The sequence below is a fragment of the Schistocerca gregaria genome, chromosome 2 (genome assembly GCF_023897955.1).
Source record: "Schistocerca gregaria isolate iqSchGreg1 chromosome 2, iqSchGreg1.2, whole genome shotgun sequence".
Classification (NCBI taxonomy): Eukaryota; Metazoa; Arthropoda; class Insecta; order Orthoptera; family Acrididae; genus Schistocerca; species Schistocerca gregaria.
This window is the reverse complement of record NC_064921.1, coordinates 907071611-907143699: the sequence shown is the minus strand read 5'-3', so window position 1 is coordinate 907143699 and position 72089 is coordinate 907071611.

The window sequence follows — 72089 nt, the reverse complement described above, 5'->3', positions numbered from 1 at the left end:
GTGTAAGGGTCTTTGCCCCATACCAAAGAAACTAAAAAAGAAGATACAGACTTCGTTAGATGCGTTTAACTTTCACCAACAACATACGTTTTATACTTACTGATGTATACGTAGGGTACAGGACCTGTAATTACCTTTTAGCACGATCTTTGCAGCACCAATGCTTTTTCCCTGCTCTTTCCATAAAGTGGAGGGGTACTTTTTGTGACAGCCAAAAATGTTTAAAAATACAAAGTTCGTTAAGTGTCGTTGATTCTCGTTCTCGAGGTATTTTTTTACAGTTCTACAGACATGTGAGAAAGGTTCTGAAACTGAAATGATGAACATGACATTTGTTGTAGGGAGTAGTTTCACTGCTAAGACTCGAATGTTTTGGTAAAGTTTTGCTAAAATATTTAAACAAGTACAGAATATGATATAATAATTCATTAAAAACAATAAATATATTTTTGACATCTCGTGGAAATTGGGTTTTCTGCCGGATATCAGCGTCTTCCAAACGCGATATTTCGACGTCATTACTTGACGTCTTCACCACGTGTTACCTGAGACTGGCTGCTTGCTGGACCGGGTCGCATATTTATGCCTGTCCGGTGCCTGGTGTTCTGTTTGCCGTTCCCTAGTCCTTCCGCGCCCGCTAGTAGCGCTATCCTGCAGCTCTAGGTGTTCTCTATTCCGTCCGCGCCCGCTCTGGCCGTCTCCAACTGCGGTCGTGGCCTCCTGGAGTTCCCTTCTCGGTCCGCACCCGCTAGTGGCGCTCCAATGCCGCTCTGGAGTTCCCTATTCCGTCCGCTCCCGCTCTGGCCGTTTCCGACTGCGGCTGAGGCTTCCTGGTGTTCCCTTCTTGGTTCATGCCCGCAGTGTGCGGATGTCTGATGCTCGTTGTTGGTGTTGGGGGGCATGAACCAAGAAGGGAACACCAGGAAGCCTCAGCCGCAGTCGTGTCTTCAGAGAAGGGAACGCCACTTCGTCGGTCGATCACTGGGTCAATGTTCTTTCTGCAGATGAGCCGCTACTTGGTATGGAGAGTGATTCTCAACGCATTCGCATCTGGAGGGAACGTGGAACACGGTTTCGGTATCCAATCATTGTGTAAAGAGACCGATATCGAGGAGGATTCTTAATGTTATGGGCAGGGAATATGATGAGCATTCGAACACACCTTCATGATACTGTGCGGGTGAATCCGGAAAATTTAGCTGCTGTTAGGTATAGCGACGAGATCGTGTGCCCTCATGTGCTGTTGTTGCTAGGTGGTGTGCGCCCAAACATCGTATTGATGGACGATAATGCTCGATCTCATAGAGCACGAGCGGTTGATGTTTTCTTGGAAATGAAAGATACTGCACGGTTGGCGTGGCCTGTTCGCTCTCCCGATTTGAATCCCGTGGAGCATATCTGGTGTGCTGTAGGGAGACTTACTAGCAGGTCTGCAGGAAGAACGGGCCTTATTGCCTCAACATGAGACTCATAATATCACTCACAGCATGCCCCGTCGTTGTCAGAGCTGTGTTGCAGCCAGACATGGAAACACCCCATGCTGAGCCCACTAACCGGTTTTCATAAAGTGTGTGCAAATCCGTTACGTTGAAAAAATCGAAGAACATTTTTCTCTACCGTTTATGCATGTTTCAGTTGATTACGTTCTGTGTGTTTTAGATTGTTTATACTGTACTGTCACCTGTTTCCACTGTTTTTCGGCGAGATAAAAGCAACCTTGTCAAACTTCCGTTTGTTGCTTTCATTTCGGTTATCAGTGCAAATGTGCATTAGTGAATGGCAATCACTGACGATAAAGCTTGGGACCACAAATAGTAAATGGCTCTGAGCACTCTGCGACTTAACTTTTGAGGTCATCTGTCGCCTAGAGGTTATAACTAATTAAACCTAACTAACCTAAGGACATCACACTCATCCATGCCCAAGGCAGGGTTCGAACCTGGGACCGTAGCGGGCGCTCAGCTCCGTACTCGGGCCGGCCCCACACGTAGTACCCTAGAGTATAGTTTACGGTGCATATCCCGGTTCTTTTACACTATGGGTGTAATTAGCAATTTATATTAACTTAGAGAATCGTGATCATTTCATCTTATCATTATAGAAGCTTGGGTTTTCTAATGGCAATCTAATCAAATGGTTCAAATGGTTCTGAGCGCTAGGGGACTTAACATATGAGGCCATCAGTCCCCTAGAACATAGAACTACTTAAACCTAACTAACTTAAGGACATCACACTCATCCATGTCCGAGGCTGGATTGTAACCTGCGACCGTAGCAGTCGCGCCATTCTCGGCCACCACGGCCTGCTCCAATCCAATCGCATTGCGGTACATTCACATTTAAAGAGAGATGAAAATTATATAGTTCATGTCCATTTTGGAAGTTGTGATATTCGTTTGTGATACAGATGGGATACGCTGAAACGGCCACGTAGAAAATTTATAAATGACAATGCAGGAAAAACTCTTACTTTATTTGGCTTTTAAACAGCTGAGCGAAGTTCAACGTACTCAAACAGTTTTATCTTTACTTATTCTGATCATCACTAAACTGACACACAATATTTTTAGCGCAACGCAATCTGACTTTCAATAATCCCTACAAAAGAATGGCCCTGACTAACCATAACCTATATATACCTTTCATGAATCACTTACCTCACAAAAACCTTCGTTGCTCGAACTTTTGCAATACAGCGAGTGCCAATACTGCCCGCTAAATAAAAGATTCAAACTACTGAAGTCACTAACTACTGATACGCATAGTCAGCAAATGAAAAAAAAATTTGATAGAGAACAAACAATATATTTACCTTAACAGTATTCAAAAGTCATCATATATATATCTATCAATTCATGACATCCATCTTTAGAAATTTCCTTTTTCTGGCGGGCACACGTCCAGATCGTCCGCTTATAGTAACCTCTCAAATCTTTTGCATATCTCTCTACACATCCATCACTGCTGACCGCTTACCTCCAATTGCCCAAGTCTACGTGCTGTTCACATCCAACTGCCCAACACAACAAAAGGGAATATTCCAGCACTGAGTCCAGCCAGCCACAGACTGCACACAGCACAGTCAGTTGTTGTCATGCAGAGCGCTACGTGGCGTAACCAACATGTAAACCTATACCGCCTATTTACATAGACCCCATGCTCCAAACAAAAAAAAATTACAAATAGTTTTGGGCAGTGGCCAAGACAAATTTGATAAATATTTTTGTGAACGCTAATAAATATATAAGATGTACACACTTATTGGTACACTGTTGGTCAAAATCAAAAATGGTCCACAGTCCATAAAGACAGTACTGATCATTCATCACATTAGCAATTGCATTGCACAAAGTCTGAGCAGTAAAAGAAAATGCACACGGAAGTAGTGGGTTTCCATGCAGTCTTGAAGAACTAGTGTTGTCCTTCCAGCGGAAAGACAGTGCTAACACTTGACATGTAGACAGGTAATGGGCCACAACCGAGCAAACCTACAGCAGAGTCAGTCGAATTTTTGAAGAATATTGGTAGGTAGGTCATCACAGAGCAGACCAACTGTAGTCCTGGTAGAGATAATGGTATTGGTGGGCCATCAAATGTGCAGACCCACTGTAGTCCTTGAATGCTGACGAGGTACTCCATAGGAAAAACGCACCATCAAAAAGTAGACATTTTTGAGTAATGCAATTTAGGGAACGCTTTAGTCTATGTAAAATATATAATTGATTATCACTGCAAGGACGCACATTAACGTAAGCGCGAAATAAGCCATTGCAAATCCGAAACATTTGTAAACACCATAATATTGAATGCAAACATGCAAACGTGCAAGTATTGTGCTACACAGCTGCCGAATGGCAGTTTTTGGGATGGAGTACCATGCTTGTAGCATTTGGTCGGTCACTACAGGCATCCTTAATGCTGTTCGTGGACAATGCTGTAGTTGTAGTCTGATGATTTCCCATGTGTGCACGACTGGAGACAGATTTGGTTGTCAGGCATGCCAAGGCCACAAGTCGACCCTGTGTAGAGCGTGACGGGTTACAACAGCGGTATGTGAGCGAGAATTATCGTATCGGGAAACGCACCCTTGGATGGCACCACCACAGGCCAAATCACCATACAGACCTATAATTTTGAAGTGGGACAACTACAACAGTGATCCTGCTGTTATACGAAATCGCATTTCACACCATAAACGCAGGCATAAGTTCGGAGTTTCCAGTACGCCTACAGGTTGGTTGTAGGTCGTCAACTGACCTCTTTCTAACCAACACTCTGCCATCACTGGCACCGAAGAAGAACCAGCTTTCATCAGAAAACACAATGGACCTCCACCCTGCATTCCAGCGAAGTCTCGTTTGACACAATTGAAATCACAAATGGCGGTCGTTTGGGCTCAGTGGAATGCATGTACATAGTGTCTGGAATACGGCTGTCCTTGAAGTAACCGCTTTTTAACAGTTCGTTTATTCACTGTGGTGCCAACTGCTGCTCTTATTGTTGCTGCAGTTGTAGTACGATGCGCCCGAGCCATACGCCGAACGTAGCCGGTCTCCTTGGGACCATATATTCCCGTGACCACCACGGCGAGCAGCCACGCACAGTGCCTACATTCCTGCGAAGTACTTCTGCAGTATCACAGAAGGAACTCCAGCTTCTCGTAGCCCTATTACTCGACCTCTTCAACCTCACGGAGGTGTCGATAATGGCACCTTTGTCACCTTAAAGGCATTTGGCTAATGTGAACTCACCAAGTCCACTCTAAAACACAACTAACACGACCATTACAACCAGTATTTAAAGCAAACCTGATTTGCATTCCCGTAGTGATGCTACTAGAGTCACTCTTACCCAACTAGCGCGGTATATTAATAGAGATCATCTCTCTAATATAGAAACACGTCTACCAATCTTTGTTAATGTCGCTCAACTGCCTAGGGGGAGAGAGAACAAAACGGCATATTCAGTAATATATTTACCAGTGGACTCCTCCACTTTGTTTTGGCTTCTGTGGTGTATGGATTTTAATGTATACGAGGAGTGCTTTCAGACACCGGCGAACAAGCAGAACATTAACTATATCACTGTAATGATTAGAGGTTGTAGTTGAATCTTTATCACCTGTCGTGTACTCCATAAAGTTCATCGAAGTATGTTCCATCTTTGCAGCTAACTGAAAGGCAGTTTCCTTTTTTACATACCCGCTTTCCATCTTTTATTTAAGAAGCATATTAAGTCACTCACACTCACTAGAACGCATGACTGCACATTTCATTTTGTACTGAATGTATAGAAATGGACTTCTCGAGATCAGCAAGAATTTATACAAAAGAGAAAGTGATAAACATCGAAATCATAAAGAAAATGGAAGAAAAGAGAAAGAATACATGATGTGATGGATACGTCTATTTCTACATGGTTGCTCCGCAATTCACACTCAAATGCCTGGCAGAGGGTTCATCGAACCATTTTTATACTACTTCTCTGCCGTTCCACTCTCGAATGGCACATGGGAAAAAGGAACACCTAAATCTATCGTTTAGAGCTCTGCATTCTCTTATTTTATTATCATGACCATTTTTCCCTACGTAGGGGGTGTCATCAAAATATTTTCGCATTCGGAAAAGAAAGTATGAAATTTCGTAAACATACACTCCTGGAAATTGAAATAAGAACACCGTGAATTCATTGTCCCAGGAAGGGGAAACTTTATTGACACATTCCTGGGGTCAGATACATCACATGATCACACTGACAGAACCACAGGCACATAGACACAGGCAACAGAGCATGCACAATGTCGGCACTAGTACAGTGTATATCCACCTTTCGCAGCACCTCTCCCATGGAGACGATCGTAGAGATGCTGGATGTAGTCCTGTGGAATGGCTTGCCATGCCATTTCCACCTGGCGCCTCAGTTGGACCAGCGTTCGTCCTGGACGTGCAGACCGCGTGAGACGAAGCTTCATCCAGTCCCAAACATGCTCAATGGGGGACAGATCCGGAGATCTTGCTGGCCAGGGTAGTTGACTTACACCTTCTAGAGCACATTGGGTGGCACGGGATACATGCGGACGTGCATTGTCCTGTTGGGACAGCAAGTTCCCTTGCCGGTCTAGGAATGGTAGAACGATGGGTTCGATGACGGTTTGGATGTACCGTGCACTATTCAGTGTCCCCTCGACGATCACCAGAGGCGTACGGCCAGTGTAGGAGATCGCTCCCCACACCATGATGCCGGGTGTTGGCCCTGTGTGCCTCGGTCGTATGCAGTCCTGATTGTGGCGCTCACCTGCACGGCGCCAAACACGCATACGACCATCATTGGCACCAAGGCAGAAGCGACTCTCATCGCTGAAGACGACATGTCTCCATTCGTCCCTCCATTCACGCCTGTCGCGACACCACTGGAGGCGGGCTGCACGATGTTGGGGCGTGAGCGGAAGACGGCCTAACGGTGTGCGGGACAGTAGCCCAGCTTCATGGAGACGGTTGCGAATGGTCCTCACCGTTACCCCAGGAGCAACAGTGTCCCTAATTTGCTGGGAAGTGGCGGTGCGGTCCCCTACGGCACTGCGTAGGATCCTACGGTCTTGGCGTGCATCCGTGAGTCGCTGCGGTCCGGTCCCAGGTCGACGGGCACGTGCACCTTCCGCCGACCACTGGCGACAACATCGATGTACTGTGGAGACCTCACGCCCCACGTGTTGAGCAATTCGGCGGTACGTCCACCCGGCCTCCCGTATGCCCACTATACGCTCTCGCTGAAAGTCCGTCAACTGCACATACGGTTCACGTCCACGCTGTCGCGGCATGCTACCAGTGTTAACGACTGCGATGGAGCTCCGTATGCCACGGGAAACTGGCTGACACTGACGGCGGCGGTGCACATGCACAAATGCGGCGCAGCTAGCGCCATCCGACGGCCACCACCGCGGTTCCTGGTGTGTCCGCTGTGCCGTGCGTGTGATCATTGCTTGTACAGCCCTCTCGCAGTGTCCGGAGCAAGTATGGTGAGTCTGACACACCGGTGTCAATGTGTTCTTTTTTCATTTCCAGGAGTGTATCTCGCTGCAAAGAAACCGCCTTTGTGTCAGTGACTGCCACCCCAACTCGCGTATTGTATCAGTAACACTCTCACCCCTATTGCGCAATAACACGAAACGAGCTGCACTTCTTTAGACTTTTTCGATGTCCTCCGTCAGTCCTACCTGATAAGGATCCCATACCGAGCAACAATATTCCAGCAGGGGACGGACAAGTCTCTTTAGTGGGTTTTTCGCATCTTCTAAGTGTTCTGCCAACAAAGGGCAGTTTCTGTTTTGCCTTCCCCACAAAATTATTTATGTGGTGTATCCAAACTAAGTTTTTCGTAATTGTAATTCCTAGGTTTTTAGTCGAATTGCTGCCCTAATATTTATGTGATTTATCGTACCCAAATTTTATCGGATTTATTTTAGTACCCATGTGGGTAACCTCGCACTTTTCTTTGTTTAGTGCTGATTGCCACTTTTCGCACCATACTGATATTCTCTCTAGATCATTTTGCAATTGGAATTGATCGGCAGATGATTTTACTAGACGGTAAATTACAGCGTCATCTACAAACAATCTATGGGGGCATCTCAGATTATCACCTAGATCATTTATATAAATCAGGAACAGCAGAGGGCCTATGACACTACCCTGTGGAACGCCAGATATCACTTCTGTTCTACTTGATGGCTCAAATGGCTCTGAGCACTATGGGACTTAACTTCTAAGGTCATCAGTCCCCTAGAACTTATAACTAGTTAAAGCTAACTATCCTAAGGGCATCACACACATCCATGCCCGAGGCAGGATTCGAACCTGCGACCGTAGTGGTCGCGTGGTTCCAGACTGCAGCGCCTAGAACCCTCTGTCACTACGAACTGTGACCTCTCTGAGAGGAAATCACATTTCCAGTCACACAACTGAGACGATATTCCATATGCACGCAATTTGATTAGTAGTCGCTTGTGAGGAACGGTATCAAAAGCCTTCTGGAAAGATGGGAATATGGAATCGATCTGAGATCCCTTGTCGACACCACTCACTACTTCGTGGGAATTAAGAGCTATGTTTGTTGCACAAGAACGATATTTCCCGAATCGGTGTTGGTTATGTATCAATAAGTCATTTTCTTCAAGGTGATTCATAATGTACAGTATATGCTCCTAAAACAAATTGAGGTCAGTGATATTGGTCTGTAATTCAATGGGTTACTCCTATTTTCTTTCTTGAATATTGGTGTGACCTGTGCTACTTACCAATCTTCAGGAACAGACCCTTCGTCAAGTGAGCGGATGTATATGATTGCTAAGAATGGCGCTATTGTGTCTGCTTACTCTGAAAGGAACCTAATTGGCATACCATGTCGACCGGAAGACTTGCCTTTCTTAAGTGATTTTTTTCGCAACACCTAAGCTATCTACTTTTATGTCACTCGTGCTAACAGCTGTTCTGGTTTCGAATTATGGAATATTTACTTCGTCTTCTTTCGTGACGCATTTACGGAAAATTGTGTTTAGTAACTCCACTTTAGTGGCACCATCATCGGTAACATTTCCATCGCTATCGCGCAGTGGCGGTATTGACTGTTTTTTGCCACTGGTGTACTTTACATACGACCAGAGTCTCTTTGGGTTTTCTACTATATTTAGAGACAACATTTCTTTGTGGAAACTATCAAAAAGCGTCACGCATTGAGGTCCGCACTAAATTTCGATCTTCCGTGAAACTTAGCCAGTCCTGGGGATTTTGCGTTCTTCTAAATTTGGCATGTTTTTTTCTTTGCTTCTGCAATAATGTTCTGACGTGTTTTGTGTACCATGGTGGATCAGTCCCGTCTCTTATTAACTTATGCGATATGAATATATCTATTACAGTCGATACTGTGTCTTTAGATTTGAGCCATATCTGGTCTACACTTACATAATTAGCTTGAATGAAATGGAGACTCTGTCTTAGGAGGGCGTCAAGCGTTTATTTTTAGCGGTTTTGGTTGATATGGTTTTGAGCCTCGCTACAGTGACCTTGTGTTCCCTAATCCCTGTATCCGTCATGATGCTCTCTATTACAGATGAATTATTTGTGACTAAGAGGTCAAGTGTGTTTAAGCAGCCATTTACAATTCGTGTGGGATCATGAACTAATTGTTCAAAGTAATTCTCAGGGAAAGCATTTCGTACAATTTCGGAAGATGTTTTCTGTTTACTACCGGCTTTGAACATGTATATTCACCAACAAATTGAAGTTAGATTGAAGTCTTCACCGATTATAACTGTATGAGTGGGGTACTTATTTATAATGGGATTCAAGTTTTCAGCTATTATATCATCTGAGTTGAGTGGGGGGGGGGGGGTCGGTAGACGGAGCCAATTATTATTTTGGAACGGCTGTTGAGTATGACATCTACCCATAGTAATTCACAGGAACTATATACTTCAACTTCACTACAAGATAAACTACTACCAACAGACACAAACACACCACCACCAACTTTATTTAATCTATCCTTTCTGAACACGGTTTGCGCCTCTGTAGAAATTTCGGCAGAAATTATCTCCGGCCTTAGCCAGCTTTCTGTTCCTACAACGATTCTAGCTTCAGTGCTATCTGTCAGAGCTTGAAGCTCTGGTACTTTAACAACACAGCTTCGACTATTTACAACTACAATACCGACTGTTGTCCGCTGCTCGTGGTCGTGCTGCAGCGTTCTCGCTTCCCGCGCCCGGGTTCCCGGATTCGATTCCCGGCGGGGTCAGTGATTTTCTCTGCCTCGTTATGACCAGGTGTTGTGTGATGTCCTTAGGTTAGTTAGGTTTAAGTAGTACTAAGTTCTAGGGGACTGATGATCATAGATGTTATGTCCCATAGAGCTCAGAGCCAATACCGCCTGTTGCTTTGTCGATTCTCGTCGTTTCTTTGTCCTGCATCCTTTGAGACTGGAGCCCTTTTGGATCTTTTCCTTGACTGTCTATGACCAGCTGGCTCCAAAATCTACGATTAACAGGAAGACTTGGCGCAGAAGAAAAAGGTGTACAGGATCGAAACATCTGCAGGGACATCGAGAGGAGATAAGTTAAGAACTCATGTAAGAGATGCAATAATGTCCAGTAATTTTTATGTTGGAGATAAACCTTTGTACAGAGGAAAAACTAAAGAAAACAATCAATCAATGTGTTAAATTTATAATATGTATTATTGCCAACTGTCGTATGCTTACCTTCCTTTTTTACTTTTTGATGTGTGTGTGTTTGACATTTATTTATTTATGATGTGTGTGTGTGTGTGTGTGTGTGTGTGTGTGTGAGTGTGTAAGATAGAGAGGGGGAGGAGTGGATCTATTAATTACTTATTCTGGTTATGTTTGATATTTCTGATAGTAAATGGTTAATAAATCTCCCTCTCTCTTTCTCTGTCTCGCTCCCTCCCTCTCTCTCTCGTATGGACGCACACGCACATGTAACCACATACAGAAATGTGTGTGAAAAAATGGCGGGAAAACTCTCATTTGGAGTTTCTGGACCGAGTAAACACATCTTCAAATGGTTCAAATGGCTCTGAGCACTATGGGACTCAACTGCTGTGGTCATTAGTCCCCTAGAACTTAGAACTACTTAAACCTAACTAACCTAAGGACATCACACACATTCATGCCCGAGGCAGGATTCGAACCTGCGACCGTAGCAGTCGCACGGCTCCGGACTGCGCGCCTAGAACCGCGAGACCATCGCGGCCGGCAAACACATCTTCAGGACCGCACTAACAACATTTGAAATCGTAAGAAACATCAAACCTTAAGAAAGTGGTGCTATAAAAGCTATTTCTAAACTGAAAATTAAGAGAATAACATGAGAAATACGATATATTAACATGCTTATAACTACTACATAGTGTAATTATTATACATATAAAAACAAAAATGTACTACAGGCCACTGAAGATGGGAAACCTGTATGAGAAGAAACAAACATTAAGTTGCAAAGACCGGACATACCTCCATGAATTCAACTAAAGGGAGGCGGAAACAGCTAAAAATGACGATTCACTAAAATATTGTTGCCCATCCCTAAAACGTTTAAGCTGGTGTTTTTCACTGTACTTCGGCTGTAAAAGGTAAAAACCGATCGTCGGCTCACTTTCACTCGCTTTACGTTAATCTCGCCGTATCTGCAGCGTGTACGGACAACGAGACCAGCTCCGCCCGAGTCGACGTTAGCGTATTGATGGGATCCCCGCCGCAGTCGTCGATCAGGCGGCAGCAGAGAGGCAGGAGCCATTCGTCTCGACAGCTCGTATCGACACGCCGTGTTCTGCCCGCCGGTCCGTCTCTGCCACCAGAACTGACTGAATAACTGCGTCCCCGCTGCCTGCTACTGGGTGCCTCCAGAGCGTCACACGCTATGGTACGAAATCACTTTGTAGCAACCTCGGGTTACGACCGTAGCACTGTGTATCGGATGCTTCAATACTTAACTAAGCCGTGTATTGGATCCTACAATAGTACTTGTCATTTATTGGGAACTTCAATAGTAGTCTGCATGCTGAAATCTTGACAAAACCTCCTAGACGAAGAAATACACTTCACAATATTACCTTTGATGTTTACACTTCTATAACTGTATAATATTCCGTCTAAATTATTGCGGATTAACAAAAAGAGAAAATGTTTCTGAGGAACAGTAATGGTAACCATCTTTGCGAGATCTTCAAAACTTTGTAAGAATGAGACCCGTCTCCAAGTCGGCGGTATACTCGCCGACAATGGCCACCCTGATTAGTGAAGAGTCGTGATTCATTACTGACGAGAAAGTGACACTAGTCATCAGTAGTCCATGATTCCCCGTCGTGACACAACTGTCAGTGCAGCAGTGTATGTTGTGAAGTTAACAGCAGCCTAATCATGACACGGGGACATCAAAATCCGGATGTTGCGAGTCCACGACATACTCGTAGAATGTTGCAAGGACTCCTTCACTTTTTTACGCATGGCAGGTGCCGATGTGAAGTGGTTAGAATGGGGTTGGCGCCCTTGTGGGAATGCCAGGTGGTAGGCCATCAGAACGTCGACTACGAGTACACATAACCACAATTTTCGAAGCAGTTTCACATTGTTCTATTGTGACATCCGAATTCCCCACAGATCTAGATAATGCACGAAGTGACCACCAGACCAAATGGACACCTACAAAGAGGCCGTCTTTCCAATTCACGCTACAAAGGCCGTCACGAAATTAGACACCTCAAGGGCCGGCCGTTGTGGTGAGTGGTTCTAGGCGCTTCAGTCTGGAACCGCGCAACCGCTAAGGTCGCAGGTTCTAATCCTGCCTCGGGCATGGATGTGTGTGATGTCCTTAGGTCGGTTATGTTCAAGTAGTTCTAAGTTTTAGGGGACTGATGACCTCTGATGTTAAGTCCCATAGTGCTCAGACCCATCTGAACCATATGAACACCTCAAGGTCACCCCTGCTGTTTGCATTCCTCATCTGGGAAACACTGTGATTCGCCGTTTCATAGCTCTGTTGCCACACTGTAGACAGTGTAGTAGACCACCCGCAGCGCTCAGTGATTCCGTGCGATATCATGGTCTCTGGAAATGTGCGCCGGCATGAGTTTGGTAACGAGCGAAACGCAGAAGCATGGGCCGCTGTAGAAGGAGGAAAGGCATTTTAAAACAATCTGAAAATGTCGTATCGAATGCTCTAAGGATTTTTACTTTTCTGGTTAACGATGAAGAAAACAGGAGTAGTATAACGTTTTGGAAAGTTCATAATACGACGACAAAACTTTGTGATATTTCGGAATCGACTCTATTCCATATTAAAAGTGTCGTAATATCGGAGGACACTCTGGATCTGATCATGTTATGATTCTCTAAGAAAGGCGACTAAACGGAAACGGAATTCTACGGAACATGACGATTGTGAAAAAAAAGATTTGTGCGTAGAACGCTACTTAGACACCACGACCGATACGAGCATCCGACGACTAGAGAAATGCATTGTGATCATGCTGAAAACTCTTTTCTCACTCAGAGTTCTCCGTTCTTTTTATTCTCCACTCACCTGCTGTTTGATTCGGAAAGTGAAATGGCGTACGAAAATTTTTAATGCAATGAAGCAATACTGCAGATGCAAGAACAAAGTTTAGTGTACAAAGAACTTGTTGCATGCTAAGGACTATAGTCTATTAGTATATTTCAATAAAACTTGGCTTTCACAGAACAATATGCACAAATGTATTTTGCTCAAATTTAACGGAAGTAGTGAGCTGAAAGTATGTACAGTTACCTTTGAATAGTGTATATCGGCAATCTGAATGACGAAGGGTCAGCAAGAGCTGCATATAAAAAGGTTTCGGGAGGCAGCGAATATTTTAGTTTGGCCGCCGAACAAAACTCTTGGCGCCGGCGTTCAGGTAGTGGTGAATTGCCGCCAACAGTCTCCCGCAAATGAAATGCGTTCGTAGGTGACACGATACAATAATGATGTCTCAAAAGTTACTGAAATTAATTTTAGAGTTTTCTTAGAAGCATTCACGCTGGAAGTTTCTACAACGTTCAACAGAAAGCAAATTCATCAATGACGACATTTTTCTTTAGACCGGTCGAATAGTTTCGTACATTTTATGATATTTTATGTTTTATTTGGAAAACTTTTATATTTTGACGATAAAATGTGTACCCCATGCCGCTGTACATTTTCAGAAAGTTCATATATTTTTTCACATTAAATGTGTCAGAGGTTGTGTTTTATAAACAGGTTGAAATAAAAATTTATTTCTCCTCAAAATTTTTATAAAGTTGGCTTTTAATTTTTTCGTTGTAGACGGCAAGAATTTCCTTTTAGAAAGATCTCCATCATATTCTCGGATTAAAAATAAAGAGTTGAAATACTTTTTTCGGAATTATTACTAACATTAGAAATTATCACTAACTGGCAAAGCTGTAAGACAGGGAGATGACGTTGAGGTGACTAGTTTCACGACGACCGCTGTAGTACGCGGTATCACCGTGTCCTGGACAGTGGTTACTCAAAATCTGACACCGTTCGCATCAGGCCTGGTAACAACATTAAACACAAATAAAGCTAGTGCACTGTGCCAGTAGTTCTATCTGTCACAGAAAATAGCCACTCTAGAAATATTTACACACTTTCACTTGTTGTGAATGTGTAGAAAGTTACGCTAAGGTCCGACCACGACTTCTTGATGTTTCTTTTTGTCAGGCAGTGAAAATAAAAACTATTCGGTAACATGATAGTTCCCCAGGACACCACCAATGAATGGCTGAGCCGGCCGCGGTGGTCTAGCGGTTAAGGCGCTCAGTCCGGAACCGCCCGACTGCTACGGTCGCAGGTTCGAATCCTGCCTCGGGCATGGATGTGTGTGATGTCCTTAGGTTAGTTAGGTTTAAGTAGTTCTAAGTTCTAGGGGACTGATGACCACAGCAGTTAAGTCCCATAGTGCTCAGAGCCACTTGAACCAACCAATGAATGGCTGACTTGCATTAACAATATGCGCAACCAACCCCGCAGGGCCGTGACTCTTCATACACACAAGCTACGCTACTCTGACAAAGTTTCACACCACTGACTCAAATTGGGACGGATAATACACTCTTCTAAGCTTCATCAAGCATAAAACACTGCATTTCTGCACTTTAAGAATTAGTTTCAAGCCTTAGCAACTGGCAGATATTTTTGGAGGTCTAACCCCATATTTTTGCAATTTTTACCTAAAACGATTTTTTTCATAAATAACTACATGAATTGGAGAAGTCCTGCGTTACAGGTAGCACAAGCGACAAAGTCATTAAAACATACACTAAAGAGCAAAGGAGACTGACACACCTGCCTAATATCGTGTTGGGCCCCTGCGAGCACGCAGAAGTTCAAATGGTTCAAATGGCTCTGAGAACTATGGGACTTAACATCTGCGGTCCCCGAGAACTTAGAACTGCTTAAACCAAACTAACCTAAGGACATCACACACATCCATGCCCGAGGCAGGATTGGAATCTGCGGCCGTAGCGATCGCGCGGTTACAGAATGAAACGCCTAGAACGGCTCGGCCACACCCGTCGGCAGCACGCAGAAGTGGTGCAACACGACGTGCCATGGAATCGACTCATACCTTTAGTAGCGCTAGAGGGATTTGAAACCATGAATCCTGCAGAGCTTTCCCTAAATCCGTTAGAGTTCGAGGAGGTGGAGATCTCTTCTGAACAGGACGTTCCAAGTCATACCAGATATGCCCAACAATGTTCATGTCTTTAGAGTTTGGTAACCGGCGGAAGTGTTTAATATCAGAAGAGTGTTTCAGTAGCCACTCTGTAGCAATTCTAGACGCTTGGAGAGTCACCTCTCAGAGTCGTATCTAGACGTATCAGGGATCCCATATCACTCCAATTGCACACGCTCCACACCATTACAGAGCCTCCACCAGCTTGATCAGTCCCCTGCTGACAAGCAGGGTTAGTGGATTTATGAGATTGTATCCACACACGTACAAGTCCATCCGCTCGGTACAATTTGAAACGAGACTCGTCCGACGAGGCAACAACTTTCCAACGATAAACAGTCCAATGTCGGTGTTGACGGGCCTAGACGAGGCGTAAAACTTCGTGTCGTCCTGTCATCAAGGGTACACGAGTGGGCCTTCGGCTCCGAAAGCCCATACCGATGATGTTTAGTTGACCCGTTTGCACGCTGACACTCCTTGATAGCCGACCATTGAAATCTGCAGCAATTTGCGGAATGATGGCACTCTGTTACGTCGAAGGATTCTCTTCAGTCTTCATTGGTCCCGTTATTGCAGGTTTTTTCTTCGGCCGCAGCGATTTCGGAGGTTTGATGTTTTACCGGATTCCTGATATTCAAGATAAACTCGTGAAATTGTCGTACAGGAAAATCTAGACTTCGCCGCCACCTCGGAGATGTTGTCGGAGATGTTGTATCCCATCGCTTGGGCGCCGTCTAAAACACTTCTTCAAACTCACATAAATCTTGATAACTGCCATTCTAGCAGCAGTACCTAATCTAAGAACTGAGCCAGACACTTGTTGCCTTATATAGGCCGCTTTGATACCTCTCTCTGACATGTTGCGACGTTCTGCCAGTATAGTTGGAAACCCATCTGGCAAAACAAAGTCGCCATGTTACCTACGTGACACGCAACTGATCTGCGCCAGAACACAGTTTTGCAGCAGTTACGCTAGCTGCCCTAAAAGTGACAGCAGGGTCGCGCACCAGGGGAGACCTTCATCTATTAGCGTGAGCGACCCACGTGACCTAAGAATGTTCCTGCTATAACCCGCCGTGCGACAGTATTTAGCCTGCACACTGTCTTGCAAAGTGAATTCACGTCAAGCCAGAGCCACAAACGGACATCCACTCAGTTGAGGAACCGCTGCCTGCTGACGACCACGTGCCTCCTTGGAGAACATCTTGTGGGCTCTGAAACTCCGCCGACAGTACTTTGGCAGAACATTAACTGTACTCTGTTTTTCAAACCGATAACGCTGTGCATGAACTGAAAGGAAACCGTTGTGGAATTTGTTTCCATGCGCCACAGTATAACTTTGTAAATATAAATTTTGCAGAAAACTTGAAAAATTACGAGATTTTGAGTTGTTCAACAAAGGCGTTCTGGCCGTCAGTCATTTTTGAGTGTTGTTTTATGTTTTCTTTGTTGGAGCAAACCAGCATACTATTTTTTTCAGTTACCTATACTAGTGGAAAATTTGTGACTTCAGTTGGGCCTACGGTAAATTACATATGCGCCGAGAGGGCTGATTAGAATATTGAGAGTGCCTTCCTGAAGCAAGTATTTAGTGTGTTCAATGGCTGACACCTTGGATACAAACTCAAAGATTCTGCTCACCCTACAAGATATGGAGCAGGAATTTCAGGCCATGACAGTGAGGGTGGTCTCACTGTCGCCAGCAAAGCTGGAGGTCTCCAATCGACTCCGCAACATAGACACCATGGTGAAGAACTTAAATACTTCAGCAGACTGCAAACTCGAACCGTGCTCCAGCTACATCAAGCAGATGGAGCAACACTTTTTCGTTCACGGTATATCTAGTATGAACAGCAGCACGTATTATTATTAGATTATGCTGGACCTGTTATCAATGAGCTGGCACAAAAACTGAACCGTAAGACTGGACCCCCACACTGTTCCTTACGACCAAGTCGAGTAGAACTTGTTTGATTATTTGGATTCGCAAGTGCATGTCGCAGCCGTCCGCCATAATTTCTTCACCTGCCACAAGCCCTCTGGACTCTCTGACAGGGAATGGACTGCCTGGTTGCAGGGCATCTCACGGGGCTGTCGTTTCATGCCCTAGAATGTGTCCAGCCAAAGGTCTTTTGTGACTGCCTCAGTGAGCGACGTGATGTTCGAGCATTGCTCAAATGACACATCCCAGACACACTTGTTAACATTGAAGGACCCCTCTCTAGAGCCATGTTGGCCACTCAAAGGGCTTTCGAGATTTCGGTGTGTCAGGGTGCAGCACTGCATGAGCAGTCTCAGGTTTTTGTTGCTAGGCGCGTCTGTCATTCCCCACACAAACCTGAATAGACTGACAATTGTGTCATAGTGACCAGGCATCCAACTGCCGACCCCAGCAACTGCCTTCCTTTAGCCAGCGTTTTGTGTCACTCCCTTGTCATCAATGCCGTTATCGACGGGTGAAATGTATGGAATGTGAAAAATCAGGTCATAGGGCCGAAGTATGCTAGTCCAACAAAATGTCAGTGTACCACAAGTGCATCATGGTGAAACCATGGCCACAGGTGAGCCTTTTGTCACTGTCGCCTTTGTATCCATGACCATGAAGAGACTTCCCCCGACAATCTTCATTTTTAATGTGCCTCTCTGCATGGGAATTAATATCGGTTCTTCCACTACATTCATTGACTGGTTCTCCTACCAGGAGGTAGGCCCCTCACCTTTTCCAGCCCATGGATTTTCAGATATGATCGTACAGTAATCGCATCATCAGTTTGTCATATCTATTCACAGCAATATGTCACCTAATCCATTGAGGCGTGTATCCTAGTGGTAGCCTTCCCAGATGCTGTAAACTTCTTGCAGATGGATCTGTAAGGAGTGTTGGGCCTAGAGACCCATGATTCCACGGCTACCGCCCATTCCCGTGGCGTGTCAGGTGCCCTGGACGATCGTTTTACTTGGGTAGTTTCGCCATCCCCCATAGGCGTCAGAGGTTTTGAGTCCCATATCTCTCTGGTCCCATCTGCTGTCCCCAGATTTATCAGAGATGCCCTTCTTGATGAGTTTAGAACTCTAGATTTAGTAATAAAAGGCGTCCTTACCCCAGTCTCTAATAGTTAGTGGTCGACGCCCATCGCCCTAATAAAGAAGCCAAATGGCTCATTCTGAATCTGTGGTTACTTCTCAGACGCAATCGACTCCCAGCTACTGGTCGACTTCTACCTTACCCCTAACCTCAATGAAATTTTTATCTCCTTAGCTGGTAGTATTATTTTAGCAAAAATTGGTCTCAAGGATGCCAAACTCCAGCTCCTCTTGGATGCAGAATCCCATCAGCCCTGGTCATTAATATGCGCTTCAGGCTCTATCAATGTAACCACAACACAGTGTTGACTCATTTATTTATCTACAACATGTTCCATTACGTTCATTGTAACACTAATGACATCAACTTTGTGTGCACGAGCGTGTGTGTGTGTGTGTGTGTGTGTGTGTGTGTGTGTGTGTGTGTGTGTGTGTGTGGATGATGATGATCACAGAAGGGAGAGGGTGAAACGCAGTGTCTTCACGCGGGCTACTCGTCGCCAATAGCCAATAGCACCGAGGTGTAGGTGTGGCGGGGGAGGGGGGGGGGGGGGGGAGGGGCAGACGACAAATTTTACGTCGCCATCAGACAGACGGATCATCATGAACTGTGTCACATGTCCTCATGAAGAGACACTGCGGACAGGTCTGGTAATTAAACCCGAACTTTGGCTCAGATTCTGGTGGTCAGAACGTTACGTCTCCTCTCTGTTCCTCTTGTCTACCAAATACTGATAATGAACATTTCTTCCACCGTCAGGATTCGAGCCGCCTTATTCCTCGATCGAGCGACACCTTACAAGGGTGCGTTAGGAACCTCAGAGCAACGGAGGCGCTTGAACTAGATGCTGCTGGGAGTTTCAGAGAAAGCGTTGGAAAACTAACTAAAACAGCGCCAAGGAATACAGTGGAAGACGTAGGGGGAACTTTGAGAGACGAAACTAAGAAGGCAACCGAGGATGAAATAGATAAGAAGACAAGGCCTATTAGAAATGTTTGGATTACACAGGACACACTGAATGTAATTGCTGAAATAAACAAATCTAAAAATGCAAAAAAATAAGGCGGGTGAGAAGGAATATAGACGTCTAGAAAGTAAGACTGAAGGGGTATGGAAAATGACTAAGCAAAAATGGCCAGAGGATGGATGTAAGGAGGTAGGGGAGAAAGGACATATGGATACCGCCTACAGAAAAATTAAGGAGACCTTTGGGGAGAAGGGAAGCAGTAGTAAGGATATCAAGAAATCTGTTCGAAAACAAGTGATAAGGAAAGAAGGGAAAGTTTAAACGTGGAAGAGGTATACAGAGGGTCTATACAAGGCAGACGAACTCGAAGCCAAAATTATAGAAATGGAAGAGCACGTAGAAGAACTTGAGGTGGGTGATATGACTTTGAGGGAAGAATTTGACAGAGAACTGGAATACCTAGTCGAAACAAGACTCTGGGAGTGCACTACATTCAGTTAGAACTACTGATAGTCTTGGGAGAGCGATCCATAATAAATTCTTTCATCTGGTGAGCAAGCTGTATGAGACAAGAGAAATACTTACAGACTTCCAGAAAAATATTATAATTCCAATTCCAAAAAAAACATTTGCTGTAAGGTGTGAGTATTACAGAAATGTCAGTTTAATAACTCGTGTCTGCAAAGTACTAAAACTAATTCTTTACGGAAAATGGAAAAAACGGGTAGATGCCGATCTTGGGGAAGATCAATTTGTATTCCAGAGAAACGTAGAAACATGAGCGGAAATAATCACCCTACGACTTATGTTAGCAAGTAGGTTAAGGAAAAGCAAACCTATGTTTATAGTTGCTCTATCTGCGAGTGCAAAAAGGAAAGAAAACGACTAATTTAACCCATACATGAAGATACAGGATATCAACACGAGATAACCGTAAAAAAAAAGAAAATATTGAAGGTATATGCGCGTGAGGTAGACACATTATGTGCTTATACGGTACTTCATATTTTTGTGGTAGTGTAACGTGGATTCTAGAAGAGGATTTCAAAAGACGTTTGGGGGGGGGGGGGGAGGAAGTGTCCACACTCCCCTCCTCTTCTTTCACCTAGCAGCCCACCCATGCAGTACTTCGTGTTCGGGAATTTGGCGGCTGCAGTAGGCTGGAGAGAGTGGCAGACAACTCCTGCACACGAAAGTTTAAAATCTGTACTCACAGGTCATAGCCTCGTATTGTCAGAATTATGATTCAAAATTTCGCGCAGGTCGATGGGTGAGGCTGATATTTTGCAACAGTATTTCTTTTCACTCAATACAATATGTGGTCAATTTCGTAACGTTTACTTGTAAAATGAGCATTTCATATGGCCCTAAGTTCAGTTTAAAGACTTTTTGCATCAGGAGTCATACACTGAACTGTGTTGCTCTATTAGAAATGCACGTAATGCACCAGTGATGGTCGTAGAACTGTGGAGAGGTAATCAGTGCGCCAGCAATTCTGCGGTGAGGACGGGTCTGTATGTGGCGTTACTCGTGGCTGTGACCGCAGGTGATCTGAATCCGCCAGCCCCCGCCGTGATCTCTCGCCAGCCGCCGCCTGCTCGCTGCCATTAGCGGTGTGTGTGTGTGTGTGTGTGTGTGTGTGTGTGTGTGTGAGCGTGTTTCTGTGCCACTGGCGCCCTCTGTTGTGGTAGTCGTAACGGCGAGCTGCTGCCGGCTTGTCTCCTCCTGCAACAGGATACGGCCAGCCAGCCTCACACGCTACCGACTGTATGCTCACTTGCATAGCAGAGTACTCCCATGATTAGCCGATGTGAAGTGAAATCGCTAATCTCTCCTAAGCGAAACTCTTCATCTCAGCATACCTGCTGCGGCCTACACCACATTGACACTGCTCACTGTAGTCACGTCTAGGTCTGCCTCTGCATCTTTTATCCTACTCGCTTCGTTTCATTAGCAAACTGACAACTGCTTCTTGGCTCAGGATGTGTCCTATTAAATGATCCATTAGTTTCCCCAAATTATGGCATAAATTGCTTTTCTATCTATTTCGAATCAGTACTTCGACCTAACCTCTCTATTATGTCCAATAGATATTGGGTGGAATACATGTCGGTCGATGCCAAATCATTTGCTCGAATCGTTCAGAATGTTCTTCAAATCAGTCACGAACACATGTAGCCTGGGGACATGCCGCATTGTCATCCATGAAAATTCCGTCTTTTTTTTCGGAACATGACCTCCATGGACGGCTACAAATGGTCTCCAAGGAGTCAAATAACCAGAGGGCACATCCACTGTACGTAAACATGACCCACCACGAGCTTGCACAGTACCTTGGTGACAACATAGGTCCATTGCTTCGTAGGGTGTGCACCCCCTCGCACCGTAACATCAGCTGTTATCAACTGAAATCGGGGCTCATCTGGACCGCCACAGTTTTCCAGTCACCTGGGGTCCCACCAATGTAGTCACTAGCTTAAGGGAGGCGCTCAGGCGATGTCGTGCTGTTAACAGATGTACTGGAGCTCGTAATGTGCTGCCATAGCCTACAACCTATATTCGTTGTCAACAAGTTTATCTGTTTTATGAATGCTTTTCTTGCTATTAACTGGCTAGGAATAAGATCCTCTCTACTTCGGCCATCATCAGTTATTTTGTTGCCCAAATAGCAAAATTCATCTACTACTTTATGTATCTCGTTTCCTAACCTGAGTCCATCAGCATCACCTAATAGTACAAGTAGACTACACTGCGCTATCCTCTTTTTGGTTTTGATGATGTTCACCTTATATTGTCCTTTGAAGGCGCTGTCCATTCCGTTCAACTGCTCTTCCTAGTCCTTTGATGTGTTTGACAGAATTACAATTGCATCAGCAAACCTCAAAGCTTTCCCTCAACTTTAGTGTCTACTACAAATTTTTCTTGGGTTTCCTTTGCTGCTTGTTAAATGTACAGATTCAATAACACCGGCGATAGTCTACAAGCCCTTTTCGCCACATTCTGAACTACTGTTTGCCTTTCATGCACCTCTACTCTTATAATTGACATCTGGTTTCTGTACAAGTTGTAAATAGCCTTTCGCTCCCTGAATTTTACCCCTGCTATGTTAAGAAATTTAATGAGAATTTTCGAGTGCACATTGTGAAAAGCTTTTCCTAAGTCTACAAATACTATAAACGTACTTTTGTCTTTCCTTACCCTACCTTCTAAATTAGTCGTAGCGACAGTATTGACTCGCGAGTTCATCTTCCCCGAAGTCGGCTTCTACAAGTTCTCCCATTCATCCGTAAAGAAGTCGTGTTATCATTTTGCAACCAAGACTTATTAGCCTGATAGTCGGGAAACAATTACAGTAAGACACTAAATCATTCAAGCTCCTCCGTAAAACTACCATTAAGCAGCGGCTAATTTGTTTAGGATATTTGCAAATAACTCGTAATGGGAAGTCTAATAAACGGAATGATACGTTCCACTAGACGCCTTCTGTTCCAGTTTTCTATGGGCGAAAAATATATTCTTTAATGTTTAATATTTTAAAGATTTATATTTCTTTGAGGATACAAAAAACACAGTTTGAGTATTATCTTGTAGCTACTACATACCCTGCGACTCGTGAAGTTCTTCAGTGTGTCAGTACGATACAGGCAAATTTGTGTACACTACCGTACTGGCTGCCTAAATATTAGTGCCAGCCAATGAAGATTCCTATTCAGCCGACTTCCTCCTCTCTGTTCCAAGTTACTGGAAGCTTAACATCTGTTTTTTGGACGCGCCGATGGATTACTTACAACAATCCCAAGTTTCCAGCTAACGGCTTGTTTATAAACCATTGTAAGTTTTCTTGGAAATGTTGAGGATGCTTGGAGAAACAGCGAGCTACACTTATGTTTGCCTCCTGTGGACAATCTTGAAGCGAAGCTGTTTCCTTATGCTAACACTGAGCCATCGATAACGAGGCCTACTGAGATACATTGTCCTTCCTGGCGCATCTGCCTTGTCTGCAGTCCAGACATCAAGGAAGATGGACGGCCCAAGTAAACACTGAAGCGGTGTCTGTGGTATGTCGGATAGGCGCGCCTCAGTAGCTTTGTCATTAGTTTCAAGGGGCGTGAAGCTAAGAATACTATATCAACGAAGAATGCATTGTGGTTCTGATTTGCTTCATTACAAGAGGTTCCTTCTTGATTTATACAGTTTAGTTTTCATGATAGGGAATTTCGTTGAATATCTTCCTGTTTGGAATTTCTCTCTGTCATTATCAAGAATTATAACCTTCAGCACTGACGTATACCTTCTTCACTGTACTAACAAACGCTAAGCCGATGCTCTTTTCTCTCAAAGACTGAGACTCTCAACATCAGTAGCGATTTTTACATATGCTCAATGCACGGTTTGACGATGCCCCTAAAGCATTTTATGCGATACTTATTGCTAAAACGGATCATTCCCTTGGATAAGTTTCCTTCTGTTCATGATCAAATGTTCAAATGTGTGTAAATTCGTAAGGGTCCAAACTGCAGTGGTCATCGGTCCCTAGACTTACACACTAATTAAACCAACTTATGCTAAGAACAGCACACACACCACTACTCGAGAGAGGACTCGAACGTTCGACGGGAGGGGCCGCGCAATCCGTGATATGGCGCCTTAAACCTCTCGGCTACTTGGCGCGACCTGTTGTTCATGTCGTTGCTGACAATTGTACTGAGTCCCCTTTACATAACACCTAGAAGGTTGATAGTCACATTACTTGTAATTTCTTGCGAGATAAAATAACACCTAAATTCCTTCTTCGAATAACTCTCTTATTTTGCTTACATTCTGTAAAAAATTTGCAAGTCTCATTTGTATAATTATTCTTCCGGCTCATATCACTTCCACTGAAGCACAACAATCTCCATATATCTTTCTTCATAATCCGAATAGTTCTATACACACCATCTCTAACTTGTTTCGGAAAAATTATTATTCATATTATTAGCTTTACAAATATTTAAGATCTTGAAAACTTGCCCTAGCGTGTATCTGTTATTAGTTACCGTGCAGTGTGTAGTCTTATGTGATGAAACATAATACCTATCCACCATGAATTTTTCTTATTTACTAACTAAATTCCGTCACTGGGTTGTTACTGTGTGGTGTGAGATTTCACCAAATGGTTCAAATGGCTCTTTTCACTATGGGACTTAACTACTGAGGTCATCAGTCCCCTAGAGCTTAGAACTACTTAAATCTAACCAACCTAAGGACATCACACACATCCATGCCCGAGGCAGAATTCGAACCTGCGACCGTAGCGGTCTCGCGGTTCCACACTGTAGCTCCTAGAACCGCACGGCCACTCCGGCCGGCGAATTTCACTAGATAGGACTGATGGACATCGGTAAAGTTCAAAGCAGGGCGGCTCGTATCATATTATCGCGTAATAATGGAGAGAGTGTCACGTACATGACTTGGGATTGCCATCATTAAAAATATGAAAAAAAATCTTCCTTTTGCTGCAGGATCGTTTAACAACATTTCCATAGCCAACCATAAGGTCAGAATAATAAAATATTTTGTCGGAGCCCCCTTATATAAGAAAAAATGAGCTTCGTAATAAAATAAGAGGAATCAAAGCTCACATGGAAAGATGTAAGTCAAGTGTGGTACGGTAGAAAACTAACATGAATGTGCTTCAATGAACTGTCTGCCGACCACTTGATTGTGAATTGAAGAGTAGCCACGTTGATGTAGATGCGTAGGCACAATATGATTTGGCAGCAGACAACTCTGTAAACGATGATCACATGTTTTCAACATGGAAGGTGTACGATAACTGAATCAAACTTCATAAGTCAAGATTGCTAAGAAAAGCATTTTATTTGATGACCGGTTCCGACACAGTTATTCTGCCAGCATGAGATTGCAAGGGGATGAACAGATGCTCACAGCAAAATATGCTACATTGGTGATAGTGTAACTTGACCGAGCTAGGTGGCACAGCAGTTAGCACATTGGACTCACATTCGGGAGTACGACGGTTCAAACCCGGACATACTGATTTTGGTTTTCCGTGATTTGCCTAAATCGTTTCAGGCAACTCCAGAATGGTTTCTTTGAAGGGCAGCTCAAATTTCATTCCCATCCTTCCCTAATCCGAGCTTGTGCTCCGTCTCTAGTGACCTTATTGTCGACGGGACGTTAAGCGCTAACGTCTCTATCCTCCTCCAGGTACTTGACAAACTTTATTGTTACATGACTTTGGGAATTATAACATACCTCATGACTTAAAATTTTTACAACACATCGACCATCCGTGTTGCACTTCTCACTACCATGAAGATAACTACACATCGGCATAGCAAATGTAAAATATACTATTGTACAAATATAAGCGTAAGTTGACAGAGATGTAGTGCAAACACAGCTACTACCCTATAACTCCACCATATACGTCAACTAGATAGCACTGTCGCTGTTGGCTGAATTATCGTCTGGCCTACAGCATAATACACACCTATATAATTGTATATAATTTGTAGTACACTATTAAGGACAATTTTATTTTTATTATTATAGAATTTAACTCAGAGAAGTATATAAATTTTACCTTTATTTAATGTATGCACCTTTGATAATTTTGTAGGATGAAATATGTTTGACATATGTCAGATAAGAGTACCAAGGCGTGCAATATATTAAATGTAGATAGACACGATGTCGGTATCCTGGTGTGCTCTGTGTCGCAATTTACACCCTAATGTCCGTAGTTATGTATCGAATTTCTCATTATAATGGCTTGTCCACAGCATAAAACATATCTATATAATTCCATATAATTTTTAGTACATTATTAAGGACCATTTTATTTTCATTATTATAGAATTTAACTCAGAGAAGTATATAATGTATTTACCTTTGATAATTTTGTAGGCTGAAATATGTGTGACATATGTCACGGAAGAGTACCAAGGCTTGCAATATATTACATATAGACAGGCAGGATTTCGGTATCCTTGTGTGCTATGTGTTGCAATTTACATCCTAATGTCCGTGGTTATGTTTCGAATTTCTCATCATAATTACTAGTCAGTATATTTACCTGTTTATTTAAAATGAAAACAGTTCCAAAGACATCATATTATAGACAGATTGCAATTAAAAAATAAAAGCCTTATATACGGATTACCACGGAATTGTGATGTTCATCTACATCGCATACGTCGTCAGACATCTAGGTTCTTGTTGTTATTGTGGTCTTCAGTCCTGAGACTGGTTTGATGCAGCTCTCCTTGATACCCTGCCGTGTGCAAGCTGTTTCATCTCCCAGTACCTACTGCACCCTACATCCTTCTGAATCTGCTTAGCGTATTCATCTCTTGGTCTCCCTCTTCGGTTTTTACCCTCCATGCTGGAATCCAATACTAAATTTGTGATCCCTCGATCTCTCAGAACATGTCCTACCAACCGGTCCCTTCTCCTAGTCAAGTTGTGCCACAAGCTCCTCTTCTCCCCATTTCTATTCAATACCTCATCATTAGTAATGTGTTGTAACCATCTAATCTTCAGCATTCTTCTGTAGCACCACATTTTGAAAGCTTCTATTCTCTTCTTGTATAAACTATTTATCATCCATGTTTCACTTCCATACATTGCTACACTCCATACAAAAACTTTCAGAAACGACTTCCTTACATTTAAACCTATACTCGATGTTAACAAATTTTTCTTCTTCAGAAACGCCAGTCTACAATTTATATCTTCTCTACTTCGACCATAATCAGTTATTTTGCTCCCCAAATAGCAAAAATCCTTTACTAATTAAAGTGTCTCATTTTCTAATATAATTCCCTCAGCATGACCCGACTTAATTCGACTACATTCCAATATTCTCGTTTTGTTTTTGTTAATGTTCATCTTATACCCTCCTTTCAAGACACTGTCCATTCCGTTCAACTGCTCTTCCAAATCCTTTGCTGTCTCTGACAGGTAATCAATGGGAATAGGAGTAGGAGAACGTTCGTCATCATCTATCGCAACAAACGGAATTAGAATGAAGTTGATTTGGAATTTGTACAGGAAATAATGTAAATCAAAATAATACATTGATATAAACGACAATTTTTCTCAGCAGTGTTATGTTGAAAAATTAGTGCACTGTCCTTTCTTACTGGATCTCAAAAACTGCTAAATGCGCTTTGAATATCTAAACGAATAATCTAGAACTGGGATGTGCATTTGCACTATGCAGCGACTTGCAGCAACACCGATGGACAATATGTTATAAAACTTTAAAGCTTAAGGTACGTTATAATTCTGTAGGTTATGTAATGAGACGATTTATCAAACTGCAATATGGTGGTTATAAAATATTTTGCTACCAACTTCTGTTCGTCCTCTTGCACATGCGATGATAACTGCACAACTCTGTCAAAACCGGTCATCCAATAAAATGCTTTAAAGTTCTCTTCAGTTATCATACATTACACATCACAAACAGATAGACAGCGTCATGAATATACAACGAAAGAAACATGTTTAACAGTGAAACAGGATATATCTCTAGTTAAGTACGGCGATTTACATACGTACAATACGCTGTTACTTAAAATCCTCTCTACTGGACGAGGGAGTGTTAGAGTGTTGTAGTAATTAAAACGTTATCACAAGGGATCAACTGCAGCTTTCGCGACACGGTGATCCATTCATCTCAGGGGAGTGGACGTCCCACACGCTGGGGGCTCGGAGCCACGTTGGCCTGTTATTAAACTTGTGTGACGCGCGCTGCGGGAGGCTGCGTTCTCATTAATTCGCTGAAAGAGCAGCGGGTAAAATATCAGACTTCCGAATTACTGCGAAAATGTGTCTTCCTACAAAGGCTGACCAGCTGCTTTCAAATTAATAACGAGAACCACAGGTTCTCATGGTGACGAAAGGGAGTACCAATTTTACTTCATATAATTCGATAAAACCGCGTGATTTGTGATGGTCCCGGCGACGTATAGACGTTCGCATTTCAAGCCAGAGACTTAAATATACATGCCTGCTCCCCAAAAACTCTATAGCGGGAACCTAACATTTTTTACTGTGTTTCGCTCTTCTTTTGAGTCATCAGTCTTCAGACTGATTTGATGCGGCCCAAATTAATTGGTGCAATCTACGTCCTTAATTATTTGATGGATACATTCTAACCTTTGACTTCCTCTATATTTTTTTTAATTGTCTACAGCCCTCTCTGGTACCATGAAAGTTTTACGTTGATGTCTTAACAGATGACATACCATTCTGTCCCTTTTACTTGTAAGTGTTTTTCATACATTTCTTTCCTCGCCAACTCTCGGGAGAACATCCTCATTCCTTACCTTACCAGTGCACGTAATTTTCAACATTCTACTGTAGCATTTCTATCAAGTGCTCCGAATCTCTTTTTTTCCAGTTTTCCGATAGTTCATGTTTCTCTACCATACGATACTGTGCTCCGAACGTATCTTCTCAGAAATTGAGGCCTATGTTTATTATTAATAGATTTCTCTTGGCCAGCAATGCCTCTTGTGTTAGTGCTAGATTGCCATTTATGCAGTCCTTGCTCGTCCCTCATGGGTTTTTTTGTGACCTAGTTAGCAGTTCTTCGCCAAACTTGATGTGAAGAATATGAGACGAGAACGACCTTGAGACAGTCTTTCCAATCAAATTAAATGCACGAGTAGCATTTTTATTCCCCTTTTAACTGCCACGACCTGTTCCGCCATCTGAAGACCGTTTCATAGTGGCTTTTTGAATAATACTGAAAAATAAATTACAATGGATTATGTTATATGATAAAGGAAAGAAATACAAACAAGAAATAGAAAATAAATACCGTTGCATAACAACTAATCTACAACCATCATCAAACCAGCATTGTAAAATAAGTAATGCAGTAAAGCATTTCGTCCACAGTTTTTAGAAAATTTTATTTATAACCTGAATTTACATGTCTGTCATTGTGATAGTACACATGCAGATCAGTGGAAAAATTGAAATGATAGTACTTAAACTGAGGAGACTCTGTAGAGTACAGGAAAATGGGACAAGGGTAATAGATAATAAAACGGGCATAAGTACAATGCTTTAAATATAAAAGAGAAAACAGAAACACACGCCACATGTAACTTTTACAAAGATAAAATAAGAGAAAGAAATGTAAAATGTAACAATAAAAAACTAAGAAATAATAACATGTTCAGAGAATCTAAAACAAAAGAAGAGTACAATTTAAGGTGTTAGCGACTCCAAACCGGTGGAAAATGGGGTAATAATCAATTTACAACACTTCCCGCAAGCTTGCGTCATAAGACTTCGCGACAGGGATGATTATGAATGTTATCGCTTCTCGAGTCAATCGCAGCAGTTTAAACTTTCTCTTAGATTCCTGCCTAATCACACACACGGAAACAATCGCTGAATATTTATTTCATCCTCCGTTCTCTGATGACACTGAAATGAAAATAACATTAAATACGGCAGAATATACTTGTATTACATTCTTCAGAACAGTTTACAATATGTTAACAACACTAACACAAAAAAATTATTTGCATGTCGCGAGAAGCGAACCTACATCTTTTGTCTCAGCATCTCACGATGTTACCCATTACATTTACGCAATTTTTTTCATGGTTCAAAAAAAATTGCTCTGAGCACTATGGGACTTAACAGCTTTGGTCATCAGTCCCCTAGTTGGAACTACTTAAACCTAACTAACCTAAGGACATTACACACATCCATGCCCAAGGCAGGATTTGAACCTGCGACCGTAGCAGCCGCACGGTTCCGGACTGCGCGCCTAGAACCGCGAGAGCACCGCGGCCGGCCTTTTTATCATGTAAAAACCCCGTCACTTGTGATGTCGGATGCAAAGCCGACGGTTCATCGCATGTCATTCACATACTCTGGTTTTTCTGTAAGTTATTGCATTAAAGAATAAACTTACTTACATCTTTATTTATCGATGTCTGACTTGGTCTTTCCAAGCCTGTCCCTTGTCCTTGAAACCTGCATCGGCAGATCGAAGCGTCCAGATGCACGGCAGTTCTCAGTACCTCACCTGATTGCACTTATAAGGGATTTCATAAATCGTGAAAGGCATACATTTTCAGGAAAACTTTAAGTGTGTGGTCATTCAATCATCTACAATTATCATTGAAATATCTGTTATGACAATAAAAATTAGCAAAAACATTGGAAATTCGATAATAATTCACGCAGATACACATATCTTTTCATCACATTACCTTTCAAATGTAATATATATGAAATAATATGACTAGTATATATAAATATAAATTAAAATTAGTTATATATGACCGGGACTCGATGCAGCGATCAACCGATTACGGAGCCACTTTTTTTTGTATTTTCTTTATAAATATACGTGTAATTACCACCGAATCGTGCACTAAGGAAACAAAACAAACAATCTCAAAACTTTCCTTCGCCTAGGTAGTATATATGGGGAAACGGAAAATGTGCTACTGCTCTCCTTACACTTCATCATCCAGGTATGTCTTCGCGCATGTCGTCAGTTATTCTATCAATAATCGTGTTTTCATCAGCTCAGCTAACCGTTATTGTCTCCTGTCTGTTGAAGACACAGCTGCTAACAGAAAAGTATTGCCTATGTCTTACGCACAATTTTACAATGACGTTCTTGTAGGTAATTCCAAACGTCCAATAAATCTTTAGGTCCATCCACGTGCCCACAGGCCCACGTGACGGGGGGGGGGGGGGGGGGGGGGCGCCGGCCGAAGTGGCCGTGCGGTTGTGGGCACTACAGTCTGCAGCCGAGCGACCGCTACGGTCGCAGGTTCGAATCCTGCCTCGGGCATGGATGCGTGTGATGTCCTTAGGTTAGTTCGGTTTAATTAGTTCTAAGTTCTAGGCGACTGATGAACTCCGAAGTTAAGTCGCATAGTGCTCAGAGCCATTTGGTTCACGGGAAACACAGTTTGTCCGGAAAAAGTATAAGTCGAGCTGCAATATGCACCCGTAGTAACTACAAGAAAAATTTGTCACACGAAGCACCATACCTCTTCTGCAGCTCCACATCTGAGACGGTGCTCGTCCGTGTCTTGTATTCCGTACTCTGTACATAAGGGCGACTCTGCTCTCTGTTTCTGGTGGGGGAGCGATCGGGTGATATGTTTACTGTTGACTGTGATGTAACATATTGATCGGACAGGGGAATTCAGTATAACCGTGCGTATCGTCTGCCACACCAATATCCAATTAACGTGAGGAATCTTGGCCCCTACGACGTTTGATGGGCGCCATTGTTGTAGTACCCCACATTCACTCGCGCCGTCGCCTGTTTCGTCGGTTAACTTGGGGGCAGTAAATACGGAAAAGTTCTATAAAACTCCACATGGAGTCCGTCGAGGCCAGGAGACTTACCTACGGTGTCAATACCTTCGTCTTCAGTAATTTCGTCAAATATTTCAGTTTGTCAGTCATGTGGAACAGTGCCATAAACGAGTCATGAGGCTCCTGTCACCGTCGAAACATCGAGCAGAATAAAGTAGTGCGGAGTGGTCGAAGAAGGCTGCGTTTTATGGCGAGCCGACGGCCGTACGGAGTGGAGATGCCCAATATGGGCACCCTTCGTCGTAGTTTACGTTCTCGAATGATGTGGTACATGGTCGGTTGCTCCGTTGCAATTCTGTGTTCTCGCACCGACGATCGTCCCTTCGAAGTGTCCGGGAATATGCGCTACGATCTGTGCCTTCGCACGGTGTACAGTCATCTGTCGTTCCGGCATGGGCGGCTAGAAGGCGAAGGAAGATGAAATAAAAATCGAAGGTGCACCGCCTCCAGGCGCCGGTTTCACGAGCGTACGTAATGAAGATTCTTCATAAGGCCGGCTTGGCACAGTTTAATCAATAACTGATCGGTGTTGCATACACTGGCAAGCAACGGACGCACGACCTCCACTGTGTCCTCGACGGAAAGCCAACAATCCGGAGAAGCGAGATGAACAAAGTTTAACTTCCAGGTATGTCGGCTGAGCCAGCGACGAATTGTGATGCCACAATCTATAAGCTACTTTAAAAATGCGTGTTAACAGTCACCTGTTTATTTCCAGAATGAGATTTTAAGTCTGCAGCGGAGTGTGCGCTAATATGAAACAACCTGTCAGATTAAAACTGTGTGCCGCACCGAGACTCGAACTCGGGACCTTTGCCTTTCGCGGGAAAGTGCACTTGCCAGCGAAAGGCAAAGGTCCCAAATTCGAGTCTCGGTCCGGCACACAGTTTTAATCTGCAAGGATGGTTCATATCAGCGCACACTCTGCTGCAGAGTGAAAATCTCATTCTGGAAACATCCCCTAGGCAAGTGGCTAAGCCATGTCTCCGCTATCCTTTCTTTCAGGATGTTAGTCCTGCAAGTTTCGCAGGAGAGCGTCTGTAAAGTTTGAAAGGTAGGAGACGAGGTACTGGCAGAAGTAAAGCTGTGAGGCCGGGGCGTGAGTCGTGCTTGGGTAGCTTTGTTGATAGAGCACTTGCCCGTGAAAGGTAAAGGTCCCGATTTCGAGTCTCGGTCCGGCACACAGTTTTAATCTGCCAGGATGTTTCGTTACCTATTTATTTGTTCCATTCGGTTGTGAACCATCATCCAGGATGTATTGTACACCGTATTAGATTCTGGTTGACAGATGACTAATGCGACAAATAAGCAGCTGATGGCTAACAACCGAATGGAACAAATAAACAGCACTTTATAAAATACTTCACGATTGTTGGACGTCACGTAATGGAAACATTACACATATCTAGGTCTCGTGATAGAAAAGCTACAGGCCACACCTAAACGTCGACCACCGTAGTAGCGAGAGAGCGTGAGACGAAAATCCAGCAAATGCGAGTAGAAGGGTGAATCCCGGCCGATTTCCATGAACATATCACCATGTGTCTACCAGCTGGAGATCGCTGACGACTGTTCCAGGATGAATGGCGCGGCAGCCGATGCTTATGCGCCTGGGCGCTATTGAAATCGCCCTCTCTAACACCAAGTCGTCGTGCCTGCCTTGAGAAAGCGATGCTACTGCTTCAGGGAAGAAGAGCGATCGGCCTCGACGGCGATTCTTCCCAAAAGGGGCGTACGCATTGACAAACTGGACACGTGGCACCGTTACGGCCATTCGTCTAGCGTCAGTGAGATATCTTATTTGGGCCCCCTCGAGATCCTCCCAAACGAACGCTTCGTCATGTCCTACATGTCTCCTGCCTTCCTTGTCCCACTATCTCCCGAAGGCTTCTGTTGTTGAGACGATAATAACTGACCTTTAATTACGGTGGTAACGTGTTTCTGATAGATGTTTGCCTCTCCGTTACCTTAAAACGGCGGCCTGCAAATTATAATAAATCGGTGTTTCATGCTTAATTTGTAAATTATGGACGATAACAACTCACTCCTGAGAGAGTACTCTTCTATAAAGGCATTAGCCGTCGATAAATTATAATGTAATGTTTATTTCCAACAACAGTTATCATACTGCATTCCAAGAATGGCGTGTTTTTATAAATCTTCGATATATGTGCAGAAAGTATTGCGAGAAGCCAGTATATAACGTTAATGCAAGTCGGTAGCAGATGAAGCGGCCGTATAAATTACGCGATACATCAAAATAACGACACTTTTACTATAAGTGTGAAGTGAGTGTTATCCTGGTAAAAGTGAGTACGTGGAATAAGTTAGACGGTAAAGTAAGTAATACCAAACACCATCAAAAACCAACAAAGAATATAAATAATGTTATATTTCTATGTTTGCTCTTGACGACTTTTTCGTCTTTCAAAAACGGCTCTGCGCACTGTTGGACTTAACTTCTGAGGTCATCAGTCCCCTAGAACTTCGAACTACTTAAACCTAACTAACCTAAGGACATCACACATATCCATGCCCAAGGCAGTATTCAAACCTGCGACGGTAGCGGTCGTGCGGTTCCAAACTGCAGCGCCTAGAACTGCTCGGCCAACCCGGCCGGCTTTTCGTCTTTCACACACAACTTACTCAAGTGCAATTTGTATTTTAATATTGTCCAGACAGTCACTTTAAAATGGCCTTGGGGAACGATCATGGCAATTAAGAGAACAATAAAAGTGGCATTGTCGCATTTATTTTGATTGCAAATCAATACTGCAGTTGCGGAACCTGCTCCACAATATTCTGTACGCTGGAAGAGAGATTTTTACTGTCTGTATTGCAGTAAATGGAGACTGACACTGTAATGGATCTACTAGCTAATTGAAAACGTGATCTAAACAGACGGCACGAGCAGATTGTGACAGGAGAGTTATTTAAAGCGTGAGGTAGTCTGCGGTGTTCTTTTCCAAGGATCCATCGCGAAAGCGTTGTGTGGAAACCATAGAAAATCTATATTCATGCTTCTCGAGGGGATCTGAAACTCTGAACTACTGAATCCGAGTCTAATAATTGGCCAATGTGTGAAACTAGAAAAAAATAGATCATGAGTCCCATTTGTCTTTGCATCTTCCAAGTAACGGCATTGGCACTTAGTTATACAAACTAATGTTCATGCGTCTGGCACGAATAAGTCAAATGAAATTTTCGCTGTAAGCGGGAAATGCTGGTTCGGTTCCTGGTCCGACACGGATCAGTATCTCACACAGCTGATGTTAAGGAAACTGCGAATTAATTTCAAAATATTTGCTACCGAAACTAGACCACCTATGTAAACTAGGTTGTCAGTCTCAGTTTGCGCTGAATCATACAAGTGTACTTAAAAAGCTAATGACTGGGCAAGTAGCTTATTGAATATTGCACTACACTTCATATTGCTTAGATGTACGCAACTATTATTCTGCAAAATTTTCGCCCACTCTCTCTACACCAGAGCCAGAGAGCTCTATCAGTTGTTAAATGTCTCGAGAACAGAAATCTGCTGCTTGGTCACTGTGATGTAACATATGCCATATGATGAAGAGACCAGAGGTGTCTGGTCTCGAATGTGCACGATATTTGGTTCACGTGCGCCGTTTGAGGCTGGGCGGTTTGGGAAGGCAGCAGTCGCTGTGTGGAGGCGAGGCATTGAGATTATATAGACATGCCAGGACACAAACGTGCCTAGACACCAACGTCATGTCTGACCTGGCAGCTTGTGCAAAGGACTGCACAGCTTGGTATACATTTGCGCATCTACAGAGCAAAGTGAAAAATAATACACGATTAAGAAAGAGAGAGAAATATGGTTTAACTGGTATGTAGGGAGACTATGAAAGTGATACATGTAATTTGTTTACAGCCAAGAAAATTTCTGTAACGAAATTTTACTAAATATTAAATAGCAATTATAGTTGTGTATTCAGGAACGAGATCTACACTATGGGTTAAAGCGTACGCCGATATGTTTCTTAGAATATCTTCATAGTTCATTACACATTTAATTAATCTGTGAGAGGTAATTTAACCTGTAACGTAGGTTATGTCAGCTTAATTAATGAATAAAATCACGCACATGTTGAGTATGCCAGTATGTGTTGGCAAATTTATACAAACCTCACCGACAACATTTAGATTATAATTTTACATTTTTAATGATAAGATTCAGTTGATTATTGTGAATTTTGTGTGTTTGCGCTTCTAGGTTAAATTGTAATTGTGACATTAAGCACGCAGGAAGATTCCAACCATACAAAAAAATTAAAATGCATGTTGCAAAATTGGTGAATTGGTCGCCATTATTGAATGTAATAAGTCATTGTAATCAGGTTTCTAGAATGCTGTTCATGACGAGTCTAGTTTTAAGTTTGAATTTTTATGTAGAAAGATATAAATGAGACTGTTGGTTTCCCTGACACGACGAGAGACGTGAGTTTTTGGAGAATCCTGGAATTTGGGGACCAAATTTACAAACGACGGCAGCCATCTTGCCTCTCGCACAGGTGGCTGGTCGCAGCTGAACAAGCAAGGTCTTTGCCGCTCTCTCCAGTGGTTTGGCCACATGCATTTGAGTACATAGAAGTTGTTCAAGTCGGTAGAAGTCTTTCTGGCTGTGGTTCAGTATGGGCTGTGGTTGTTTTAGCAGTCGTTGATGCTTAGAGTTATATTGTCTGAGGTTCAGTGGAACTAGAAATTTACATGTGTTAAACAGACTCGGACACAGTGCAAACTCACGGCGAGTTGGACTTCAGCTCATCCTGTTTATTGGAGTCCCTGATAGTTGACACTTAGAATCATTTTGTTGAGTGTCTGACGAGGTTGCGTTTATTATGTTTAGTACAGATCAGCACAGATCAATTTTGGGCTGTGAAGACGTGTAGCATTACCGGTCTCTTGAAATACATAGTGAGTTTGCAAAAAAATATAATCGAGGCACGAGCTATTTTAAACTCACTTATCAACAGTGAGAAGATTAATTACCTGTCTCCTATTTAGTTTGTTAAATATTTGATTTAGCTTTTAATTTTGTACTTTAAATAAAATGTAGTGGCGAATATTATACTGCATGCTGCAACTTAACATTTATTTATTGCCATTTAAAAATCAGTAGCAATCAAACAGCTTAATTTAAGGAAGCGTAACTTGCAGTTAACAGCATCCACTACTAAGTTGACTGCGGCAATTAGTAAACGAAACCGTATAATCGCATCACAGCGTAATCAGAGAATCGCTGAGCGAAGGTTCTCGTCTTTCGTAAGTGTCGTCCCCACCATACATTATTTTAGTTGCTAAGAAAAAAAAACCGGATGCTGTAAGATCCTGGCTTCAATATCAGCATCATTCACGTGTGTGCTGCTTTGATCAAATTGTTAGCACCATTTCGCTACGGCGGGAACGTGATATTGCATTTTGTCCAAGTATTTCCAGAATATCACGGTGAAATGATTGTGCAGTTTAGACGTTTTGTCCACAAGAACCGTATCGTCTTCCGTACATCAAATTTGTAGAACGTGTCCAGTTGCCGCGCCTTATCTGTCCCATACTGTGACACACGCGTTTGAGTAGTCTCTGAAGGAAAAAGTAAACATGTACTTTTCTCTCTCAATGTGCCACTGCAGTTGCGCAATGGTTTAAGCGTGCGATGACGTTTGTAGTTCACACGTTGAACTCCCTGCTCCCTGCATTTTACTAAATGTCAGGGCGGCAAGAGGACAAAATTTCCGGCAACTGACGACAGTATTTTGATATACGTTCCCAGAGTTCTGACTACAGATGAACTTCGCTGACGTGGTGTCTATCATTTTCTATCGCATGACATTTGAAATTAACTGCTGTCGTATTTATATGGTGAACGAGCTAAATGTAATGTAACTTCTATAGAGACTGCTCTAGTAGAACACGTTCACAAAACGCTTTTATCGATTATCAGTCACTGAATACTGTAACAACAAATAGTTAGAGGAGTGATGGCTTCAGTAAGTACAATTGACATGCGACGGGGAATGAGTAGCGAATCAATAGTAAATTTGGCATTATGGCTCAGTGCATTGCCGTAGTAGCTGGAGAATGCTCTGCACTGGGTAATAGTAGTGGAAGATCATTCGGTTTCTATTCCTCACGGAGATAACATCAGCTTACGTCCATACATATAATAAAATTGTTATACGGAACACGGAATGAAAACTTTCTATCTATGACAGCGTTTTCATTTCACTATTTACGTTTTGTAATTTGTAAGTTGCCCAGTCCTTTGAACATTTTCTGTAGACTGTTAATTTGCCTCGCCTGTAGTTTGTTTTAGTATTGACTCGGCTTCGGACTTGTTTGTAACAGTATTTTCGGAGAGTTTACTCCCGAGATACACCTACCAGTAACAGTAACAGTAACAGTAACAGTATTTTCGGAGAGTTTACTCCCGAGGTAAACCTACCAGTGTAATAACTGCCATAACCGTGTGCCTATGTGATATATTTCCTCTCAGTCTTCCACTGGCACTCTTCGGTGCAACACAAAAAAGGTACTAGGATGAAAATGCCACCTTAAAAATGAGATCAAGACATAAGTTTATAAAGAATTCTGACAAGGATCGCGCCTAATTAGTTGTCACCGCTTAGTTCCCAATTTATGGCACACGCAGGACTTGACCAGAAATGAGTGTGACGAAATGGGAGCACGAGATGGCATATCGTTTAGAAAAAAATAACATTTTTAAGACGGCTCGGGCGACGCATGAGCCATTTACGTCAGCGTAATATCCAGGCAGCGATTGGCGCTACGTAAGGAGTACGCAACGGTAAACCGTGGGTCGTTGGGTCGAGAGCACATACGGAAAGTTGTTTACAATTGTTACGTTACTTACAATGCCTACAAACCGCAATATACATCATTATATTGCATTTATTAATATTTTCGCAAGAGACGCGGAAAGGAAAGGCAAATTAAAATTTTGGAACGTGGATTGAAGAACAGTGGTCGAGTACGAGGTTAAATATAAGAACATCGTCATTACTTCATTGAAATCCGGGAAACTTATAACACCCTCGTATTTTTTTTCTTTTTTCGTTGATGTGAGGAACACGCAGAATGGCCGCGCTGTTTGAGGCGCCTTGTAACGGCAAGTATTGTATAAGTCTAAGGACTGATGACGTCAGCAATTTGGTCCCATAGGAATTCACACACATTTGAACGTTTTTGACGTGACGAAGCCCGACATGCAAGACATGGAATTAATTTTGTTAACTGCTCTAGGCGACAACAAGCATACCAACAATTAAAGGGTTTTTCAAGGTAAAGAAGGATTGCCGTCGCACAGTTTTAAAGTGATTCTCCACAGGTGCATTTCGCTATTTAACCCTGGAATGTCTGTTTTCGTCAGATAAAGAATTTGATCGCAGTGCTTCAAAACTGTTCTTACCTCATAAAGGAAAAGAGAGGAAAGGAAGTGATGTTCCGAAAATGAAGCATCAAAATTCATTGGACTGTACATGACCACCTATCCTCCACATTATTTCGGGAAATGATGTGTTACACGTGGTTTGCTGCCAAGTGTGAGATAAGGGATACCTTTTACCAATGATTACCATGTTAGATTTTATCAAGACGTTTTAAAACATCCATATAATAGTTTTAACGACGCTAATCAATCAAATACCTGTAAATCGTCAGCTGCAAAATAACAAAAGTATATAACATTATACACAAAGTTCTCATGTTCGCCTTACAGTTCTTTCCTGGAAATGTACTTGAAATCCCCAATTTTTCTTTGCCTTTTATGAAAATATTAATGATTACCTTATATTGAGTATTGTTTCTGTTTATATTCGTGAAACGTAAAAATTAAAAGACTTTCCCTACAGGAACTCAATCTAACAATACTAAGATTATCGTTCTTTACTCATTCCGCTGCGCCAAACGGTAAAATAAATGGCACATACCTCGCCTCACACGCACCAAAATTACTATTTTTTCTTAGCACCTTGGCCATCTTTAGTTACCATTTCCGTCACTTCCATTTCTGGCCGAACCCTGCTTATACCACACATCTGGTCAAAATTTGTGATGGCGAATAGGAGCGGTACCCTAGTGATTTCTTACGTCTTGAATTCGTGAAAAGGACTCTTAGTCGGTCTGAAGTCCACTCAGAGTACTCACATAAGGACATTGTTTACACGAGTTAGCAATTACACATTATGATACCGTTTGGTCATCTTAAAGAAAAAATGCTATATTCCATATCGCACAATACAGACCATATCAAAATTACTTCAGGCCCCTATCCTGCCTTCTGGGGCCGTGCACCACTTTTATTTCTTCACTCCATTATCCGATCTTCGACTGTGTTTATGCGCCTTGTTACCGTTTCCAAATGCTCACTCCACTGTCTATGTGATGGGACAACGTGTCGACTGTGATCTCAGGTCCGGAAGAGACGGGTAAGTATCAGATCCGAAAAATTTATCGAGATCTGTACTCTTAAAAATTAAAGGAACAGGCAGATATCTCACATATTTTTCCAAATCATTTTCGTGATTGTCTAAATAGCCAAAACATGTCATAAATTATATGTACAACTCTGCAGAAAACAATACACAGGAAGAATTACAAAGAAATGTTGCTAACTAGCGAAACAAACCTGGAAACTCTATGTCTGACGACCACTTCAGCAGTACTGTTACAATATTTAAGGTGACCAGAATAACAGCATAATACGCTGTGGAGTGATTCTGGAATAGTGAATGTAAGGTAATGTTTAATTGTTAACAACGTGGTCCGACGTAACACATATCTCGGCCTCTGGCACATTTCGATCCTAAAAATTGATGTCTGCCAAATGCACTCCAGAACAGATGATCATGTTGAAGAAGTACTGTGTCAGTATCACGTTCAATGGTGAGTGTAGCGTCTTCAAAGAATCGGAAGTCAGTACTACCATGCAAAAATATATCTTCACCACCAAAAAGATCTTGTTCGACGATCTTGTTTGACGAAGTTGTTCGGCCACGTTACTGGGTGCATTATGTGTTTCCACCCACACTGCATCTGCCGTTTTCCTGAAAAGAGCAGGCTACACTACTCCCAGTGGGCCGAGTCCCTATGCCCTTGGAGCCATCGCTAACGGAACACACACTACTGGTCCTCGGTAAAGGACACGCTCTCCATCCAGTCGCCGTGATGCTGTGGAGCGTGAGACTGTGTGCCTTGCAGTCCTTTTTAATGTGACTGGAGTTGCAGCCGCTATTTCACAAGGGTCTCTTCTTGCCCCCACCACATTGTAGCAGTCACCTGTTGCTGTAGCAGCAATGCCTGTTCTTCAGAACGCTCCCAGTGCACTTAAACAGTGCTGTGAACCATACCAAACTCTTGAAAAACATTTGTCAAACTTCCTTCTTCTTCCAGTTTCCTGATGATTCTCCCCCGTTTTAAGTCACCCAGATGTGGTCTCCAGGCCATGTTGAAATGCAGTATTCCACCACAATCCACTGTACCTGCTCGCTGATAGACACACACAGTGTTTTCCCGTTCACTGCACTGTCTTGTGTTGCGTGTCAGCTCCATTTGCACTATAGTCACACTGACCTCGTGCCGAGTAAAGTCCAGCTTCTTGTGAGCATCTAGGAGACCTCTACCAACCTCCTAACATACTTTAATTCATTTCCGCCGAGTTTTTTATATACAATCTTAGTTAAACTATTTCGCGCCTAAGGTTTAAACTGAACCTATCTTTTTAAACATGAGTCGGTTAACCAATACGTAACACTTCATTCCAATGTCATAAACTTCCAAGATTAACGAGTATGTACTTCCAGTGATGTTTATTTTTGCGACAATTGCGGATGGTATATGGCGCATCTCCGATAACTGCCCGGCGCCTTCGCCGTTTTCATATCCGCTTATCCCATTACATCATTCCCCGGTCTCGAAGCTGGGTGCGGTTCAGAAGTTCCTTAACGGCGATATATAACAATTTCTTCCCAAATTCATTAATAAAAATGACTTTTTCCCTCTTGCTGCATTTCAAAAAATGGTTCTAAGCACTATGGGATTTAACATCTGAGGTCATAAGTCCCCTAGACTTAGAACTACTTAAACCTAACTAACCTAAGGACGCCACACACATCCATGCCCGAGGCAGGATTGGAACCTGCGACCGTAGCAGCAGTGCTGTTCCGGACTGAAGCGCCTAGAACCGCTCGGCTAATATGACCGGCTTGCTACACTTTTCCCAGCACTCAACTGCGAATTGCAATTAACATTTTTCTAACTTGAAGTTTATATTTTACCTGAAAAGAATAACAAAAGGAAGTGAACTATTACATCGTTCAGGCGATACAAGACTTCTATGATGAGAGAAATATATTATTAATTGCACTATAGGTGGGGATACCGAAGGCAGAGGGAACAGTAATGGGACAACCAGGAACATTCATTGATGTCACAGTGATAGACATTGCTGACATACTAAAACCTATCAAACATTTGAAACAAATAAGTCGTCATGTCCGGATGGAATCCCAGTTCGATTCTACAGAAAGCAGGGGAAACCGATACACGTTTACGCACGAAGCAAGTATACGCAGATCACTCTTTTCGGGAACCTTTCTTGCATGAGCGCTACTATCAATGGAAGTTTAGTACTGCCATCTACTGGGCTTTCTCGCATGCTTCACTGCACCAGTAGAGTGAGCGTCATTTGTGTTTTTATGCAAGGGGAGTAAATTTAGATACACCAATATGGAAGCTCCTAAGACGCATACCATTTGGAATGGAGAATAAATAAATGTAAGCTCTTATACAGAAGATTATTCTAGTTTACAACATACATTTGTAGAACTTAAAATTTCCATACAAATTCAGTCATGGTGAAAGCGCACGTTCACGCAGTATTTTGCATTGCTATGCTAACGTATGCTCCAGTTACAGAATCTTTGACTACAGCAGTTGAAAACAACCTAAAAATGAAGGCAGAGGACAATACATGGAGAAAAAGTAGGAATAATTACTTCTGAGTCAACTAGGATTGATAAGGACAAGAACTCGGTAAGACCAAGAGCAAGAAATATTAAGAACAGACCTTGTTCTCGTGTCGTCATCACAGTTCTACCCAAATACAGGTTTTCACATGGTAACTCTCTAGGCTTTCCTGTCTTCTGCCACCCTCTTCAGATTCTCTATATTTCCGCTTCCCTTTATGTCCTCTATTACTTTTATCTCCTCCTTCCTCCCCTTTCACAAACTAGTCAATCATAAGCATTTTTTAGCAACCAATCCCGTGTCAACAAATGTCCTATCGTTCTGTTTCCTTTCTCTTGTAACCTACAGCAATCTGATGAAGAGGCTGAAAATTCCCTTTTCATTTACTGCTTGAAACGATACAATCGATCAGAAATCTAGGGTGGTTCGAAAACCTTAGATGTAAAAAGTGGGCTCATACTGAATGTGCCACAGTAAACACAGTATTTTTGTGCGCCTAAATTGAAGCTCGGACAATGAAGATGATCAGGCCCTTAATTAACATTGAGACTTCTAAGTAGGCCATCTGACGCTAGCAGGTAGAAGTTAGTAAAAAAGTTGTTTTATGGCCGTAAAATTGTTGTGTTTTACAATGTTAATTGATGTCAGGAAGTCAGTAATTTTGTTTATTGCCATTAACACATATTTACAAAATTTGAGTAGTGATTTTGGTTTACTCATTATTGGATTCTATTTATGTGTAAACGTGCTGTTGGAGGTGCATGAACTTACTCCATATCCGAGGCAGTTTACACCACTCAACTTGAGCCCATATCATAGAGTTTTCCACTTTTAAATATGATGTTAATTTAGAAATATGTATCATGTTATAATATTAGACAATTTAAAATATGATAAATCTAACTAAACGAATCAAAATATTTCCGAAAAGGAATCCGCGTCCCATTCTCACTCACTCTACGGCTGTGGCCATGTAGGCAGATGATATTTATCACAAACATCCATCCCAGAAAAAGGCCCAAGAGGCTGGAAAAAGACAAGAAGACTCCTGTATCCAAGAAGGATAAATGAATGGATCAGTATCCTTAGCATTGGTATGCTGCTGAATTCTTGAACATAATGTCATTCGAATATAATAAATTCCCTTGAGACGAAAAAACTTCTGTTCACAGATGAACACGGATTTAGAAAGCCTCCGTGGCGCGAAACATAGCTTGCCCTTTTCTCACATGGATGCACGGAAACAGGCAGATTCCATATTAGGAGTCCGCCTGCTTAGCCACATGGTAAAGTGCTCACCTCCCATACAAGTAGGCCCGAGTTCCATTACAGGCCGGGATGGAGACTTTCTCCGCTCGGGGACTGGGTGTTGTGTAGTCCTCATCATCATTTTATCCTCATCACCGGCGCGCAAGCCGCCCAATGTAGCGTCGACAGAAATAAGACTAGCACTTGCGGCCGAACTTGCCCAGATGGAGCCTCCCGGCCAACGATGCCATACGCTCATTTCCATTTTTTTTTTTTCATATTACGAGCATTCTGAATAGGTTTCCAGATATGTGACTGGTTCGAAGACTTCTTAATAGACGCCAAGCGGTTGTCCTCGATGGCCATTGTTCATCACATACGAAAGCACAGTCTGGAGCATTACTCCCTATATACCTACGTAAATTATCTGGCAGACAGCGTCAGCAGGAATCTATGGCTGACTGCTGATGATCCTGTGGTGAACGGGAACGTGTCATAGTTGTGTGGCTGAAGGAGGATACAAGATGACGTAAACAAAGAGACAAGTTGGTCTGATGATTGTCAGTTTTCAGCTAAGAATAGAAAAGTGAATAGTAGAAACAATTCCGTAATGTTCGATTACAGCTTTTTTGGTGTGTCTCTGGACACAGCCACGACGCTTTAGTATCTAGGCGCACTGCTGAAGAGCGGTATTAAATGGAGCGAGCAAGTAAGGACGAGAGTAGGGAAGCGAAGGTTCCTTTTGTGGTAAAATTTTACGGAAGCGTGATTCATTTATAAAGAAGACCGTGAACAGAACGCAAGTGCGAAAGTTTGGACATTTAAACGTAGCTTCACAGAAAGATGCGTGTGTAGTATAAGGTATTTACTTCTACTAACATAAAAGACGTGCCGACAGTCCCTCTTAGTACGTATTGTTCATCAATGGCGCATGTGTGTGGGGAGGCATTAGAAAAGAGTAACGCTGTATGACTGTTGTTGCACTTTTGTCTTAAGTTTATTCAATGTAACATAATAAAGAATGTAAGAAAACTTGACCATCCTCTTGTATTTCTATGAGGCGTAGTTTGACAGACATAACATCTACAGGCTACATCCATACTCTGGAAATCAGCGCGAAGAGCATGATGAGGATTGGTCCTGCAGTATCAGTCATTAGGGTTTCTTCCCGTTCCATTAAGGTATGGAGCGTGGGAAGAATGGTTGTTTCAATGCCTCTGTGCGTGCTGAAATTATTGTAATCTTTTCCTCGCTGTCAATGAGTGAGTAACGATACGTAAGGTCATCATTTAAAGACAGTTCTTGAAACTTCGTTAGAAGACTTCCTCATTGTAGTTTATCTTCAAGAATCGGCCAGCTCATTTTCTTCAGCATCACTGTCACTTTCCTACACGTCCGTCAAACCTGTGACCATTTGTGCAGTCTTTCTCTGTATTAATTTAGTATCCCCTGTTATCCTATTTGCTATGGGTCCCACACAGACTTGATTAACATTGGGCAGCAAGAGTGTAACCAATCTTCTTTGTAGACTGATTGCACTTCACCAGTTTTCTGTCAGCAAAGCGAAGTATACCACCAGCTTTACCTACAACAGCGCCATTGTGATCATTCCATTTCATATCCCTGCAACATGCTACATCGAGGTATTTGTACGAGTTGGCTGATTCCAAAGTGACCCACTGATTTTTAGTTATGATATACTAAGTTTTCTCGTTTTGTGAATTTCACAATGTTACGTTTCTGGCAATATATATGCACTACGGCATCGCTTCAGAATTAGTCGCATTCTTCGACGAAAAGTGCGTACTAACGTTGGTTAGGTTCCAGGCATCAAAAATTGATGTTCGGGTCGTTTTCATTCTTCATCCCTATCATCGTCTCGCACTTAACACGCCTACATCAAAACGGTCGGGACGCAGCATCGCCATCTCCCCGTGCACGCGGTGTAATAAAGCTGTTACTTCTGAGACCGACACATCTAAATTCTGATCGCCGTCCCTCTTCTTTATGCGTAGCAGCTAACGCTCTCTTCCACCTGGTCTTTTGTATTCATTACCTGCTCCGCCGACGCCATATCAGCTCAGGAACGTGCTAGTCTAGTTATCCGCTGCGGTTACCATATTTTTTCCTGTAGTATGGTACATACCAGGCGGTATTTCGAGTGCTGCAGCGTGGGCTGTATATACTGAAGGGCGCTTAAACACTGAACGTATGTTCATTAATCGGTGCGGTCGCGAAGTATGCTGAAAAAATTATAGTACCACTCTTTCCACCCTGTGAATATATACGCTGTAAGCAGTCAGAATGTGAAATGTTTCCTTTCTGACATCACTATGATGTTTATCCATATACATCTCGTCATTTTCTTTGTAAAGGGACTGTTGTGAAGAGGGTAAGGAGATGGCTACTGAGAAGAAAGCAACGCACTGCTCGTAAATTTGCTTTATCAGAACGACAGAAACTACATCGAAGCATTGAGAGAATACCGCGGACATAAACAGCTTGCGAAGAGGCCCCATGTCAATAATTGGGCTCTTGAATATGATTCATTAAATTTATAGGAGCTTATACCTAACCATATTGAAATAACCTTATATTTAGCGATATGATGCTAACTCGAACTTTGAGCTCGATTTATTGGGGGGGGGGGGGGGGGGAAGATGGTCCAGGCTTTGTGGCTTTACAAAAAACAGTATTTACAAATTTCATTTACTATAGGTATAAGCTCCCAAGAAAGGTGTTTACTTTTCGGCGGTCAAAGGTACGAGTTAATATGCTGAACTGTTCTTATTTTATGCTCCACGCAGCTTTGAAAAAAAACCTGTTTAAGGTTTAGGAACTTTTGTATCATTCAATCCGCAAAACAAAAAAACAAAAAAAAGGGGAAAACGTTTGTATGTATTATTCAGTTTCAAAAAAGAATTACGTATTATTATACGATTTTGATGTTGCTGAACACAAATATGAAGATAGATTTTCAAAATTCGTGGTGGTTACCGGGCCGCTGTGGCCGAGCGGTTATAGGCTCTTCGGTCCGGAACCGCGCTACTGCTACGCTCGCAAGTTCGAATCCTGCATCGGACGTGGATGTGTGTGATGTCCTTTGGTTAGCTAGGTTTAAGTAGTTCTAAGTTCTAGGGGAATGGTGACCACACATGTTAAGTCACATAGTGCTCAGAGCCATTTTTTAACCATGATGGTTAATCCAATAAGATGGAACAGTTTTGACTACAATTTGACAAAGCAGCAATTTCGTTACTTACGTTTAGTCGGCAGTTCCAACAACATATATCAACCCATACTAAGACTCTAACCGTTCCTGGAGAGCAATTCCCTCATTCTTCTTGGCGAGAAAAGCCGATTTGGCTGAGCTGGACGTTTCTGCGTTTGGCAGCCTGCACACTTCGTTAGATTTTTCGGCCGATGAATATGTTTGGGTGCATACTGCAAATAGATCATTTTGTGAACGTGCTTCACGGGCGACAAGTTTTCTACGTGGCCGGGCGTATCCGCCTTAGAGCATCCCACGGTGACCGTAACACTGATTTGAAGAATGGGCTGTAGGAAGTTTTGTAACGCGTGGATTGAAACATCTTATCGTTCCAACATTCTAGACACATATAGCTCCAAACCAAGCAAAAACAAGTAGTATTTTCCACTACTTTGTATGAGAACCTGTCATTAATGTACGTCATAACTTTCGAGCTTCTATTTGGTTATAAGACTTGTAGCAGACCAACGTTAGACATATTCATGTGATCATTGCAAATCCGACATACATAAATAAGAGAAATTTTTCATTCAAATGGGACTACTGTCTACTGGCTAATTTTATTTTTTGTGGGTTGTTAAAGTTTTATTTCGACAGCGTGTTTCAAAGAAAATATAATTTAAGCACCTTCAGGGACTGGTAGGTTGCTCATTTATCCTACAGTATGAAAGACAGTTACTTGGATGTCACTCATCTGTGAGGTCGTGTGGAGCTCGGTAGTGCATCCTCATTTGTGAGTGAGTGATTAAATGCAATAGCTAATCCTTTCCTATGAGGCATGAAATATTCTTACAGCAGACTCCATTTCACTGTAAAATTTCAACGTAATTTACTGATCGATAAGTATACACAACAGACCTTGAGGTGGACGTGTCGTTCTCAGCATTATTCAAGATGTGCAGCACGCAGGCAGTACAAAATAGTTCCATAGTCCTTTCACCGTGCTGTACCTAATGGAAGAGCGGCTAAGAAGTGGAGTCAGTTACGTATCAGACCCATCTCTTCGAAATATGGTTATGCTGCCTTACTGTGAAAGAACAACGCATTAATTGCCATTCTCGCAACGTCAGACATTATAAAATCTCAACAAAAGTCTCTGTAACCAAGATAATGCTGAGATTTCCGCCTATTGTTGCTGGATACATACATATCACTTACGAGAACGCTATTCTATCATTTAATCACCCCATAATAGGCCACATAGAATATTTAGCTAATAACTCATTTCGTATCTGTTGATCATCATCTACCGGAGCGGACTAGAAAACAACAAGGTTATCGAGATCAACTGATTTTCTGCTGCAGACGCAAGGAATTTTGTTGGTGGCTTCTTTGGAGAAGAAAACGATGGGAAGAAGAACCTCAACCGAAAAGAAAACCGTATCAACATAAAATTTGTCAGTGTAGGCGACCACACGCACATCTTGGAACAAATACAAGGAGCAAGGACGTTGCCTTTTGTGTTCAAATATATACATATACACAGTGTGTCACTGAGCATTGATGAATGGATCCGTATATTTTGGGGAGAAACCTTTTTCCGTGTCAGTTTCGAAATGGTGGAAATAACAGATTTTAAAAATTAATGAGTTGATAATCACACATTTATGATGATACTTTTTCAAAATATTTTGGTGTGTATATAAAAACATGGGTTTGTTACAAAGTTAATATTTAGCCTTTCTGTTGTGAATCCAGCCTAGATGGTAGGTTTTGTGCAGTTCAGTAACGATCTAACATTATGTGCGAGCATTTCGCCATCATCTCATTATGACAATACACCCCTAGCCTCCTTACATTAGACACGGGCATTTAAGTTCCCTATAATCTAAGCTGTGAGAAGGTCCACACACGCTGTTGTCCTTTCAAACGGCCCTGCCTCCCTGTAGCAACCCCGGACGCTGCAGCAGTAAGCTGTACCTGCAGGGCCCTGTTATGGATGTCAGCCGAACGGTTCCTCTGTGGTACCCGGAATGTTGGCTCCTCCCTTTGTGGAGCATTCAGCGTCTGCAGATGATCCCATGCTTCTGTATGTGCCATCATCTTGATAGGAGACACCGACGGCTGGCTGCAGCAGCCTTGTGTGGCCCTGAGTGCAGTGTAAACGGCTTAGATGGCTGTGCCGTGGTCCTTGTCGCCTGCGGACGAAGGCCATCCACTGTGCCTTTGAAGCACATCTACATCATGTTGTTTAGCTAACAGTATTAACCCAGGCAGCGTGTCGACTAACTCGTGGTTGCGCACTTCACTTAGCCGACACTTTGATAATTCTGTATACTCTGCAAAAAATTTCTGTTTGTAAATAACGCTCCTAAAGTACGCCTGTCAATTCATTTCTTTGTAATGCCGGCCACAGCTCAAACTTTTTTTTGCTATCTTCAGTCGACCATTGCTCTCTTTGCCTTTTTTACAGTCATACTTTTCTGTCCCTGACTTCTACTTCCTTCGTTGCCTCTTTGGTACCGCAGATAATTATAATCTATAATGGTCATGTTAGTCAGCTGTTGTTTGTTATGAAGATTGAATTTTCTATTATCATCATTTACTGCTTATCAGTTTGAAAGTTCTGAAACACAGAATAAATGAAATTACATTTTTTCCCTGAGAATTTCGGGCGTCTTAGGGCATTTTGTGTTGTGGAAGACTTTTGACCTTCCTAAGTCTTCCTTCTTTTAAAAAGGGAGACGTTAGGACTGCCTCTTTGACGTTTATACTTTTTCTAAAATTATACTGATCGTTACTTAACAGACACTCAGTTTTTCTTTCCATTATCCTGCACATTACTCTTCTCAATACCTTTGATGCACTGACGAAAATATTAGACCTCCTATATCTGCATATCGACTAACTTTTTTTTCCCTATCACATCATGAGGCACGTCATCTCTGTAGCAATAGCTACATATTCCCCTCACATATCTTCTCTCTCTCTCTCTCTCTCTCTCTCTCTTTCTCTCACTCTCTCCTTCTCTCCCCTCTCTTCGTTTGCCAGCTAATTCTTTTGGACTCTAGTACTATATCTAAGATGAGTCAAGAGCACTTGGCACTTCAACGCAATATTGAACGATGCGTTACTACTGACATCCAGAGTTAGTGCAGGTACGTGTAGACTACAAGCAGGAACAACGCTGTTCCAATCCGAGATGGCAGTAGGACTTCCCCCCCCCCCCCCCCCCCCTTATCGATGACGATATCATAACAACTGTTGCTCCCTATTAATGGTCTCGCTCGTGGGACGCCAGATCTGTTGAAATTACACCGTTTAACAAATATATATATATATATATATATATATATATATATATATATATATATATATATATATATAATTAATGATTATTGTCAACTTAGACGCGAGTAAGAGAACAGTTAGGCATCACCGTGAAACACGAAGCTTGTTAGTTGTAACTCTATTGTATATTTTCACATCATTGGTCAGATGCATGGTAAAGTCAAAAATGAGGAAGTTATTACATCTCATTGCGATTGTGACAGTAGTATCCCCGTGAAGAAACTTCAGCAGTAGCATAAAGTTTAACATATCACCGAACTAAATGCCATGAATTTCTCGCCCAGCATACTTCGTTACATTGGAATGCTCTTGAGTTACGTATGGTTAAACATAAATGTAGTACTCCTTATAGGGCATCTTAAACTGAGTCTCTGTTTGACTTTTTATATATCCTGTCGAAGTCTCTGCAGTATTTAGTTCTGCCTCTGCTTGCTGCGTTTAAGCCTGAAACGTCCCCTTAGAAAAATTCTACAAGACTGGTCTATGTGAAACATCCTCTTTGAACAATTATACACGACTGTGCTTAAACTGACACACAATAGTTTTTAGCGCAACGCAATCTGACTTTCAAAAATCCCTACGAAAGAATGGCCCTGACTAACATTAACCTATACGTTTCACAAATCACTTACCTCACAAAAATCTTCGTTACTCAAGCTACTGCAATACAGCGAGCACCACTACTGCCAGCTAAATAAAATATTCAAACTACTGGAGGCACTAACTACTGACAGGCATAGTTAGCAAATGAAAGATGTTAATAGAGAACAAACAATGTATTTACCTTAATATTCATAATATATAAATCAGTTCGTGACACCAATTCTTACAAATTTCAAAACTCCGCCATCTCTCTACCCACGTCCACCACTGCTGGCGGCTCACCTCCAACTGCGCAACGCTACGCGCTGTTAGCATCCAGCTGCCGCTGCCCGACACTACAATGGTAGACAACAATGCAAACTAAACACAGACTGCGCACAGCACAGCCAGTGATTTTTCAAACCGAGCGCTAAGCGGCGTTACCAATAAGAAAACCTAAAGAGCCTACTTACCTGTACATAGCCCCCATGCTCCCCACAAAAAAAATTTTACAAATTGTTTTGGGAAGTGGCCAATAATGATTTGATAAAATTTTTCATAATTACTATAACAAAGATATCAAATGCACACACTTATTGATACAATGTTAGTCAGAAGCTAAAATTCTCTCACAGTCCATAAAGACAGTCCTGATCGGTCATCACAGTAAAGTTGCAGTGTTTTTTTCAAAGTCTGAGCAATAAATGAAATTGCACTTTGAAGTAGTGGATTTCTAAGCAGTCTTGAAGACGTAGTGTTGTCCTCCAACGAAAGACAGTGCTGACTCTTGACATGCAGACAGGTAATGGGCCACAGCAGAGTCAGTCGACATTGAAGACTATCGGTAGGTAGGTCATCACAGAGTAGACCCCTTGTAGTCCTGGTAGAGATTACGGTATTGGTGGGTCATCAAAGGTGTAGACCCACTGTAGTCCTTGTAGAGATGGCCAGCAGCCATCTGTTTGACTGTGCAGGTGCACAATCACCATTGAAGAGTTTTGCGGATAACATAGCAAGTCCATAACCCACCACTTGTCCACTCCAAAAGTTTTTGGAATTGTCCTTAGAACCAGCAATGCTGTTAACCAGTCCCTTGCTGAATTATCAATACACCTGCAAACACTATCAATCCCTACTTCTCACATATTGTCCATATACTATGACCAACAGAAATGTGTGCAGTGAAATGTAATTTACAAGTTACTTAATTTGATGAACTGGTGTCAATTACAATTTTATAACATAAGAATGCAATAACAAAGGTACGAAATACATCTTTAAAGAACATAACAATACAGATAACATTTGCAGTAGTACAGGCTTTACAAAAGAATCGAAATAGCAAATACATCAGTGTTACAAAAATTATAAGTACATACATAAAAGATCAGAATAACTTTTGAAACATCAACTTAACACATGAGCATTACAACAAAACAGAATAAATAATGTGTAAACATCTTTACAAACTAAATAACATGTTATTAATGCAAATTATATTTGAGGATAACAGTATTCCTAATCATAGTGAATGTAACTTAGTATTAGAAAAATTCTGCAACATAAGTCTTATCAGATAAACATATAAAGACAGGAAGAACATAAATACACAAGGGTACACAAACACATAGTGGGATAACACAAGGAAAGGACAGGGTTTGTTTCACTGCAGTATTTTGCAATCGTAGTTATTACGTACCTTACCGTGATCAAGAAAGTACTATAATGTAACGTATTGTTGTGCTACGATAAAGGCTGACTCATTGTAGCTATACCACAAAAGTTACTACTAAAACATGTTTTACTTTCCAGAATAATACAGAAAAACTGTGCAGATATAAAACAGATACATCGCAAAAGCAACAATGTAAATCGTGTCACGTATTAGTAGCGTCGTGATATAATCGTGTAGCTATTATAGAAACCAAATGCTAAGTCATCTTTAATCTCACCGAATGAACTTCAAATAAAGAATGTGTTATCAAGTAAACCAAAATGTTGCATTAAAATCTCATTAGCAATACTGGTAAATGTTCTAAGTATGTGAGCCTTATAGTCGTTACGTAATCGTGCAACTAACAAGCAAGAATGTACACACAATAACACTGTGATGTCTGTTCACACTAACAATGCACTCGTAAATACTGTCTAAATATGTTCAGTAGGTTCTATACTGGGTAGTAAACTTCAGACATTGTTGCATGTTAACAGTTTCTAAGTGTGACAAAGCATATTAGAAATGTAAAGTGAAATGTTTTATGGCAAAGACAAAGTTAAAAAGCAGATTATCTTTCAATAAACGGTTTTACATGTGAAATGTGGTGTAAACCTTTACTCTTCCTAGTACGCAGAGTTTCAACTTCAACACAATTATCATGTGGTATACGTCGGGTTCTGTAAGGTCCATTGTAAACTAGAAAGAATTTGTGACTCAAGTGTTTCTTCTTATGTGACAATGGATGAGCTTTAATGAGAACTTTCTGACCAATATATAATTTCTTTGCATTTGCTTTACCGTGTAATTTTTTCCTTCTGTCTGCAGCAGAATTTATATTTTTAATAGCCAAATCAATTATGTCTTTGTGTCGAAGTTTACGTGTATTCGGGAAAGGTACAAGCTCTCTGATTCTGTTCGGTGGTTCTTTATTCTTCAGTACAAGAACAGGTGGTACAGCAGTGGAGTCATGAGGCATTTCATTCAGCACGTTTTGAAATAAGTGTAAATATCTGTCCCAAAGCTGATGCTTTCTGTGACAATAAAGTCGGCAAAGCTTATTGATTTCTTTCATAATCCGTTCAGACGGGTTACAATGTGGTGAATACAATGAAATAAAAACAGATTTGATTTTATGGTTACGAAGGATGCGTGACCAAACAGCAGATCTGAATTGCGGTCCGATATCTGAAATTACTTTACTAACGTGTCCAACTTCACGTAAGAAATTTCTAACAAAGGCGTTGGATACAGACCGTCCAGTGGCTTTACGTAACCGAGTGAAAGAAACAAATTTTGAAGTAAGTTCAACAGCGACTAGAACATACGAAAATCCATTAGATGTTCTGACAAGCGGTCCCAAGAGATCAACAGCAGCAAATTCCTTTAATTTAGAAGGAATGATAGGAAACAATGGAGCACGATGAGAGACAGTAGATGGTTTTGCCTTTTGACAAAGTTTACAAATAGACAAGACTCTTCGAATTCTCTTTTCCATATTGTTAAAATAACAAGTCGTTCGAAGAATATGATAACATTTTCGTGGACCAAAATGTGCATAGCTGAAATGAATGTACCAAATGAGCTTATTAACAAAATCGTCTGGAATGCAAAGTACCCATAGCTTGTCATCAACAGTGCATCGTTTGAACAGTATATTGTTTCTAACCAGATAATAATGCCGAATCTGTGTGTGTGTCTTTTCATGCCGTTTACTTTTGATGTCTTTCCAAATCGGATCTTTATCTTGTTCATGAGCAATGTCGTTTAAAGATGTGGTGATGAAGTTTTCAAAGGCGACTTTCTGAATGTACAGAATACTGAAATTTCTCTCGAGGTTGCTTTCTGTGTTACTTTTCTCAAGCCCAGCCGGTGCGCGTGACAGTGCGTCCGCAACAATGTTCTCCTTGCCGGGAAGGTAGACTATTGTGAAGTGGAATTCTTGCAGAAACAATGCCCAACGTTTTAACCTGTCATGATTTAATTTTGAAGACATAAGAAATTCTAATGCACGATGGTCACTGTATACTTTTACTGCTTTCCATAAAGAAAGAAACGGAATTTGTTAAATGCCCAAACGATAGCTAAAGCTTCTAATTTAGTAACGGAATAATTTTTTTCAGATTTTGTCAGCACTCGGCTAGCAAAAGCAATGGTTTTCTGAACAGTAATGTCATTTTTTGTGGCTTCTTGAAATAAATGGGCACCAAGACCGACTTTAGAAGAATCTGTGCTAAGGCAAAAATCTTGTGAGAGATCTGGATGAGCTAGTATTTGCGCGTTAAGTAACGAATCTTTCAAAGAATTGAATTCCAACTGTGCTTGTTTGTCCCAGTTCCAAATAGTATTTTTTCCAGTGAGAGAACAAAGTTTTGGTGTAACTAGAATTTGCATATTCAGAAAACGACGGTAAAAATTTACGAGACCTAGAAAACTGCGGACTTGTTTTTTTGTGGATGGAACTGGAATAGCTCTGATTGCTTCTAACTCTTCAGGATCCGGCTGGATGCCTTCAGAAGAAATAATATGTCCCAAAAACTTCACTTTTGTCCTACCGAATTCAGACTTTTCCAAGTTAACTGTAATTCCAGATTCTGCAAAAATATGTAACACGCTGTTGAGGATGCGATTATGTTGTTCCCATGAGGCTTCTGCTATCAGAATATCGTCCACATATAAGGTGATGTGACGTTTTAAGAGCTCAGGTAATATGGAATTTAGCCCGCGAATGAATGCTGCCGAGGAAATGTTCAAACCAAAAGGAAGTTTCCGAAACTGATAACAAACGCCGAAACAAAGGAAAGCTGTGTATTTTCTACATTCTGGATGAAGTTAGATCTGATAAAAGCTGGATCTGAGATCAATGGAAGACAACACTTTTACACCATTAAAATTTTGAAGAAGTTCTTCCAACGTTTGCGGCCTGTCTGTTTCAGGAATAATGATAGTATTGATTTGTCTCGAATCTAAGACAAGCCTGATCGATCCATTTTTCTTCTCAACAACATGTAATGGATTGTTGTATGAGCTTACTGCAGGCTCAATAATGCCGTCGTCAAGCATAGATTGTATTTCTGTTCTAACACGGTCCCTATAATGTGCTGGAATTACGTATGGTCTAACACAAAATTTAGTATGCTCACGAACACGAAATTGGTATTTAAATCCCTTGATTGTTCCTGTTTTGTGAGTAAAAACTGTGGAATGTGCTTGTAAAATCTCAAAAAAGGTCCTGCATATCAGTGTCATTACAATTCTCAATTGTTTGAATTTTATTCTGAATTAACTCATTAGTTTCAATTGTGCCGTCGGTATCATCCCTGTCAGTACTTGCAGAGCGACAGTTAGTGTCTAGTTCCGTAGAAAATTCCGAACTGTTGTCTAACAAAAGGTAAAGCCGATTAATTTCCTCGTCATGGTTTGAGAGCCAATCTTCAAATTTCAAAGCTATTGACTTACCTTCTTTCTCTAAACTTATTTCAGCATCGTGAAAGTTTAAGATTGCTTTGTATTCATTCAAAAAGTCTCTTCCCAGTATAATTTCCGTCGACAACAATGGAACAATAAGAAAGTTCATAGAGAAGCTGTGGCTCTGACAAAAGAATTCTAAGTTGGTTTGTTGGCGTACATCTACACTTTTTCCAATGACTGCACCTTGTAATTTAATCTTGCGTAACGGAAGTGTGGGGCAATCGTTCGATTTGTTGCATTTGCTAAAAGCTGTTTCACTAATTACTGAAATGGGACTGCCTGAGTCAAGTACTGCCGTAAATTTTACGTCATTTACAGTAATGTGAATCACAGGATATGCAATGTTGTTATATTTTACGTCGTGTTCCTGGAGTAATATGTCCCTAATGTCCTCCATTTTAACGTAATTACTAGCTACGGAAGCTGCGTCGTCAGTTTCATAAGCACGTTTTGAGGCTGCCAGCGGTATGAGTCATTGCCTATTGTGTCTTTGTTGGCGCACGTCGTTATTGGGATTTGGAGACCTAACTTCTACAAATTCACCTTGTCGAGAGGGCCCTGCTCTGTTTGATTCCGCCAGTTCTGCTGCAATTCAGGTCTGCCGTTACGATCATATCGTGTGTCGTCATGTCGGTAGATTCCATAGTTTCTTTCTTGTTGGTCACGTGGTGGAGAATTTCTCTCTGAATCGTAACTGCGCGCTGGACCGTTGCGTCTAAAGTTATTCTGCCTCCCTTGATAGTAATTATTTTGGTTCCCATATTGTCTGTTTCTCTGATTGTCTCTGTGATAGTCATTACCGCGGAGAGGTGACCTTTCCCTGAAATTATTACTACTCTGCCAACGGTTGTCATATGGGTGGTGTCTGTTTTGGTCACGATTTGTATTGTGAGAATAGCCTTGTCGTGTCTAGTTATTATTTCTTTCATCGCGGAATTGCGACGGATGTGACCTGCAATTGTTGTGTTCCGGTTTTCGCGTTCCGCGATAGTCAGTGTCAATTTCTAATTCTTGTAAGAGTCCCTAAAAAGCTTCAATGTCGTCTTTGCAACGGCCTGCCAAAATAATATGCCGTAAATGTTCAGGCAATTTGATTAAGCAAATGCGGATGAGTTCTGACGGGCTGTATGGGTTTGACAGGTACTGATTCTTGTGCAACATGTCTTCAAAATATTTCACAAGACTGGAAAATTCAGATTGTTCGAAATGCATCATCATCATGATGCCATGTTTTACTCGGTCTTGTGTGGCTTAGGACCAATATGCTGAGAGGAAGGCATGGTAAAATTCTCCTTCACTGTGGCAATCGTGAATGACCGATCGCATTCTTACAGCTGGTTCATTCTCTAAGTAGACACACATAATTTCTAATCTGTGCTCTAGTGACCAGCTGGGAGGAAAACAATGAGAGAATTGATGGAGCCACGCTTGTGGATGAATGTCGTTGCCAGAATTATTAAATGTTTTGAATTTACGTGTAGTAATGAACAGCTTATAGTCAAAATCATCGTCTCGGCGGGTAGCATATCGGTCATTGTGACGTCGTGTCGGCGGTTCCATCTCAGAATTCGGTGTACCTTGCCAATTTCTTTCATAATTTCCGAAGTGCCCTGTGTTATTATTTTGTTGCTGTTCCGTATTTCTATGTCCCTCTTCCCATATTGGAGCGCGAGTGTCCTCTGAAGTACGTAATTGTTGTATTACCTGTGTCAGCTGATCTTGTACTTCCCGGATTTCTGTTTGGTGTTGCGTACTAATTTGATTCAGACTTTGTTTGAATTTCCTAATTTGTTCGCACTCTTCTGTGTCATTAAAGACTACCGGTTTTTTGTCATTCAAATTATCATCTACCTTCGTAGATAAATTAGTGAACTGATCCGAAAGTTCGGCAACTTTCTCCGATAGTGAACACATTTCCTCAGTGTGTTTTTCTGAACCAAGTTTCAGAGTGTCTATTTGTGTTGAAATCGAATTTACTGTGTCCTTTAAGTTTTCCTGAGTTCTTGCAAGTGGCGTAACTGAATCGGTGGATGCAACTGAGTCCATTTTAGCATGCAAGGTGTCGTGATTTTCACGAACAACAGTTTGCAATTCTTTTATGGCTGCTTCGTGATTCTGTAATGAGTTTTCATGCCGCGAATAAATTGGTGGAAAATGCTCACAAATTTGTGTTTTTACGTCATTACAGATTTTTTGACATTTCGATTCAATGTTATGTAACTCAGTAGTTAAATCTTCACGTGTTTCTTCAAGTGTGGTGTCTAACTTCCGAAGATTATTTTCCATTGTGTCCAACTGTTGCTGTGTTTATCTCTGATTTTGTTCCATTGTGTCTAACTTCCGAAGATTTTGTTCCATTGTGTCTAACTTTTGAAGATTATGTTCCATTATGTCTATCTTTTGAAGCTTTTGCTGTGTTTGTCTCTGATTTTGTTCCATTGTGTCTAACTTTTGAAGCTTTTGTCCCATTTGTTGCATTAATTGTAATAACAATGCACTGGTGTCTGAAACATGTTCCTTAGTCCTATTCGGCAATGCATTTGCACCGGCAATATTCGCAGTTTGAAAAACAGAAAATGTGTCTTGACTTATTTGAGAAAACGGTGAGGACGCAAAACCTGAATCTACAGTATTTGCAATATTGTGTCCTGTCATTTCGGAATCCTGAGGCGATCTGTTGCCGACCGATCGATCGATAACGCTTTCCTGTTCACTAATTGTTTCACTGCCGACACCATTATTTGCAACCCGCTCCATTTCCCTATGCACAGTTACCAAATTACTACTTTGAACATTAGTTAATTCATTACATGGTGGCGCTAACACACTGCTTTCGTCTTCACTGTCATTTCTCAGTTTACTTTGGAGCCTAGTATTACGTTTTTCATACGCCATTATTGTCACAATATTTCACACGACAACACAAAAAAGCACAATTTGAAAAGCAAAAATAAGAGAACACATTAACATATCACTGAAAATAATATCTAGTTAATTGCAAGCGCAGCTGCGAAATACTTGGTGCAACTCTACATGCATGCCACAACTGTTGTACTGTACAACAATGAAAGACTACAACTACAAAGGAAATTCTCTCTATGATTACGCTCCAGCAATAAACAAAAGCTACACTAATTACACAAACTACAAGGAAAAAATCAGAAGATTCCAGTGAGGTATCCTCGGCTAAGGGTCGACATATGAAACGTCCCCTTAGAAAAATTATACAAGACTGGTCTATGTGAAACGTAATCTTTGAACAATTATACACGACTGTGCTTAAACTGACACACAATAGTTTTTAGCGCAACGCAATCTGACTTTCAAAAATCTCTACGAAAGAATGGCCCTGACTAACATTAACCTATACGTTTCACAAATCACTTACCTCACAAAAATCTTCGTTACTCAAGCTACTGCAATACAGCGAGCACCACTACTGCCAGCTAAATAAAATATTCAAACTACGGAAGGCACTAACTACTGACAGGCATAGTTAGCAAATGAAAGATTTTAATACAGAACAGACAATGTATTTACCTTAATATTCATAATATATAAATCAGTTCGTGACACCAATTCTTACAAATTTCAAAACTCCGCCATCTCTCTACCCACGTCCACCACTGCTGGCGGCTCACCTCCAACTGCGCAACGCTACGCGCTGTTAGCATCCAGCTGCCGCTGCCCGACACTACAATGGTAGACAACAATGCAAACTAAACACAGACTGCGCACAGCACAGCCAGTGATTTTTCATACCGAGCGCTAAGCGGCGTTACCAATAAGAAAACCTAAACAGCCTACTTACAAGCCCAGAGAAAAAAATTCTGCGTCGTAACTCGTGTCAGAAAAAGTACTACCGAACCGAGTATTAGTCACCCAAGTTTTGTGGCACCACTGGATGAGTTGCATGATTATTCGTCACAAAGCTCATTGTGCCCCCAGCTGGCAGGCCTGCGTTTCATAATCAAGATAAGTTACTTTGATTTTACGTAAAAATGTTAAAATTTATGCGCTATACTGTGATTTTAATTTCTGCCTTTAGCAGAAAATTCACACAGAAAAAGAAAAATGAGGAGAGGATTGCGGGAGGCTGTAACTTGACTGAAGTTTCACTCAGGTGAAAACAATGACATGTTGCCAAAGAGAGAGCATTGCGTAAGAGAGTAGGGCAGCCTCTCAGTCTGTCAGACTCCTATTTTGGATTCAGGGAGTGAGTATCCACAGAGAGTGCCGTTTTTTTTCGTTTATGAAACACTGGTAGGGATAAATGACGGGTTCGGTACAGTAGGTATTTTCTTCGATTTAACGAAAGTATTTGACTGTGTGAACCACAGAATACTTTTGCACATGTTGGGACATCGTGAGATTAAGGAAAATCTCAGCGATGTTCACTTCGTATCTGTAACTTAGGAGGCAAAAGGTTTGTTTGCAGATGGCACAAGTGTCATTGTGGACGACGTGGAAGATAACTGATGTAGCTAATAGAGTTAGCTGTAACACCAGCACAAGGCTTTCAGAGAACATATACATCTTACGTGTACGCTATGCTAGCCACCGTTCAGTGTGTGGCGGAGTGCTAGTGTGACTTCCATTTTTCCATGTTCCAGTCGCAAATGGTTCGCTGGAAGAACGATTGCCGATAAGCCTCCATATAGGCTCGAAGCTCTCTAATTTCATCTTCATGGCCTTTCCGAGAGATATACATATGACGGGTCTCTCAAGAAACTTTAACAGTAAACCACATCGTGATGCAGTGCGCCTGTCTTGCAACGTCTGCCAACGATGTTGATTGTGCTTCTCAGTAACGCTTTCGAGTTCACTGAATGACTTCGCTGCTCTCCTTCCCATCTTCTCTACTTCCTCTATCGATACTATCTGACACGGATCTCATACTGACGATCAATATTATCGAACTAAGGCTTGTAAGGTACCTCTTTCTTTTTGATTACATTTCCTGAGGATTCTTGCAATGAATCTGATTATGGCGTCTGCCTTTGCTGCGATTTGTTTTATGTGATCGATGCAAATTAAACTACTCCTTTCGCATGTTCCTAGATGATTTATGGAAGTATCTATTTCCGGTGATAGTTCTGGAATCTACATAAACATCTACATCTACATGATTACTCTGCAATTCACATTTAAGTTCTTGGCAGAGGGTTCATCGACCCACAATCATACTGTCTCTCTACCATTCCACTCCCTGACAGCGTGCAGGAAAAACGAACACCTAAACTTTTCTGTTCGAGCTCTGATTTCTCTTATTTTATTTTGATGATTATTGCTACCTATGTAGGCTGGGCTCAACAAAATATTTTCGCATTCGGAAGAGAAAGTTGGTGACTGAAATTTCGTAAATAGATCTCGCCGCGACGAAAGACGTCTTTGCTTTAATGACCTCCATCCCAACTCGCGTATCGTATCTACCACACTCTCTGCCCTGTTAGGCGATAATACAAAACGAGCTGCGTTATTTGCACCTTTTCGATGTCCTCCGTCAATCCCACCTGGTAAGGATCCCACACCACGCCGCAACATTCTAGCAAAGGACGAACGAGTGTAGTGTAAGCTGTCTCTTTAGTGGACTTGTTGCATCTTCTAAGTGTTCTTCCAATGAAACGAAACCTTTGGCTCGCCTTCCCCACAACATTATCTATTTGGTCTTTCCAACTGAAGTTGTTCGTAATTTTAACACCCAGGTTGAAGCAAAGCAAGCGCTGTATCATGTATAAGATACAGAGGCGAGCGAGTGCACGGGACTTACCCTAGTTCACTGCTAGTAGCGTCACGTCATCGTAACGCGCCTGCATATAGTATTGCACCACATTTAACATAAAAGTAAAAATTAAGATTTGTGTGTAAAACTTTGTTAAAGTATAGTTCTATGTAATAATGTTTCAGGTAACAAATCTTAATGTTATAAAATTAGTAGTTTACGTAAAATTCACGTTTTGAAAGAAAAATAGGAGGCGCTAACTAATGACGCTAGGAAGCCAAAATTTGGTGAGAAGGTGCAGTAAGAAGTCATTAATGAGTGGTGCTGGTTTACAAAACCATAAAACTAAAATTGACTCCAGAATCCGCGTTTTTCCGAAAAATCAGAGGCGCGAAATAATAGAGCTACAATATTGAAAATTGGTAGGATGCTTCAGTTCACCCTAATAATAATAATGGAAATACCACAATCAGTTACCTCTTCTAGTTTTTTAGTAATTTAGTAAAAACTACTTTTGTGAGAAAAATGTACATAAGCATTATAGATTAAGTACTTTAAATTTTAATGATAAAACAAATTCTTTAAGACCAATGATCAGATAGGACAATTAACAAAGCTACACCAAGTTTTAGTCTTGTAGCATAATTAACAGCTGATACAAGTCTTGATAAAGCTATGGTTCAGAGGTAACAATCTACCGTTAGTTCCATTGTAAAAATTCTAGAGAGTAAAGTTTTAATTTTAGCGGGCTGAGATTTTCTACGTGCTTCTGTACTGCTCAGATGTATGTATACAAAAATTGAGAAGTTTGTAAAGCTATTATTAAATGTGATATTTAAGATTATGTGCCTGAGATAGCGGTCATTTGGAGGCCGCAGGCATCTGCATATGAACGGAAAGAACAGATGCTCTCTTGGCGGTACGCGCCGGAGCTATATAAAAAGAGCGGCAGAGGCAGTAGTAAGCTCACTCCGCATTAGACCAACGCCTAGTCCACGCGAGCTTAACGTCCGATCGCGCCTCGCCTCGGGTGACGTCATAGCGGGCTGTGACATGTGCGTACTTAGCAATGTAAACGGACATTGAAAATCGCGAGGACTGTACACCGTCCTGGATCGTTTAGACTTCGGTAACAAACTGTTATTGTGCCGTCCGTGTGAAGTATAATTCCGCGTGGCAAGTGGTGACTAACTCCACTTTTAAGGCGAGCATTAATCTTTTTTTTTTAACATTATTGCGAACTATTAATAGAGCACCGTTAGTTAGAGTAATGAACTATTCGGGAGGAACTTGCTGTAGAAGTCGCCTCTGAACTATTAAACGATTGGCTGAATTAACAATATTTAATGTCTTTAGCATTTTCAGAAGTTTCGAGTAATTTGTGTGAGCCTTTAAGATAATAAAATCTTGTTTGGAACTTTAAATTTTATTGAAGCAGCCCTAATCCCGTGAAGAACTATGGATATTTTTCGTTTAGCTGGGCTGTACAGGAATGTGGCCGTGCAGACTGGGAACTAAGGTCAGTAAGTTTCCCTTCGCTTTCTGACTGGCCACCAAATTAGTTGCCAGGCTCGCGTGGTTTAAGGTGGCAATGTTCAACTTTCATTCAACATTAAACAACGACTTCTTCGCCGTCCCACATATGTTGCATCGGCAATAGTCTGTTACGTGAAATGAACATTCAAACAACTCATTCGACGACTTCTTCGCCGCCCCACAAGGTACTTAGTTGAATGGACAGCCTTGAGAATTGTACTATTTATCGAGTAATCGAATTCCAACGCATTTCTTTTGGAACTCATGTGGATCACCTCACACTTTTCATTATTTGGCGTCAACTGCCACCTGCCACACCATACAGCAATCTTTTCCAAATCGGTTTGCTACTGATACTGGTCTTTGGATGACCTTACTAAACGGTAAATTACAGCATCATCTGCGAACAACCTAAGAGAACTGCTCAGATTGTCACCCAGGTCATTTATATAGAGCAGGAACAGCAGAGGTCCCAGGACGCTTCCCTGGGGAACATCTGATATCACTTCAGTTTTACTCGATGATTTGCCGTCTATTACTACGAACTGCGACTTTCCTGACAGGAAATCAGGAATCCAGTCGCACAACTGAGATGATACCCCATAGGCCCGCAGCTTGATGAGAAGTCGCGTGTGAGGAACGGTGTCAAAAGCTTCCCGGAAATCCAGAAATACGGAATCAACTTGAGATCTCCTGTCGATAGCGGTCATTACTTCGTGCGAATGAAGAGCCAGCTGCGTTGCACAAGAACGATGCTTTCTGAAACCATGCTGATTACGTATCAATACATCGTTCCCATAGAGGTGATTCATAATGTTTGAATACAGTATATGCTCCAAAACCCTACTGCAAACCGACGTCAACGATATAGGTCTGTAGTGCGATGGATAACTCCTACTACCATTACTAAACACTCGTGCGACCTGCGCAATTTTCCAATCTGTAGGTACAGATCTATCGGTGAGCGAGCGGTTGCATATGATTGCTAAGTAGGGAGCTATTGTAACAGCGTAATCTGAAAGGAACCTAATCGGTACACAATCTGGACCTGAAGACTTACCCGTATCAAGCGATTTGAGTTGCTTCGCAACCCCTACCGTAAGGTACCTACTTCTAAGTAACTCATGCTAGCAGCTGTTCGTGCTTCAAATTCTTGAATATTCCATCCGTCTTCCCTGGTGAAGGAATTTCGGAAAACTGCGTTCAATAACTCCGCTTTAGCGGCACAGTCATCGGTAACGGTACCATCGGCACTATCCTGCGAAGGTATTGACTGCGTCTTGCCGCTTGTGTACTTTACATACGACCAGAATTTCTTCGGATTTTCTACCAAATTTCGAGACAATGTTTCGTTGTGGAACCTATTAAAGGCATCTCGCCAAATTTTGCGCCTCAGTAAATTTTAGCCAATCTTCGGGATTTCGCTTTCTTCTGAACTTCGCATGCTTTTTCCGTTGCCTCTGGAACAGCGTTCGGACCTGTTTTGTGTGCCATGGGGGATCAGTTCCATGTCTTACCAATTTATGAGGTAAGAAGCTCTTAATTGCTGTTGCTACTATATCTTTGAATTTGAGACACATCTCGTCTACGTTTGCACAGTATGTTCGGAAGGAATGGAGATTGTCTCTTAGGAAGGCTTCTAGTGACACTTTATCCGCTTTTTTAAATAAAATTATTTTGCGTTTGTTTCTGGTGGATTTGGAAGAAACAGTATTGAGCCCAGCTACAACGACCTTGTGGTCACTAATCCGTGTATCAGTCATGATGCTCTCTATTAACTCTGGATTGTTTGTGGCTAAGAGGTCAAATATGTTTTCGCAACCATTTACAATTGGCGTGGGTTCGTGGACTAACTGCTACAAGTAATTTTCGGAGAAAGCATTTAGGACAATCTTGGAAGATGTTTTCTGCCTAACACCGGTTTGGAAGAAGTATTTTAGCCGACATATCGTGGGAAGTTTTAAGTCCCCACCCACTATAACCGTATGAGTGGGGTATTTATTTGTTACTAAGACTCTGGGGGACGGTAGAGGGAGCCAATTATTAACTTAGTTCGGCTGTTAAGTATAACCTCCACCCATACCAATTCGCACGGAGTATCTACTTCGACTTCACTACAAGATAAACCACTACTGACAGACACAAACACTCCACCACCAATTCTGCCTAATCTATCTTTCCTGAACACCGTCGGAGACTTCGTAAAAATTTCTGCAGGACTTATTTCAGGCTTTAGCCAGCTTTCTGTACCTATAACGATTTCAGCATCTGTGCTTTCTATTAGCGCTTGAAGCTCAGGGACTTTCCCAGCACAACTACAACAATTTACAACTACATTTCCGACTGTTCCTTGATCCAATCACGTCCTGTTTTCGCCATGGACCCTTTGAGATTGTAGCCCACCCCGTACTTTCCCGAGGCCTTCTAACCTAAAAAACCGCCCAGTCCACGGCACACAGCCTCCGCTACCCGTGTAGCCGTCAGCTGAGTGTAGTGAACTCCTGACCTATTCAGCGGAACCCGAAACCCCACCACCCTATGGCGCAAGTCAAGGAATCTGCAGCCAACACGGTCGCTAAACCGTCTGAGCCTCTGATTCAGACTCTCCACCCGGCTCTGCACCAAAGGCCCGCAGTCGGTTCTGTCGACGATGCTGCAGATGATTAGGCCTGCCTTCATCTCGTAAGCAAGAACGGCAGCCTTCACCAAATCAGATAGCCGCTGGAATCTGGAGAGAATTTTCTCAGGTCGAAAGCGTCATTAGTGCCGACATCTGCCACCACCTGCAGCTGGCTGCACCCTGTGCTCTTCATGGCATCCGGAAGGACCCTTTTCACATCAGGAATGACTCCACCCGGAATGCACACGGAGTGCACACTGGATTTCTTCACCTCCTTAGCCGCCATATCCCTACAGGGCCCCATTACGCGCCTAACATAGGAGTTCCCAAAAACCAATAAGCCCACCCTCTGCGACTGCCAGGACATTGAAGGCTGAGATTCATCCTCTGAAACAGGGCAGACAGCTGAATCTGGCTCAGCCAGAGACAGTACCTGAAACCTGTTTGTCAGACGCACCAGGGAGGCTTTCTGATCAGCCTCTGGGGACATCTTTCGCTGCCTGCCATGCCTTGGAACGACCTTTCAATCAACGACAGATGAGGGCACAGCCTCATTGTGGGCAGCAATCGGGGCAACCACAGCGGCAGACCGATCTGGGGACAGACGGGACGATGTTGACATCCCCGTGATACCCTAGTCTGGCTCCCCACAGTGGTGCCCATTGGCAACAGCCTCAAGCTGCGCGACCGAAGTCAGCGCCACCTGCAGCCCTCATCCGAATACAGCAATCACAGTCCCTGTCCATTCTAATCGATGTTGAACAACAGTTACTGAAACACGAGTCCATGCCTAGATAACGCAAGGGAAACACGCAAAGAGTGTATGAACTAACCTGTACAAATGCCTAACGACTGCGCTACAATCTGCCTGAATTTACGATTAAAGTAACTAAAACGCAAAATTACACCTCCTATACTAAACTCACACGCAATGTAAGTAAGAATCTACGAAGTAAACACAGAAAAGGAGCTATATACGTATCTTCCTGCGCTGTCGATGTGCATAATCTTAATCTCAAGGTATTCTCTTTTACATAGATACGAATTACGTTACATTTACTTGTGTTCATTGTCAATTGCCGCGCTCAGCACCAAATATCAATCCTCTGTAGGGCTTTTTAACATCACCACAATTTTCTAGCGTTGCGATCTGTGTGCGCAAAAGAGCGTCAGTTGCGTAAAGCCTCGAGGATCTTCTTATTTTGTATACTAAGTCATTTATATATGTATATACACTCCTGGAAATTGAAATAAGAACACCGTGAATTCATTGTCCCAGGAAGGGGAAACTTTATGGACACATTCCTGGGGTCAGATACATCACATGACCACACTGACAGAACCACAGGCACATAGACACAGGCAACAGAGCATGCACAATGTCGGCACTAGTACAGTGTATATCCACCTTTCGCAGCAATGCAGGCTGCTATTCTCCCATGGAGACGATCGTAGAGATGCTGGATGTAGTCCTGTGGAACGGCTTGCCATGCCATTTCCACCTGGCGCCTCAGTTGGACGAGCGTTCGTGCTGGACGTGCAGACCGCGTGAGACGACGCTTCATCCAGTCCCAAACATGCTCAGTGGGGGACAGATCCGGAGATCTTGCTGGCCAGGGTAGTTGACCTACACCTTCTAGAGCACGTTGGGTGGCACAGGATACATGCGGACGTGCATTGTCCTGTTGGAGCAGCAAGTTCCCTTGCCGGTCTAGGAATGGTAGAACGATGGGTTCGATGACGGTTTGGATGTACCGTGCACTATTCAGTGTCCCCTCGACGATCACCAGAGGTAGGAGATCGCTCCCCACACCATGATGCCGGGTGTTGGCCCTGTGTGCCTCGGTCGTATGCAGTCCTGATTGTGGCGCTCACGTGCACGGCGCCAAACACGCATAGGACCATCATTGGCACCAAGGCAGAAGCGACTCTCATCGCTAAAGACGACACGTTTCCATTCGTCCCTCCATTCACGCCTGTCGCGACACCACTGAAGGCGGGCTGCACGATGTTGGGGCGTGAGCGGAAGACGGCCTAGCGGTGTGCGGGACCGTAGCCCAGCTTCATGGAGACGGTTGCGAATGGTCCTCGCCGATATGCCAGGAGCAACAGTGTCCCTAATTTGCTGGGAAGTGGCGGTGCGGTCCCCTACGGCACTGCGAATGATCCTACGGTCTTGGCGTGCATCCGTGCGTCGCTGCGGTCCGGTGCCAGTTCGACGGGCAAGTGCACCTTCCGCCGACCACTGGCGACAACATCGATGTACTGTGGAGACCTCACGCCCCACGTGTTGAGCAATTCGGCGGTACGTCCACCCGGCCTCCCGCTTGCCCACTATACGCCCTCGCTCAAAGTCCGTCAACTGCACATACGGTTCACGTCCACGCTGTCGCGGCATGCTACCAGTGTTAAAGACTGCAATGGAGCTCCGTATGCCGCGGCAAACTGGCTGACACCGACGGCGGCGGTGCACAAATGTTGCGCAGCTAGCGCCATTCGAGGGCCAACAGGGCGGTTCCTGGTGTGTCCGCTGTGCCGTGCGTGTGATCATTGTTTGTACAGCCCTCTCGCAGTGTCCGGAGCAAGTATGGTGGGTCTGACACACCGGTGTCAATGTGTTCTTTTTTCCATTTTCAGGAGTGTATATTGTGAGTAATGAAGGCATTCGTACATTCCTCGGGCTACGTCAGAAGTCACTTTTACGTCTGCTTAACCTCCTTTGAGTGTGAGATGCTTTGCTCTTATTGCTAGAAGCTCTTCAGTCCAGTAGCACAGCTGAGCTGACATTCCATAAGCTCGAATATGTATTTTCGGTAGCAGACTTAGGGAAGTCAAGGAATTCGACATCCACCCGTGCACCAGTATCGGCAGCTTTCAGTAGCTAGTGGACGAACAGAGCGAGCTGGGTTTCAGGTGACCGTTGTTTTCGGAATCCTTGTAGATGCCTACAGAGGAGGCTTTCGGTCTCCAGAAATGTCATAGTACTGTAACACAAAAAGTGTTGGCCGACGTCCGAGGTACAGGTCTACAAGCCTGCGCATCTTCTTGAAAACGAGAACGGCCTGTGCTTTTTTTCAGCCAGCAACGACACTTGGCTCTTTCAGTTTCCAGCCTACGGTCACTGCTGGTAAATGAGGGACCAGGTCTTTCGCCTACTCCATTTAGAATCGTACCGAACCGGTATTCCGTCAGGTCCAGTGGCATTCACTCTGGTGAACGATTTCAGTTGCTTTTATCCCATGGTGACTTATTTCGATATCGGCCGTTTTCTTGTTCATGTTACGATTTAAAAGAGGGACTGAACTGCAGTCTTATGCTACAGTGAAACACTTAAGGAAAAATACGCATAGTGTTTCAACTTTTCTTCTGTTGTCCTCCGTTTCAGTGTCATTACGTTTACAGAATTTTTGGACAGATGGGAAAACGCAATGGATGCAGTTACGGATAGGAAGCTCAAGTGAAAGCCAAGTTTTATTATAGAATAACATTTTTACTCTGCTGACAGAGTGGCCACTGACGTGTAACATTCTGGCGGATTCAAAGTGTCTGCCGGACCGACTCGGGACCCTTTTCGCGGGCAAGCGATCTACCAGCTGAGCTACAAAAGCACGACTCAGAGCCCCTCTCCGCACCTTAACTTCCGCCAATACCTCGTCTCCTACCTTACTTACGTAACAGGAACCCCCTGCTAAACCTGAAATACTAGCGCTCCTGGACGAAAGGACATGGGGAGATATGGCTTACCCACAACATGGGAAATGTTCCCATTGTGATATTTTCGCTCTGCAGCGGCTTGTGCGTTGATGTGAAGCTTCTGAAAGTACGTCAGAGGAACGCTGAAGTACTAAACTTCTCTTTCGAAGGTCCCCAATTCGAGTAATTGCCCGACACACAGTTTTAATTTTCCAGGAAGTTCAAAAATTATTCGTCCGTCAGTGAAATCGAGCGTTTCAAATTCTTAGGACAGAGGGTAGATGGAAGACTTTCTTGGCAGTAACACGTTCAAGGTATGCTACAGAATCTGAACACTGCTCCCTTCGCCATAAAAATGATTTCCACCGTATCTGGCATCGAGAAACGAAACCTTCTTCACTTTGGTTACTTTTACTCTTTTATCTAGTACGAGGTGTCTCATACTGTGCATTCACCAAGAATAGTCTTAGCCCAGAAACTGGCGGTCAGACTGATCTGTGGACTTAGCTCACGAACTTCATATAGGCCGTTGTTTAAGTGTCTCGAAATTCTAACTCTGTGCATCCTTGCACAAATATTTCGTACTGTTATTGACAATACTGTTTCATTGAGCTTTCTTTCGGTGAGCTCTGGACAGAAGAACAATTTACACTTCGAAAACACATAATTAAGCATTACACATTGGAGTCTACAATATTCAGCAGGTGTTATTTTTAAAGGGCTTCTAGCAGAACTAAAAATAGAAGACGGGTTGTAAAAACCAAGTAGTCAAATTCACGTTGAAATGTTTCCGGGAGGTACGCTCTTATTTTCTTAATAGTGTGTTATTTACTCGTACATACTCCTTTGTATTTTATTAATAATTTATTTCTTTGTTTATAAATTTTCTAGTCGGTACTATGAGAAGTATGTACCAACTCGTTCAATTACCAAGTATTTCTGGCACTTGTGCGTCAACTTGTATGGTTCTGCTGAAATTTCACAGTTTCTTCGGAGCTCTTGGTCATAAATTTGAAGTACCGTTGTTGAAAGATGGAAGACATCTAAATGGCTGTAATTCTGGTATAAATAGTTGCTGAAATGGTATGTGTTCACCTAAAATAATACTGATTCTTTCCGGCACAGCGCACTAGCACCTCAGTACAACAATATCTGCAGTATTATAAACTTCAAAGTATTCATCTCCAATGCTATCTTGTACTCCATTTAAGCACGTAACGGTCTGTGTTATCAACCAAATAAAGACAAGTCGTTTAAATAACGTATGAAAATGAAGAAAAACGACAGTGGTGCATTGATACAATGGCGCAAAAGTCGCCAAGGAATCGAAAGAAATCATGTTGGCAGCGAAGCGCTTCTAATTTATAAATGCTGTGCTAATGTCTTCCAACACTCTAAAGTCGTAAAGCAAATATCCATTTAATTATCATGCAGCACAGTCTCCTACAGTATACTCACATTCAGCTCACTCAAATAACGTGTGTCGAAATTTATTTAAGTAGATGTAAAAGCAAAAAAAAAAATTATGTGAATACGTGAAGAATAACTGTAACATAGAGTTTCACAAAGCTGCTAACAGTTAATGACAATTGTATGACTTTTTTTGTCCCGTATTTATTAACTGTGGTTTACAGAGACTGCAACAGGTAAATCGGCTTAAATGAATTATGTCGCACCATTACGGCCGTATTTTTTAAGTAATTGTGTCAGTAAGCTGTTAGGATCACTGCATGAAAAATCTCTCAGTCAGAACTTGGTTAAATGTCAGTGTGATAACACGTTTCTGCTGAACGTCTGAAAAAGCTACTGAATACAACTGTTTGTATTTAATTAAATCTGACTTACCTTCGTATTCCCTAACCTCTTAGCGAATTTTCTCCACATAATTTATTATTGGTATAAACAGATTCAGTTTAAATGGAAGCTCTCGTAATACTGATAATTTATTTCCACATATTATCGTTGGGTAATCTGAATTCATTGTGTTTGTTTTAAAGCACCATGCATGTCATCATAGAATTCTGATTTCTCTTCCAAGTAACACGCAAACAAAGGGTGAAACACTCGTAAATTTACTGTATGTGTAGGCGATGGAATGGGAACCTGGCAGCTTCATCTCCAGTGAGCTCTTATTTTGTTGATATCTGCAACTTACTGGTTTTTGTTTTGATGGAGTTTTGAACCTGGTGTTTCGCATTACAGAGTGGATCAGGTTGAAGAAAGGGGCCA